The sequence below is a fragment of the Lontra canadensis genome, unplaced genomic scaffold (assembly GCF_010015895.1).
Source record: "Lontra canadensis isolate GAN:19392208 unplaced genomic scaffold, GSC_riverotter_1.0 scaffold38, whole genome shotgun sequence".
Taxonomy (NCBI): Eukaryota; Metazoa; Chordata; class Mammalia; order Carnivora; family Mustelidae; genus Lontra; species Lontra canadensis.
In genome coordinates, this window is record NW_022631032.1 from 6,635,872 (window position 1) to 6,697,429 (window position 61,558).

At 42.3% G+C, this 61,558-nt stretch overlaps 1 protein-coding gene across 3 annotated transcripts; it reads right to left on the reverse strand.

Moving 5' to 3' along the window:
* Positions 1-3,904: 3,904 nt before the first annotated feature.
* PARP14 (poly(ADP-ribose) polymerase family member 14) lies at positions 3,905-54,005 on the reverse strand. Of its 3 annotated transcripts, XM_032869515.1 has the most exons (17): positions 53,816-54,005; positions 48,744-48,877; positions 47,965-47,998; positions 35,955-36,197; positions 33,438-33,674; positions 27,699-30,001; positions 26,577-26,813; positions 25,830-26,051; positions 23,487-23,565; positions 19,978-20,127; positions 19,598-19,660; positions 19,099-19,266; positions 15,364-15,570; positions 11,632-12,231; positions 10,232-10,365; positions 6,618-6,792; positions 3,905-5,719 (listed from the first exon to the last, which is right to left on the reverse strand). In XM_032869515.1, the coding sequence occupies exons 1-17, from the start codon at positions 54,000-54,002 to the stop codon at positions 5,430-5,432; spliced, it is 5,463 nt and encodes a 1,820-aa protein (XP_032725406.1). In that variant the 5' UTR covers positions 54,003-54,005; the 3' UTR covers positions 3,905-5,429. The 3 variants fall into 3 exon arrangements, with proteins under 3 accessions (XP_032725406.1, XP_032725407.1, XP_032725408.1); XM_032869516.1 differs by lacking the exon at positions 26,577-26,813; XM_032869517.1 differs by lacking the exons at positions 35,955-36,197; positions 47,965-47,998; positions 48,744-48,877; positions 53,816-54,005 and having other exon boundaries at positions 27,699-30,004; positions 33,440-33,510.
* Positions 54,006-61,558: the final 7,553 nt, after the last annotated feature.

Genomic DNA, 61,558 nt, shown 5'->3' on the forward strand with positions numbered 1-61,558 from the left:
GATACCAATCAGTAAAAAAGTCAGCAGGGTCCAATATAAGGCCTCCTTATGGAAGGAACTGGGACATCTAGGAACACTAGTCCTGGGAAGGAAAAGCACTGGATGTTACTAGCTCCTGCAATGGACTAAAGATTTGGTCTAGTGGGATTGAGCCTTCTCTCACTAATGTAGTGCAAGAAGATCTGGGGATAATTATTACCATTACTGTCTAACTAAGACTTTAGAAATTAGGGCACCTGGGTGGCTTAGTCGGTTAAGCATCTGCTTCAGCTCAGGTCATGATCCCACGTCCTGGGATCAAGTCCTGAATCAGGCTTCTTGCTCAGCAGGGGGTCTGCTTCTCCCTCTACCCCTCTCTCTGCTCCTGATCTCAAGCTCTCTCTCCCTCTCTCTCTCTCTCTCTCATATAAATAAAATCTTAAAAAAAAAAGAATTTAGAAATTAGAAAAGCGTATGGATCTCTGAGTAACCATTTGTGAAACAAATACATAACAAAAGGTAAGCAAATTAATCTTTTAAGATGAATTGACTACTGGCTCCATCCTTGTCAGTCTTCAGATTCAGGGTATCAGGTACATCCAAAGAAAACATATGCCTTCTAGCAGTGAGGGAGGTGTTATATGAACATGCCCAGGAAAAGAAGGGTCTGGAAGAGACCTGTCTGTAGCACTTTCTATGGTTGACCACTGTATGCCTATTTATTTATTATCTTCCCCAACCAGAATGTCACTCCATGGGGTATGAACTTTGTTTTGATTATTATGGAGTCACAGAGCATTGATCAGAGTGCCCAGCATAGGGTAGGGGCTTGTTCAGTATTTGGCTGAGTGGATTATAAAAGGAAGAACTTTGTTGGCAACACTCCATCAAACACATTGTAGTAGAGGGTGTTGTGGCCAAGGATGTCTGTTCCCCTTAGTAGGTAGATCCTTATTGCAGAACTAGACATACTGTTTTCTTCAGATATTTTATTTTTGATGTTTGCTACTCGTTTGACTACTGTTTTTCAAATTACAGGTTGTGGCCCATTAGTAAGTAATAAAATCAATATAGTGGGCAAGACCAGCATTTTTTAAAAGTTAAATAGAATAGGTTATTTCAGTGAATTCATTAATAAGTAGAAGTATTATTTCATGAAATTTCCCAGGAAAAGTATTTTTTTAGGATAAATATATTTCATATAACTTTTCAGTTGTATCTGTGCATGTACTGGGCCGGATATAAATTGTATATCTTCATGTCCTCCTGTAGGTTGGGGTCACAAAAGTTTGAAGGAGATTCTGAAACAAAGCATTTGATGCAGTTGGAGGTAACAGTCTTTGACATGCAAAGAGCTGGGAAGAGAGTTAAGACATTGGTATGAAGGGATTTCTAAGTATAAATGGGTGATGGGAGATAGTTTCCTGATTTTATCAAGATGGAGATCTTGGCTATCTGTGAAGAGGAGTATGTCAGTAAGGAAAGATAGTCAAATGTGGGGACTGTTAGGTGCTCAGGGAGCTGGGTCCCATTTCATCCTGCATTTCTTGTATAAGCAAGCATGTGTGAGTGAAATTATTAGATAAATATATTGACCCTGCAGAGACCAGAGGCATTGAAGACTATAGGCTCATCCCCTGCTCCCAGGACCGGGCCACTTCTGGGGGGGGGCAACAGGTTCCAGCTCAGCTCACACTGAGATTATAAGAACTACAAACAAAAATTCTATTAAGAATACAGCTTAGCAACAGCAAAGGAAATAGTCATAAACAGAACAGTTCCCCAAAGAAGACATACAAATGGCTAACAGACACATGAAAAAATGTTCATCATCATTAGCCATCAGGGAGATTCAATTCAAAACCACATTGAGATGCCACCTTATACCAGTTAGAATGGCCAAAATTAACAAGACAGTAAACAAGTGTTGGAGAGGATGTAGAGAAAGGGGAACCCCCTTATACTGGTGGTGGGAATGCAAGTTGGTGCAGCCACTTTGGAAAACAGTGTGGAGATTCCTTGAGAAATTAAAAATAGAGCTTCCCTATGACCCTGCAATTAGTACTACTGGGTATTTACCCCAAAGATAAAAATGCAGTGGAAAGAAGGGCCATCTGTACCCCAATGTTTATAGCAGCAGTGGCCACAGTTGCCAAACTGTGGAAAGAGCTAAGATGCCCTTCAACAGATGAATGGATAAAGAAGATATGGTCCATATATGCAATGGAGTATTATACCTCCATCAGAAAGGATGAATGTACAACTTTTATATCAACATGGCAGGACTAGAGGAGATTATGCTGAGTGAAATAAGTCAAGCAGAGAGAGTCAATTAAATGGTTTCACATATTTGTGGAGCATAAGGAATAACATGGAGGACATTAGGAGAAGAAAAGGAAAAGTGAATTGGGGGAAGTTGGAGGGGGGGAGATGAACCATGAGACTGTGGACTCTGAGAAACAAACTGAGGCTTTTGGAGGGGAAGGTAGAGGGATAGGTGAGCCTGGTGGTGGGTACTAAGGAGGGCAGGTATGGCATGGAGCACTGGGTGTGGTGCATAAACAATGAATCTTGGAACACTGAAAAAATAATTTTTTTTAAGAAGTTAAAAAAAGTATGGCTCAGCATTGCACCTAACATGTCCAGGCATCAGCAAGGCTAACCTGTCCAGTTGGCACAGTGGCTAAGGCCCATGAGCTTTTCACGGCCCCAAAATGTTTTAGTCTCTTTGGAATTAAAAAAAAAAAAAAACCCATATAATCTAGCTTTCATTGCATTCATGTTTGTATCAGTGCAGTTGGAAAAATGTAATTGTTAATACTTTTTCACTTTTTATGAGTAAGGGGCCCATGAAGGCAGAAGTCTCTGGAGCCATGAAAGTCATAGGCAGTTCTGAGTATCAGGATTATCAGAATCATTTGAGGTGTTTGCTGAAAATGCAGATATTTAGGCACCTCTCTAGAGCTACAGAACCTGACTCCTTTGGGGTGGGCCAGAACTTGCTAGCTCAGCAAACACCTAAGGACCTAAGATGATTCAAATACCAAAAATGTTTAAAAATCTCTGACCCTAGAGGAAACCCCTAAGACCCATCACAGTCTTGAATTGGGCTTGGTTTAGCAGGAGCTTCCTGTGGGAGTCCATCTGACCTTCAGATTTACTGAACTAAACCTGTACTGCGCCCTTACTGTCATTTTCAGCTGAATATTATTAACACTCTGGGCACCCCCTGATGCTCTCATGGTTTCTTGTAGTCTTTTATCAGCAGTGTCCTGTGTTTATCATCCAGCTTTCCTGTATCTAGATGTCCTTAAGGATAAAGAGGTTTACCACCAAAGATATTTTCCAAGTATTTTATTCAAAAAGGAGGTACATGACATACACTTATTTAGATTGAGGATAACTATAACATTTACTGACTGGATCATTATACTTTGGTGAAATACCCCTGATACTCAGCTTTGCCCTGAGTTATCCAAACCACTGGAGAACAAGAGCTCATTGTTCTCCCTTTTATTTCTTACATTCATTGTCAAGCCTGCTGAGCTCAGAGGCCAGTGGCTGGGAACCACGCCCAAGCAATAACGAGTCTTCGTCAAGCCACTTAACAAACTAACAGCAACAGTGGCACTTGGGTGGCTCAGGCAAGTAAGCATCTGATGCTTGATTTCAGCTCAGGTCGGATAGGGCCCGGTGTCAGTCTCTGCACTCAGTAGGGAGTCTGCTTGAGATTCTCTCCCTCTGCCCCCCCTCTCTCTTTCTCTCTCTCTCTCTCTCTCTCTCTCTCAAAATAAATAAATATTAAAAAACAAAACAAAACCCAGCAAGAAAAATTTCAAGATGTCCGTCTGTGAATGAAGCGGAACTCTGGCCCCCTCAACTTCTTGTACTTGAGAGAAGTAGTTCACAGTAGCCAAGGAAGAGCTCCTTTTGCCTCCTCGCAACACCCCCTAGTGTCCGAGTGTACCACCTGCGCTGGGCATCAGCTCTAGCCTCTTGGCCTACAGAGCTTCAAATGAAGAGACTCTAACAGAAACCAAAGCCAGAAGGAAAAAGCCAAGAAAATATGAGGGTCATTCATAGATTACCTGAGATGTTCCTGAAATGGTAACATTAATCTAAAGGCTATGCTCTGTAGTGGTGTAGTGGTGACACAGGAATTGGGATTGGGTTTCTGTCTCTAAGGGCTACCACCTAGGTGACCCCAGGCAAGGAAGCTTCTTGTACTCTGAGCGTTAGTTTCCCCAACTTTAAGATGGGGATATAATTCTTACCTGACAGGATTGTTTGGAGGAATATATAAATACTATAAGTTAAAGCACCTATTATATTACCTGGTACGATCTAGGCACTCAATAAACAGTGTCTGAATCTAAAATTTATCTGGGGAAATTTTTTAAAAAACCAACACTACTATTTAATAGATACTGAGCTAGCAAATTAGCAATATGGCTGCTTAATTCCTCTGGTTTATTTAAAGTCTTTAAAATCATCAAAAGCTAGACTGCCAAGGAAAATATTAATAATACTAGAACTCACTTAATCTTAACATAGTAGAAGGGTTTCACCCTGGAAGTATCCCACTGTTGTCACTGTCATCTAATTTCTGTCACCAACAGAAGTTAGATGAAGGCAGATTTGGGGTCAACATAGAAAAGGACCAGTCGGAGCCAGAACTGCTGTGTTGCACAAGTCCATGGGACCCAGTTCCCGTGGGCCACAAGCTAGACCACGGCCCCTGAACTGTACAGGACACAGAAGCCAGTCTGGAGTTGTCCCACATGTCCCACTGCACATGGTGCAGTTTGTGAAGAACAGAATTCCCTGTCACAGAATCTGTTCAATTTAAGGCAAAGTGACAAGTCAAGGATATTAAAGAGATGGCTCCTACTTTGGTTGGAGTCTAACTAATTTTTTTCTTTCTTAGTTGGTTTATGGAATGTTCTGGAACATCTATTTACATCAGGCACAGATGTCAGCCCAGGAATTAAAAAAAGAGAGAGAGAGACAACATCTCTGGCCGCCTGGAAATAAGCAGTCCTCCCCACTCAGTAATACTGTGCTTCTCACAGGAATATGGCATCCCGACGTGATATACAGCTGTCTCCTTCACAGCAGCGCTGAAATTGCATAGCTGTGCTCTCTGCCTTTAAGATGAACACATTCTCTCCTTCCCAAGACTACAACCCTGTTCTTTCCTTCTGCAGATTTGATGTCCATGGTTGTGAACACACTGTTATAACTAAGTTATGTGATTTAAATTCTTAAATGTATTGCTCTTAAGATAGGTTCATTCCAGGTATGAAGGAGAAGTTGAAGAAAGTCTGATTTCAGTGACAAGGATCCTTTGATCTTACAAAATGCTGTTAAGAGGAAAAAGAAATCGAAAACTTGTTTTACAACTTGGCATGTATAGACGAGCAATGTCTTCTGGGAAGGATACCCAGATGTTAATTGGTAAAAGTAATGAGGTACTCTGGGTAAGCCTGGTAGTCATAAAATACCACAAATAAGCGGGGATTCTGCACACAATCTGTGACAGTGTCATACAGGTCAGTGGGGTTTTCGGGGCTCTTTGGAGGAGGCACAATTAGTGAGTGATTTCCACGTGTGTAGGTTCCAGTAAGTACTCGCACATAGTACATATGCTTTCTCCCATGGCTGTCTGGTCTGGAGTATGTATCATTAGCAGAATAACAGGCATCGACAGCAAAATAGGTTCCCTTTCCATATGCCACAGCTGTGAAGAGAAAAAACATTTTTAAGAAGTTCAGTTTATATTGGTTATTTACCCCCAAAGATACAGACGTAGTGAAAAGAAGGGTCATCTGTACCCCAATGTTCATAGCAGCAATGGCCACAGTTGCCAAACTGTGGAAAGAGCCAAGATGCCCTTCAACAGACGAATGGATAAAGAAGATGTGGTCCATATATGCAATGGAGTATTATGCCTCCATCAGAAAGTATGAATACCCAACTTTTATATCAACATGGACGGGACTGAAGGAGATTATGCTGAGTGAAGTAACTCAAGCAGAGAGAGTCAACTATCATATGATTTCACTTACTTGTGGAGCATAAGGAATAACACGGAGGACATTGGGAGATGGAGAGAAGTGAGTAGGGGGAAATCAGAGGGGGAGATGAACCATGAGAGACTGTGGACTCTGAGAAACAAACTGAAGGTTTTAGAGGGGAGGGGGTGGGGGATGGGTGAGCCTGGTGGTGGGTATTAAGGAGGGCACGTATTGCATGGAGCACTGGGTGTGGTGCATAAACAATGAATCTTGGAACACTGAAAAAACAAAGTTAAAAAAAAAAAGTTCAGTTTAGTCTATAATCTGATGTGTTGACCCACTACGTCAAATAAGGTTAAAATAATGTTCAGTTCTTCTGTCCAAAGCCTCCTAAAAATTTTTTTTCATGTGTTTTTAATTTTTAAATGTCATTCCTCCATCCTAGAGATCCAGGCAGTCCTTCTGGGATGAAACATAACGAGCCCAGCCTTAAAACTCTGGCCACAGCATGGCCGCCAACCATGAAGGGACACAACGCAATCAGTCCACACTGTCCCTCGCCAGTTTAGGTTCTCACAGCCGACATCCCATTCAGAGCAGCCAGATTACTTGCTTCCTTACCGTTCTTTCCAGCATAACTGCGGTTAAAGCCATTTCGGTTGACATGTGGCACTGAGTCAGCATCTGTCCCATGGAAGAGCTGCTTCTCATTGTTTTTATGCCCGTTCTTGGCATCCATGGTTTTCTTCTTTGTTTGGTAGCAATTCCAGAGATCTGGATTCTGGATCCTCTCAATCTGCAAATCAACAAGGAGAAATATTCTGTCGGTGCCAAGAGCCTTTGTCAAGATACAGATATGACCATTATTTTTCATAAATAAAAATTAATGCCAGATGGCACCTTTCTACATTCAGAAATCTTTTTAGATCCAGTGTTTCACAAAAGCAGACCTTGGGAAGAATATTAATTTCAGTTTTTAACATCTTTTACTGTACCACATGAGAGCAAACAGTGTTTAGGATCTGACCAAGCCTCCCCAACTCCTGCTTTTTATCTTCAGTTCAATGACTGCTCTGGTTGCTATCTACTTCCCTTGGTCCCTTGGCCTCTATCCTCCTAAGTCCTTCTGGCACACTGGTTCACCTGGTTAGCCACGTTCTACTGGTGGGAGAAGCACTAGAGGATCTAGTCCAGAAGGAAGTTAATTAATGAAAATTAATCTCTGGTCCAGTTGGAAGAGTGGGGCATGAGTCCTGGTGGGGTGGGATCTGGTTGCAGATCATAGTGTCCATGATTTGCCCATCCTCTTTGGGAAGTGGCCTCCATTGTGTGGTGGAAATTCCTTGTGTCCTGGATAGCAGGATCCAGGAGGAATCAGACAGATCCTGACTCTATAAGCAAACTTGCTTGAGTTCTTAAAAAAAAGAAAAGAAAATCTAGACAAGACAGAGTCAGAATATAGGACATTCTATAACACAACTGGCTTAAACTCTTTTAAAAATTCAGTATTATGAAAAATTATTTTTTAAAATGTAGGAGTGCCATTCTAGATCAGAAGAGACAGGGGAGACAGAATGACCAAAGGCCTATTGGAGAGGGGAGAGTTATAAGAAAGTAAGCAGTTGGGGAAATCTGAAAATGGATTCTATTAGATATTACCGAACTACTGTAAATTTTCTTATATGGGATAGCAGTGTTGTTATTTAGGAGACTGTCTTTATTCACAGGAGATATGCACTAAAATATTCAGGAGTGTCATGATATCTGCAACTTACTTTCAAATGCTTCAGCAAAAACCCAAAGAGAGAGAAAGGCAATGTGGCAAAATTATTCCATCAATGTGGAAGTTTATGGATGTTAAAAATCTTAGTCACAGGCCCTAACAGTCATGGAGGATAATAACCACCTATTTTTAGTGTTTTCACACTGTTAGGGATTTCTACAGAGGTACCATAAGTAGCTTTACGTCTATCTGTTTCACACACTGGACTGTCACATAGGATTTTATTTGAGAGAAGGATCCACTACAAAAAAAAAAAAACAACAGTGAAATCATTTCTATGGCCATTCCCTAACACATGGCAAGCCTCCAGGGCCCCCTGCAGACATTGGTGGTCCACTGGACTGTCCTTTTCAGTCTGGACTTGGCATCTCATCAAAATGGGCCAATCAGCCACTACCAGATAGATGACTGTGCTTGGTATCTGAAATGAAACTTATTTGCTTTCTCAGAACCAGCCCACGAGAGTGCTGCATACTTGAACCACATTGTTTTGGTACCTCAGAATTGTTTTGCTTGAAGGGATTAAAAATAAAAGCAATGGTATAAAATATGATACTGAATATATTGTGAGGTTGATTTTGGAGATATTCTCCAGCACCTGATTCACAGGCCAAACCTCTCAGTAGTGTCAGCACTGTGAAAGGCTGAGAGTCCCCCGAGCACATGGTTTTCTTTCTGATTGACAGAAATGGTGAATCTTGAGGCTGGGTGTTTACTTCTTCACTTTGTCTACTAGGAAGCTCAGAAACAAACCTGTGGTCCTCTCGTAACTATCCAGGAACTCGTGTATTTTTGTAAATAGATAATACCTCTATATTATTTTATTTTTCCTTCCCTCTTTTTTGGTCCATTTTCTTCATCTATTTTATCTGAGGTATGATACATATCTTTGTAAGAAATGCCAAGTCTTCTTGAGTTATTATGTGCTTAAGTACATAAAGAGCGGTGTCAGAAATAGGGAGTAAGAAAAATTTGCAAAGAGAGAAAACACAGGACTTACTGGCAAACTCGTTATGATGGATGAAGGGAAGGCACCCAAAGATGTCTAGCTTTACTCAGAAAGTGGTGGAACAAGGACAGAAGTGGGGAAGGAAAAGGAAATGGTGAGATGATGGGTTAGGTTGAGAGAAACTGATTTGCAGCTACATAGGCAAGCAGAGATTTTATAGGTCACTGGAATATGTTGTAAAGCTTGATCAAAGGTCCAGGTTGGTGAGATTGACTTGGGAGCTATCAACATTGAAATAACAGCTGAAGCCAAGAAGGGAAAAACTTTTCCTGGTGAAGTGCAGAGACAGAAGACCAAAATATAAGTAATGTGGGTAAAGCTAGGATTAGGGGTTTAGAGGAGAAATAGATAACCGGGATAACGAGAGGAAAATTAGTTAAAGAAGAAAGCATTGATATAATATTGCCACAGCTCAAATGGGAACATAATTTCAAAGAGCAATAGTGATATTTGAAAGTGGAATGTTCCAGGGGTGCCTGCATGGCTCAGCTAATTTAGTGTCTGACTCTTGACTTCGCCTCAGGTCATGATCTCAGGGTTGTGGGATCAAGCTCCGCATCAGGCTCTTGCTCAGCGGGGAGTCTGCTTGAGATTGTCTCTCTTTCTGTTCCTCCCCCATGTTGCGTGTGCTCTCGCTCTCTCAAATAAATCTTTTTTTTTTTTTTAAGAGGAAGTTGCCAAAATAAGGGAGATGAAAAGGAAAGGACTATTGGATTTATCCTGGAAGCGTGCACTGCTGATCTGTGAATGGCAGGGCAGGAGCACACGATCCTGATCTGAGGGCCTCTGCGTGTCTCTTTGTGGTGTCTGCTAGTTGCCAAATCAATTCTGAAGCTCTGTCTTTGTTTTTTTATTACTTGGCTTCAGGGATTCTTGTGATTTCGCTTTATAGGGTTGTGTGGGGGAATGTCCATTTTAATCCTCCTGGGCTAACTTTTGGAACTTGTCCTTTTTCTTGGAGCCGCTGGTCTTGCTGCCAGCAACCTCCACACGTCCACTACTGAGTGGCTTCTCCTCGGGAGGAAGAGACTTTCCTTTTTTCTTGGGGACCTTCCCCTTTCTTTCCTCTTTAGGTTCACTCACTGGTTCTTCCTCTGGGGAAAGATTTCTTCCTCTTGGGAAGACTTCTACCAGCTGTCTCTTCAAGATCACTACTAACCAGCTCCTTCCTAAGTCAACACCTGGTTTTAGTATTCTAATATCATATGGCAATCTAATATTATCTTGTAATACCTGACAGGGTCTCCATCTTAACGTGTCTGTAATAATGGTGATAGGAGTAGAATCTACAACCTAAAATCTGATTACCGTAGAATATTCTAATTCTGAGCCAAAAAAAGCGGGGGATGGGAAATTAATGCAAATGTATTTATATATTTATCCAGGACCATGATACCATTCATTTCCATCATTAAGAAAATCCCATGTCAGCAGAAGGCTTACCTTCTCTATGTAGAAGTGTGAGCAGGTCTGATTAAACTTGCTTGCCACCGTGTTATATTCTGCATGCCCAGGCTGGAGCTCTACCACACAGAAATCCTGCTGCTTCATATCATTCCAGTGCTCGGGGGTCTTAACTGTAAAGAGGACATTTGAGGACTCCCACACACCCGGGAAGGCCCATCTGCACATTCCTGGTCTGCTCTGAAGAACCGAGTATCATCTGTGTTCTTACTTTACAATCCCCTAACTCCATGTGTTCAAGAAGTTCCTTGTCTTTGTAGGAGAATGTTTCTCAAAGTGTGGCCCTTGGACAACTGACAGCAGAAGCAGCCGTATGCTTATTAAGAAAAAAAAACCCACAGATCTATGACTCAAACTCTCAGAGCAGTGGAGCCTGGGTACCTGCATCTTAGTAAGTTTTGATCATGCTTACATTTGAGAATTGTGTAGTGTAACTCAGCTGCATATTCTGTTCAGTCTCTAATCTGTTATAATTTAATAACAGGAAATTATTTCCCTACAATGGTCTTGTTGCAACAGTGTGGATTTTTGTCAGAACTCCTCACCCTCACAAGGCCCTCCACATCTATTCTGTCATTATTCTTCCCCGCATCCTTAAGGGTTGGGTGGACGGCAGGTTTGGCTCTGTGGCAGGTGGTGGCAGTTCTGCCTTCCCTTCTGCTGAACAGAATAGTATACTTGATTTGTCCTTTCCCTGGGGTTGCTCAGAGTCTAAAGAATTCACTCACACGGATCTCACAAGAAATGAAGATTCTATACTGGAAGCCAACTTACTAGTCTCCCTTGGAGGACCTGTGTGGTTCATAGGCAGGAAAGGCTAACTACACAGCACAAGCATTCCCTTCATGGGGGGCAGATCCAGTCAGAGAATCTGAAGTCTTTTTCCTGGTGTGTGCCTTAAGGAAACCTTATGTTCAGGGCAGGGGAGGAAGTAAATTCTGGGAGGAGATCCCCCAGGCTCCCAATCCTCCCTGGGTTATCAGTCACGGACACAGAGTGCCGACTCTGACCAGGCTGACTTCTTTTGTTCTAGAAAACCTTGGGCCACTTTTCTTTAAAGCCCATGGCTTTCTGTCTCCTGACTGAAGCAGCCATTACCTCCACATCAGAACTGACTCTGGGAAGCATGTAAACTGTAGAGACAGGAACAAATGCAAGGTTTGGGTCTGGTCACCATTTGAAGGTCATCCTCAGGCTGTTGAGTACATCTCCCTGTCCATGACATAAGCTCCTTAGCTTAGAGACCAAGTTTTCTATTTCATTCCATAAGGGTTGCTTCAATTTTATCTACGTGAATACAATTTCAACATATGTACAAAATGGTGTTAAGTCCAAAGGAGGTGTAAAATAATGGATAGCAAGCCCACAATCCGACTCACCTTCTGATTTCATGAGGCGCTGAACAAGTAAACTGTGTCCTTTTGCATCTGTAGCCGTGTGTGTACTCAGGTCCACTGTGTAGCTCTGATGATCAATTTTGACAACAGTTCTCCTTTTCTTTGCCTTCCATGCAGTCTCCAATTGCAGATTGGTTATTTTGTCAAAACTCTGAAAAGTACTATTGTTGCAATATTGCCATTCTATAAATTCACTGATTAACTCTGCCTGGGATTTCTGTTCCTTGGCCAATCTCATTCCTTTGATCATTTCCTCAATTGCATTTCTAGCCTGTGTCAGATCTTTGCCAATTCCAAAAACCTCAATCAAGGGTCTTTTATAGTCCAAGCAAATGGCAATATTTAAGTTCTCCTGTAGCTCATTCAATTTCTGATATTCTTTTTCATTAAAATCTTTGATACACTCATCTTCATTGGTGTAAGGACATAGTTCCTTTGTGATCAGATCCTGTATCCAGGAGACAACATTTTTTATACATTTTTCACTTTCACCACACACCTGAAAACTTGCTGACTCTGTTTTCTTTTTCAAAACCAACGGATTCTGCTTTTGTGGAAATTGACTTGGGGATTCCACAAATGCTAAAAAAAGAAAAGAAAGGAAGATTAGCTATTGTTTTCTCTCCCTCCCTCTCTCTTTTTGTCACCATGCTATACATTACATCTCCACGACTTACTTAACTTATAACCACAAGTTTGTACCTTTTGACCCCCTTCATTCTTTTCACCCATCCTCATCTCCCACCCCACCCCTGCTGTCTCTGGCAACCTGGCAACCACCTATCTATTCTCTGTGTCTATGAGTTTGTTTGTTTTTTAAGATTCCACATATAAGTGAGATCATACGGTATTTGTCCTTCTCTGTCTTGTTTCACTTAGCACAGTGCCCTCTAGGTCCATCCATGTTATCACAAATGGCTGGATTTCCTTCTTTTTTATGGCTGAATGATATTCCATTGTATGCATGTGTGTAATATACACATACATGCTACATATGTGTGTGTATATAGATACAGATAGATATATATGCCACATTTTCTTTATCCATTCATTTGTTGGTGGGCACTTAGGGTTTTCCATGTCTCAGTTTTATAAATACTACTGCAACGAACATGGGGGTGCAGATATCTTTTTGGAGATAGTTTCTTTTATTGTCACCTTAAGATAAATACCCAGAAATGGAATTTCTGGATCATATGGTAGTTCTGTTTCTAATTTCTTGAGGAACCTTCATACTGTTTTCAACAGTGGCTATACCAGTTTACATTCCCACCAACAGTGCACAAGGGTTCCTTTTCTCTACAACCTCACCAACACTTGTTTTTTGTCTTTTTCATAATAGCCATTCTATCAGGTGAGGTGTATCTCTTTATGGTTTTGATTTGCATTTCCCCAATGATGAGTGATGTTGAGCACCTTTTGATGTGTCTGATGGCCATCTGTATATTTCTTCCTTGGAAAAATGTCTATTCAGAGCCTCTGCCCATTTTTTAAAAAAGATTTTGTTCATTTATTTGACAGAGAGAGACACAGCAGGAGAGGGAACAGGAGCAGGGGGAGTGGGAAAGGGAGAAACAGGCTTCCCACTGAGCAGAGAGCCCAATGTGAGGCTTGATCTTAGGACCCTGGGATCAAGACCTGAGCCGAAGGCAGACGCTTAATGAATGAGCCACCCAGGTGCCCCTGCCCATTTTAAAATCAGATTATTTGTTTATTGATTATTTGTCTCCTATTGAACTGTATGAGATCTTTATATATTAATCCCTTTGTTTATTGACCCCTATCAGATATATTAGTTTCAAATATCTTCTCTCATCCCATAGGTTGCCTTTTCATTTTGTTGATGGTTTTCTTTGCCATGCAAAAGCTTTTTAGTTTGAGGTAGTCCCGTATGTTTATTTTGCTTCTGCCATTTGCGCTTTGGTGTCAAATAAAAAAAAAAAAATCATTGCCAAGCCTGATGTATAGAAGCTTCCTCCCCATGTTTTCTTCTAGAAGTGTTATGGTTTCAGATCTTTAATCCATTTTGAGTGGATTTTTGTGTATGGTATAGGGTAGTAATCCTGTTCCATTCTTTTGCATGTGTCTGTCCAGTTTTCCCAGCACTGTTTTAGCATCCAAATACTATTTATTGAAGAGACTATCCTTTCCCCCATTGTATATTCTTGGCTCCTCTATTATAAATGAATTGATCACACAGATGGTTCCCAACTTACAATGGTTCAACTTATGATTTTTTGACTTTATGATAATATGAAAATTATACACATTCAGTAGAAACTGTACTTTGAATTTTGAATTTAGATCTTTCCCAGAGCTAGTAATATATGGTACCACACACTCTTGTGATGGTGGACAGTGGCAGCGAACCACAGCTCCCAGTCAGCCAAGCAATCATGAAGATAGACAACCAACACACTCACAACTATTCTGTACCCACAAAGCCATTCTGTTTTCACTTCCATTACAGTGTTCAATAAAGTACATGAGACAGTCAACACTTTATTATAAAACAGGCTATTATAAAATAGGCTAATGTGTTCTGAGTATGTTTAAGGTAGGCTAGGCTAATCAACAGATGAATGGATAAAGAAGATGTGGTATATATATACAATGGAATACTATGCAGCCATAAAAAGAAATGAAATCTTACCATTTGCGATGATGAGGATGGAACTAGAGGGTATTATGCTTAGTGAAATAAGTCAATCAGAGAAAGACAATTATCATATGATCTCCCTGATATGAGGAAGTTGAGAGGCAACGTGGGGGGTTTGGGGGGTAGAAAAGGAATAAATGAAACAAGATGGGATTGGGAGGGAGACAAACCGTAAGAGACTCTTAATCTCACAAAACAAACTGAGGGTTGCCAGTGGGGAGGGGGTAGGGAGAGGGTGGTTGGGTTATGGACACTGGGGAAGGTATGTGCTACGGTGAGTGCTGTGAAGTGTGTAAACCTGGCGATTCAAAGACCTGTACCCTTGGGGCTAATAATACATTATATGTTAATAAAAAAAAATTTTTAAAAGAGGTAGGCTAGGCTAAACTATGATGTTCTATAGGTGAGATGTATTAAATGCATTTTTGACTTAAGACATTTTCAACTTACAGTAGGTTTATCAGATATAACCCCATTGTAAGTGAAGGCAGATCTGTATATTCATAGATTTATTTCTGGGTTCTCTGTTCTGTCCCATTAATCTATTTGTTTTTATGCCAATACCATACTGTTTTGATTACTATAGCTTTGTAATGTAGTTTGAAATCAGGAAGTGTGATGCCTCTAGCTTTGTTCTTCTTTCTCCAAGATTGCTTTGGTTCTTAGGGGTCTTTTGTGGGCCCATACAATTTAAGATTCTTTGTTCTAGTTCTGTGAAAAATGCCATTGGAATTTTGATAGGGATTGCACTGAATCTAGATTGCTTGGGGTAACACAAACATTTTAACAATACTAATTCTTACAACCCATAAGCATGGTGTATTTTTCCATTTGTGTGATCTTCAACTTCTTTCATTAGTGTCTCATAGTTTTCAGAGTGCAAGTCTTTTATCTTCTTGGTTAAATTTATTCCTAGGTATTTCATTCTTTTTGATGTAATTGTAAATGGGATTGTTTTCTTAATTTCTCTTTCTGACAGTTTGTTAAAGATTAGCTATTTCTCATATGACATCAATATTAGGAACAGGCATTTCATTAAAAAGTGGTCAACTCACCTGTCAATCTCGACCTCAAAGATGGCTGGAGAGAAGCCAGAGATGCCTCTCTTTTTTTCATGCTGTCACAAAACACATCCAGTAGGTGAGGCAGAAAGATAACAACTTTAACTTTTTTCACAGACTGAAGCATTCCTTTCTGGATAGAGTCTTCGATGGCATCAATCATGGCATTAGCAACCTCCTCTGGGTCTTTTTGGGCATTTCCTGGAAAGGCAGATAATAAAAACTGGGGTGAGGGAGACCCAACTGGGAAGGCTGAGAAATAATTTGGGGATTTGAGTCCTCACAGAATGAATGCCCACTGCCCAACTCCTTCATCGTCACAGGATGGCCTTTCTAGCAATGCATGAGCAAACACTTTTGAAGCCCTGGATGCACCAGGGAGCTGCTATTTCAGGACATCAGGAAGCCAATAGCCCAACAATGAACAAAGGACCCAGGAAATCTAACTTTTGATATCTGATGTTTGTATCTCTTCTGTCAATCTGATACTCGCTCACTGTGTTCCTCTGTGTTACAAAGCGCAATTAACATTTTTTGGCTCATTCGTGTCCTCAAGGGTCTATAAAAAGCAAAAAATGCAAATATATGTTGAAAGCGCATGCTCTTTTCTTTTTTTTTTAATCTCATGCTCTTTAAAAAGAACAATAATTTTTCTTCTTTGCTCATAGTCACCTGACTAGATAGATGCATGTATCCTTATTCTTCCAGATGTTTTGGGGGATCTGATTCAAGCTAAGCTGATTTTTGTAAGACACTTAGAGCTCTAAATTATCTGTTATAATCTATAATTCTTTGTACACCAGTTATCCACAAACTTCTAGGAAGTCTTTTCTAGCATACTCAGTGAGATTTTAACTTATTTGCTGGGTTCAAGGTGGTCACCACAGCAAGTCTTTTTCTTTTCCCAGCATGTTCCATATCTTGTTTCTCAAGTCTACTGCCTAGGTAAGATCATGAAAATTCCCATGTAAAGCCATGGAAGCAGTCACATACAAATAAATGGCAGCTGGCAAATGACAATGGAGAGCAATACCAAAGTCCCCTGGCCAACCCAGTATGATAGACTAACAGCCCACTTGGAATTTCCCTTTTGATGGCATCCACAGTTGCTGCCAAAATCAGAGTAGACCACTTTTGCCTGGCTATGTAGACACTTGTGTGAAAGTAGACAAATCCCATACAAGACTGAGCAAGAGGGTTCCTTCAGTTTTTTGGATTAGATGATCACGAAAAGAGAAATTCTCCTTTGCAAAGCTATGATTATCACGATTTTTGGAAGAATTTAAATGGGCGAGTTCAGATACATTCATTCACTCTCAACATTTACTATGTCCCATCATGGGCTCACTCTCATCTAGTCACTTAGAAACAAAGGGTGTGATATATGGGCACGAAGAGGTAGTCAGCAATCAAGTATGAGAAACTGAGGAAAAGGCTATGGCAGACAAAACTATGTAACGGGGGTGTGGTATGTTCAGCCTGGTGTGTTCAGGGGAAAAGATCTGTTTTTGAGATCCTTTTTTTTTTTGTCCAAGGCAAATTCAGGGGTGAGGTATGTGGAGGAGAAACTGGGGCAGGGAGCCCAGGTCTAGATAGGAGGCTATAATAAAAGTTTACGCAAAAGACAAGAGCCGAACAAAGAGAAGAGGCCAGAATGAAGAGTCTGGTACAGGGACTGTGAAAATAGTTGGGAAGTGAAGTCACCAGGACCTAGTGGCCATCTGGGTTTATCTTTGACCCTTGGTTCCCCCTTTTTTGCCACACACACACCTTGCTGTATACACCCTGAGTCGTGCTGTACTGAAGTTGTTTACATGTCTGTCTCTCACAGTAGGCTAGGTGCTCCTTGGGGACTAGACTCTTTTCTTAGCTTTCTGTCCCCAGTGCCTAAGCACAGTGCCTGGCACATGGCAGCCACTTGAGAAGTAGTTAATCAAATTAGTTAATAAGCCAATGGACATAGGAGTGATCAAGAGGATAGAATCAAGGATTCTAGGTAGAAAGTGATGTTTTTAATGTGACCAGAGATATAAGAGGAAGGGCAAGTCTGGGGGAAAAGGCAATGAATTGGAGTTCACAGCCTGCTTTGAACTTGGAGTTCACAGTCTGCTTTGAACTTGAAGTGCTGGCAAGTATCACTGACCACCCACTCTCTCCCCCTAGGAAGGTATGTGTAAGGAACCAAGGAGAGGGCTTCTTTGACTGCCAGAAGCTGTCTCAATCGCAGTCCACCTCAACTCATAAACACCACTAAAGGAGAAAGTTCCCCCATCTGTTAGTCTAAAGAGCAGCTCAAGTGGTGATAGAGATTAGTAAAGATGACAAATAAGGAGAATCTGCTAATCTTGATGTATTTGTGCAGATCAGCAATGCAGCCAGGTCAGTGAAAGAAACAACAGGTTTGCAGTAACCCAGAAATACTCAATCACATATGCATGCAAAACTAAAACAGCCTCATTTCCTTGTTTTTCTTGGGAAGGGCTGGGTCACGCTTGGGTTGTCTGATTTCTTGGCCCAGATAAAGTTTATGTAGAAACACAAGACCAGAGCTCAGGAAAAAAATCAATGGAGACAGAGACTGGTGAGTCATTAGAGGGTGTCCATAAAAGACAGAGAGGAGAGATACAGGCAGACAGACATGCTGGCTAAACTGCCAAACTGGATAATACCACAAGGGGCATGAAAACTAAAGGAACTATAAATTATACTTTCAGAAATATAAAAGTAATAACATAGATGTAGCATTCCATGTGGGGACACTAAGAGGAATGGTAGAGAATTACAGAAATTAAAATAACAGAAGACTAGAAGAAAGCTGAAGTGACAAGGTTAGTTAAATGTACCGAGGCTAAGTTTTCAGAGGACCTAGAATGTGAGCGTGAGACACTCAAAAAGATTCCTGCGCAGTGGAATCACTAATCCAGTGCAGAGTGCTGTCTCTCTGGGACAGTCAGCTACATTCCATTTCAAGTCTGAGAGTTATCTGCTCCCTTGACCAGCTCTCTGGTCTCTGAGGGGAAACCAACCAGAAATTCGTAATCAACACCCATATCTCAGATTCCTGGGGAAAGAGCTCAAAGAGTGTCACCTTACTCATGATAAACCCACAGCACCATCCTTATATATGAAGACTTAACACAACTGTTATGTCATCTGAGGAAAACAAAAGAGGCAAGTAGGCTGGAAAGAAGACAGTTGGAGTTGTATTTCTGACCTATTAGAACCAGAACCCGTTAGACTCTGGGGACTAAGAGGCTTCTGTGCAGAGACGTCCTAAGGCCAACTCACACAGCCAACTGTGTTAAGAGGTATGAGGAGAGGGCCAGGAATACTTATCTCAGAGTCAGTTACTGGGAGGTACAAGCTGATGCTCTGATGATCTCCATGGAGAAGGAATGGAGGAGGGAGTTAAAGACTAAATAATGTAGGGGACAGGGAAAAAAAGAAACAGAGGAATAAGAAGGAGAGATTATGGGCTTTCTTTCTCTTCCTTCCCTTCCTCTCTCTTCTCTCCCATAGTACAGAGCAAATGGACTCTAATATTCAACACTATCCTCAGTTTTCGTTTTCTCCTCTTCCTTAAACCACCCACAGTCCTTGCTTATTCTTTAGGGGCTGCCTTGGGGTGAGGAGCCGCCTTGACTCAGACTCTGCATTGACTATATTGACTACATTAATAGCACCAGAGTGAAGGAAAGGGGGACGCCTTGATAGCCAGAGGTTACAAACCTGTCCCAATGGCTGGGAGGCAAACTGATGAATATTTCCGTTTTTCACACTCTTGCAAAACAAAGAAGATTGATTGCTTGACGTCACTTCCGCCAATGACGTGAACAATGTTCTTGCACCTCAATAATCCACCTTCGGTAACTATGTAATCACTGTTGCCCTTTTCAGCTGGGAGACGCAAGACAGAGAGATGCAAAATCAGATACCGAATCCATTCTTTGATTGTTTAAAAAGCAAAATGTTTGGTTTACCATATAAAGCATTTTATGTGAAAAGAGACTCCTAAGATAATGGTCTTTGAGGAATCTTTCTTATCTTTTAAGTGTGAGATTACTTTTCACTTCTAATTGTCTATGATTAGAATTCTTTGTTCAAATGTATGATTTTAAGATTAATATGTTGTCTCCCCAATCCCAAGACTCTCCCCAGACTCTCCAAAGCCTCCCACAGTCAGCCTACTACTTACAATTTTGGAACAAAAAACAGTATGGTGCCTTACCTAGGTGAGAACATGCCATTTCCACATTTTGTCCAGCACATTCTAGAATTGCTCTGGACACCCCTATAGGAGAAAAGCAAGAGGGTTACAAACATGAATTGAAAAAAATCAGAATAGTACATCTGGATCAGAATGATTGCTTCATTATCTAAAAAAGCTTTCCTAATCATCAAAGGAATCCCATAGCCTGGGTATTTCTGATAAGAAAGAAGAAAAATTTATAAATTATATGTTACCAATTATTAGAGATGTCAAATATAATGTCAAAATAATCTTAAAATTATTACTATTAATGAGCCAAAGTTGGGGAAACCAGTTTGGCTATAGCATCTATAGGACAGTTGACTATTAACACTACTCAAATCCTACAAGTAAAGTACCTGCTTTGAGATTAAATGCTTTTGATGTTGAATTTACAATCACATCAGCCTCTTCTTTAGTGATATCTCCAAAGGCCACCTGGAAGGTGACGGGACCAATTTTCATCTCATGCACGTCTACATTAGGGCTGGACACAGTCCCATGGAAACCTGAGAAGAAAGGAAATGGAGTCCCTAAACAAGCCGGCAACAGCAAGAATGACTCAGATCTCACACTCTACAGATGTATTTCTCTCATACTTCTTCCCCCTCCGATCTCCAGCCCTTAACCAGCCCTGACTCTGAACCCCAGTGATGGTCAGTTTCTGAGAAAGGATTATAAAATAGAGTAAGTATCAAATGTGGACTTCTGCTGCTGGCCAAGGTGATGTCAGGCCCCCTCGCACCTATCCCACTCAAGAATTACAACTAAAAATTCAGGATAAATACAAAGAAGCCACTAACCAAGATCTGAAAAGTAAACAGCAGACAGACTGGAAGAGGGAGTCAAAACTTGAAGAAGCCACCGGTAAGGGGTTGGAAGAGTTTCTCATTTTATTTTGCCTTGAAATTTTCCCTCTTTTTCTCTCAGCACTGCCCCAAGGTGGCCCCAGTTGCAGAACTGTGCCATGAGAATCCCTATCTTTGCAGCCAGAGGATTAGAAAAAAGGGTCCCTGTGAACTGAAGAGTATGAGAAGGAATCCTCATTACTGTCCAGATTTTTCCTTTTTTTAACTCAGGCCTTGCCTCAGGATGAGCCCAGTTGCAGAGCTCCATGGTGGCACCACAGGGAGCCAAAATTCTGAGAGGCATTCTGTCTTTCTGTCTGGAAGAATGAAAAGAAAGGGCCCTTATGCTCTGAAAAGCATGTATATGGGGACACCTGGGTGGCTCAGTCGGTTCGGTGTCTTACTCCTGATTTCGGCTCAGGTGATGATCTCCTGGTGGCCAGACCAAGCCCCACATGGGCCTCCATGCTCAGCAGGGAGGCTGCTTGAGATTCTCTCTCTCTCCCTCTGTCCCTTCCCCAGTTCCTGTGTGCACATGCACTTTCTCTCTCTCTGAGTTAAAAAAAATTTTTTTCTTAAAAAAAAAAAAAAAAAAGCTGTTTAACTACTGGGTATTTACCCTAAAGATAAAAATGTGGTGATCCTAGGGGGCATGTGCACCTGAATGTTTATAGCAGCACTGTCCACAATAGCCAAACTCTGGAAAGAACCTAGATGTTCATCAACAGAAGAATGGATAAAGAAGATGTGGTATATATACACAATGGAATACTATGCAGCCATCAAAAGAAATGAACTCTTGCCATTTGCCATGATGTGGATGGAACTAGAGGGTATTATGTTGAGAGACAATAAGTCAGTCAGAGAAAGACAATTATCATATGATCTCTCTGATATGAGGAAGTTGAGAGGCAGGGCGGGGGATTGTGGGACATAGGGAGGGAAAAAATGAAACAAGATGGGATTGGGAGGGAGACAAACCATAAGAGACTCTTAATCTCATGAAACAAACTGAGAGTTGCTGGGAGGTGGGGGGCGTAGGGATAGGGTGGTTGGGTAATGGACACTGGGGAGGGTATGTGCTATGGTGAGTGCTGTGAAATATGTAAGCCTGACGATTCACAGACCTGTACCCCTGGCACAAATAATACATTATATGTTCATTTTTTAAAAAAGGGGTTCACATAATAAGAAAGTCATAGTGTTTACATGAGTATACATCAGTCTATTTATTAATATGCTTATATAATGGTAAATTACACAAAATTTTATTTATGATAATCTCTATTTCTTAAGAAAAGATAGAGGTTTAATATAGAAAAATATGCTTCATAACTACTGATTTCAATATCTGTGATTTAGGCATTCTTCTATGTGATATACTTCACAGCATTAAATATTCTTTTTTTAAAAAAGTTGTATGTCTGTGCATGGGCCATACCTGTGGCTCTCTCTCTCTCTCCCTCTTTGTCTCTCCACTTTGTCCATAAGGGCAACCCTTACCCGCAAAATTATGAGGCAGATGAACAGGCAGCTTAAGCTCCCAGAGAACCCTGTGTTTCCGGCCAGAGAACCTAGAAAATGGGCTCCCTTGAGCAGAGAGTATAGGAGTCCCAGACAGGTGAGAGCTGGAGAACGTAGTCCCTGTTCTGTGTACAAATACAGAGCTGGAGCTTCACGTGTGGGGACAGACCCAAGCTGCATGGCAAAGACCTTGAGAACACTGGAACTGCTGCCCACCCAGAAGGTGAGACAGAGCGCTTAGAATTAACTTAATTGACTGACCACCTGCTAAAACAAACAAAACGATCACCATTTTCCAGAAGATTTTAATAGGACCCAAGTTTCACAACATAATATTTAAAATGCCCAGTCTATAACCCAGAATGGTTTGTCCTGTAAGGAACCAGGAAAACATGACCAGTTCTCAAGAATCAAGACACTCAATTACAGACACTAATCTCAAGATGATCCAGCTGTTGGAATTACTTGACAAAGACTTTAAAGCATCTGTTATAACTGAGGCCAAGGCAAACACAGCTGAGTGCCTGAAAATGATCTGGAATGAATGGAAAAAGAGGACGCTCTGCAGTTTACAATTTATAAACCATAAAGAAAGGAACCAAATGGACACTTTAGAGTTTAAAAATACAGTATCTGAAGTAAAAAAAAAAAAAAAAATCTCTGGATGGGCAGTGGACAGAGAAAAGAGTCCACGAACTTGGAGGTGGGTCAATAGAAATTGACCAACATGATGAACAGAGAGAAAAGAGACAAAAAAAGGAAGAGGAAGAAAAAAAGAGAGATCCCAGGGCCCATGGAATGCTATCAAAACACTTCACATTCATGTTATTGGGGCACTGGAGAAAGACTAGTGCGGTAAACTAAAGAACGACTGAGGGGTGCCTGGGTGGCTCAGTGGGTTAAACCTCTGCCTTCGGCTTGGGTCATGATCTCAGGGCCCTGGGATCGAGCCCCGAATCAGGCTCTCTGCTCAGCAGGGAGCCTGCTTCCGCTCTCTGCCTGCCTCTCTGCCTACTTGTGATCTGTCAAATAAATAAAATTTTTTTGAAAAATTAAAAAAAAAAAGAATGACAGAAATCCCCAACTTTGATGGGAAACATACACATTCCGATTCAAGAAGCCTCAGCAGACTCTAAGCAGGAGTTTGGATAAAGTCAAATGCAGCATGAGCAGCTCTGACACAGCAGAAGCATTTGTTTAGTGTTGTCTCTCTAAATGTACCCGTTCCAGCAAACACCTGTCACATCATCCTTAGACACTGGTAGCCACGTCACTACTCACAAGCCCACTGTAGAGATTATGTAATTTACCCGTCTGCTCTTTCCCTTCAGACCACATGAGCCCAGCCAATGCTTTATATACTCAGGGGTATGGGATATAATTTAATATCTTCTTTATCACTAGCTGATTCTTTCATTAGAATCATCACTATCATCTTTCACTGAACAGTTATTCAACAACTAGAAATAATTTCTCATCTCATAGCTTTACTGAACCTTGTGCATCTTCGGCCTTGGGCACTTTGGCACTGACAAAATTTCCATTCGTCCTTCTGGCAAATTCATCTGAAAATGCCTGGAAATACAAAGACAGTTTTGACTACTACAGTCCTCCGTAGATGAATAAATCTGATTCATCAGGGATTTTGATCTTACATGAGCACATACTTAGGAGAGAACAACTCTCAAAGTGTTACTCTCAAAGAAATTATGAAAATACTACATATAATTCTGTTTTTACAAATGCATTCTAGGGAAACTATTAAATAGGTGATGAAAGTTATAAATACAAGCATGTTCATTACATACTATTTGTAACGAGAAGAAACAAAACAGTTTAAAAAATCCAGCAGGGAAATGGTTAAATAAATTTTGGTATATCCGTGTGTTGGAATGTTTAGCAGCCACTAAGAATTCCATTTTCAAAGAATAGTTAGTGGAATAGGGAAATTCTCTTTTTATACTATTAAATTAAAAAAAAGAATGATATGAAATTGCACTATATAATCCCACTTCTAAAGGTGCACATGTATAAAAGAAGATTACAATGAAATGCGATAAAAAAAAAATGTATGCATTTTGTATGGTTCAAAGTTTCCACAGTGAAGTATTGGTTTCATAATCAATAAGAGCAAGTATCTTGCCAGTTGTAAAAAACACAGTAGTTAAGAGAAAGACAGTCACAATGACAGCAACCACTTCCATTTTTTTACTTCTTATTTGTCCCAGGAGAGGAATCTCTTGGGGAGTAGTGTTCTCTGAAGTAAGAGGCTGGTGTATGTATTTTAGGGTTAATGAACCTGTGAATTCCATTTCTTTGCCTGGTGGGGACATCCTCAAATCATCACTTTCTTCCTCCTTTAAACAAGCAAGAGAGATTTGGGGCGGGGGGTGGGGATAAGTAACGTCTCTGCTAAAAGATTGATCCAATAATGGGAGGGGGAGGTGGGGAGATTACAGAGCCAGGATCCCAGGCTCACAGGATTCCAGGGGCTGCCAGGCTGGCTGGCAGGCAGGCAAGCTCTGTGTGTAAAGGTGGACTGTTGGTTGATGGACGCTCTAGAGCAGAAGATGGTGCTGGTATTTCTAGTCCCAACTCTCCTACTCCCATGGGGATGTGCTGAGCTCATTCTAACTACACCTTTCAATTGCATCTCATCCTGACATTCTCCTAACATTATTTACAGGACCACAACCATTTTTCCTCTTACTTAGAGGACTACAACTTTTATATTAAGGACTAAACTTTCTATGTTCACATGGAAGGGAATCCTATAGATTAAAGGAGGATTGAGGGATGTCAGCTCCACTGTGATGTACAGGCCTTATTTGGATTGTGATTCAAACAAACAAGCTATAAAAACAAAATAAGGGGGCGCCTGGGTGGCTCAGTGGGTTAAGGCCTCTGCCTTCGGCTTGGGTCGTGATCTCGGGGTCTTGGGATCGAGGCCCGCATCGGGCTCTCTGCTCAGCGGGGAGCCTGCTTCCTCCTCTCTCTGCCTGCTTGTGATCTCTCTCTCTCTCTCTCTGTCAAATAAATAAATAAAATCTTAAAAAAAAAAAATAAGGCAAGAGCACCTGGGTAGCTTGGTCAGTTGAGTGTTGGGTTCTTGGTTTCCACTTGGGTCATGATCTCAGAGTGATGAGATCAGACCCAGCCCATGGGGTGGGGGAGCCTCTGCACTCAGGGGTGTCTACTTGAGATTCTCTCTCTCCCTCTCCCTTTGCCCCTCCCCCTGGTGCAAGCGCATGTACACATGCATGTACTCTCGCTCTCTCAAATAAATAAATAAATCTAAAAAAAAAAAAAAAAAGACAAAACAAGGCATTTGTAAGACAGTGGAAATTTGAACATTGACTTGATAATTGAGGAAATAAGGGAATGATTTTCAGTTTATTTTAAGTGTGAAATAGTATTGTGGTCATGTTACTTTTTAAAAAGAATCCTATTGCTTAAAATAAATACTGAATTGTTTATGGGTGATGTATTTCTAGGATTTGTTTGGAAATAATATAGGAAGGAGGGAAATAAATAGAGATAGAGATGAAACATACTGGCCATGGGTTGATAATTATGAAGGCGATAATGGGTACAAGGGAGTTCATTCTACCATTGTCTATTTTTATTTATGTTTGGAGTTCTCCTTAATAAGAAGTTAATTTTTTTTCTATATCCATAAATTTGCTTGATATTTCCCATGCTACAACTAGTCTACACTACTCCTTCACTTTCCTATACGGGAAATACATGGAAGAAACAACCTAATAGACCAACCAACAAGACATTTGAAAACATTAGTGCTCGGCTGCCAAAATAACCAGAAATGAGTGAGACTGTACCTGAATAGTTTCGTGATCACTTGGGTGCAGCAGAAACTGAACCTCTTGTAAAGCTGTCAGTTGAATCTTGCTACTAAAGTTTAATACTTCTGAAGTTATTAATTCAGCAAAAACAGTTTTAGGAAACCGCAGATTTCCGGTTCCTATTGCTGGAAATGCAATTGATCTTAAGAACAAGTTCTCAGTGATTTCCAGACATTTCCTGATTATGTCTCTCATGACCTGCAAAGCACAAAGCACATCTTTATGCATCTCTCCTAGAAATGGGAGTTAGAACAAAAAAGACAAGAACTTAGCAACTTTGACTGTGATCTCTGTCTGCTCTTCTCCTCTCAAAAGAGGTTAAGGGCCGTCAAAAAAGGAAAGAAAATCACACAGCAGACAAGGAAAAGGGAACATCATAGACCCTCTAAAAAGATTCAAACTCACTCAACAAGGAAAGAAAGAAGCAAAGCGACTACTGTTCTAATCCTTCTTTCTTTTCCATTCTTCATGCCCTCACCTTCCTATCCTCACTAAAGCTGTGTCATCTTCAGTAACTCTTCTCTGTGCCCCAATAATGATTGAGCAATGTAATCAGTTTATATTATTAACTAGTCTTCAGGCAAAGTCAGCTACGGCTGAAAGAAATGGCCATCATAGTAGAACCTGCTGATACTGAGACAGACAGAGGCCACCCTACATTATACAGAGAGGAGGGTCCCAAGGGTGACCCAGTTTCCCAGAGAATCTAGAACTTGGCCCCACCTTGTGTGAAGACGTGCACCCATCTCTCCACTTCGGAGCCACTACATGAAGCACATTCTGGCAGTGCAGATTGTGTCCACTGGTTCGGAGAACTGTGCCCATGCCAACAACCACTGCTTGGCCGACTCTGTCCAATTCCTCCTGGAGCTTTGGCCCCGCTTTTGTCACAAGGGCCTGAGAAAGGTGTCCTGTATTGAGCCTGAGATTCATGGGAATGGAGTTGACAACAACATCAACCTTGAAGACAAAAACAATTTGTTTCAGATACTAACAAAGAGTATTCACCAAAGGATCACTATATTTGAGCCCCTGGGTTTGACACTAGAGGGGGGAAGCGATGACGATTAATTTCAGAGATTGAAATACCACCCGAGGCAAAGGGTTACGAGATGACTGATTTAAATAACACTCCAGGATGACAGATAGCTGTCAAAAAGCAAGATATAAACAGCACAGGGTTTCTGAAAGAGTGCAGAGGCCGCTGTCTCTTATGGGGTCTGGGAAACAGGAATCAGGGCAGCAGGCAAAGGGAGCAGGGCAGTCATATAGGAGGGGATACACCGGGGAGGTTGGAGCTGTGAGCAGACTGGTTTGATCAGACAGAGCTTTTCTAAATTGGGATCGATTAAAACACCAAGAGAAGAGAGGAGCGGGAATGTGAAAAGTGATATTCAAAGCTGCACGGCCTGGGTCACCAAGGAGGACTATAGTTCACCCTGGTTCGGCGTCATTGACAAGATTCCTGTCCTCTGCCCACATCAAATGCTCTAATTTTTTGGTATCTGCCCTCAGCAAATGTGACAGGAAATTAACCTTAGATTTGCCAAAATGTGACAGGTATAAAGGCACTGAAAAAGTATACATGTCAAAAGGTAAGATAGTATCGTGAGGTTTTGCATTTACTGGCAACCTCACGATCTGAGTACACTTGCAGTTCCCACAATCGACTGGCCGGTCTCTGTGGGTCAGTGCCTCAGCAAAGCCTCCCAGTCTTCGAGGAAACTACTTCCGAGGCTGGGAGGGAGAGCATGGGGGTTCTTCCCCCGGGTCCTAGTCTGCCTTGGGCTATAGGCTAGCTGGAGTTGCGGGGGCTCTACAGGCAGGGACAGAAGGGACACTCACAGTAGCATTCTGCACATCTCCTTCCACCAGCAGGAGCCTCAGGTTTCCCTGGGACAATGAAATCTGTCTGTTTCCAGGAACGTTTGTCAAGACCGGCTGAACTGCCTGTGATAAACCAGGCAGAGGAACCGTTGAAGGCGGGGCGCTCTCAAATACGGTTTTCACAGTTTCCGCAAAAGCCTGGACAGTCTTTTCAGATGTATCCACAAGGTAGATCTCTTTCAAGGTGTGTCCGTCCTGCTTAAACTGGAAGTTTTTCTTGATAGCCAAAACAATCACCTTCACACACCGGGCTAAGGGAAAGCCCCGGGCTCCGGAGCTGATGGCCGGGATGGCTAGGGACCGGCACTGGTGTGTCTCAGCCAAACGGAGAGTTTCTTCTACAGCTCTCTTTAACAGGAGCATGCATTTCAGGTCCTCGTCGTCCTTCCACCCGGGCCCCACGGCATGGATCACATGGCGGTACGGGAGCTTTCCAGCTTTTGAGATGACAGCACTGCCTGGGGGGACCTTGCCCCTTGTCTTCACTATCTGGTCGCAGTCCTCTTGGAGCTCAGGGCCAGCTGCTTTTGAAAGAGCTGCTGCCAGGCTGCTGCAGAGCTGCAGGTCCTCGTTGGCGGTGCTCACCACCACCTCGACAGGAAACCGGGTCAAGTCGCCCTGCTGCACCATCAGCCAGACTCCAGGGGCCAGCTCCACCCGAGACAAGCTGCTCTGCGGCATGGTCAGCGAGACTCCCGGGGCCAGCTCCACCTGGGACAAGCTGCTCTGCCCATCCCTGTCCCCTCCCTCCCCCTCCCCTCCATTCTCCTGTAGGTCAATGGAACATCCAAATAGCCGTTTGACCTCTCTTTTATAATACTGTGCTTTCTCCTGGAAGAACTGGCTGACCAATGGCCTATCAATATGGACGCTTTCAATACAGACAGAATCCACGGCTTGCCTGACGATGTTCACCCCCTCCAGGACTTTGGCCTTTGGCCCAATTAGTAAAATGCCCTTTTGTTTATTTTCAAGATTGAAAATTACCTGAACATTTGTTGTCTTTATCTTTTGCCAGAATGGCTTTTTTTCTATCCTTAAATAATCAATGATTACAGGAGGCTTTATTTTAATCAATCTCTCTATTTTCGTGTGTTTTTCCACAAAGTCAAAAAGCGAACTATAGGATTCATTCACTTCTCTCACACAGCCCGCGATGATGACCTCCGCTTTGGTTTCTGAAGTTAATTCATCGATTATTACAGTCTTTGAGGAGGAGTTGTGTCTCTTATGCAAGCTGTGAGTGAGCGCTTTCCACTTCTTGCCATTTAGAACTTCCCGGTCGTCAATGTTGATACGCTTGTAACTGAAGGCACTGACCATTTGCTTTTCGGCATCTAACAGGACTTCAGGGGAATAGCCGATTAAGAGAACAGTTTCACCCTCTAGCTCACAAACGGCAAGAATTTTCTGTGCCATGAAAAGCGACTTCGAGAATTCTGTACAGTCTCCTTTTTGCAAAAACTGGAAAATCTCAGGGGGAAGCCGGATGCTTTTTTGAACCATGGTGCACATCTCTTTCTGTATTTCACACTTGGCTTTATACACGTCTGTGTAGAGGCCTTTGAACCACACGTGCTGAGAGGCTTCATCATAACAAATCTCCATTTCTGGGCACTCGGTGCGGAGACGCCCGAGGACATCTCTGTGACACAAAAGAAAATACCTTCCTGGAGAAACGGCCACTATCTCCTTTAGACTTTGCTCTTCTCTTTTAATTTTTTGAGTGGTACTTTCTATTAATTCCTTGACTTGTGGCTCAATGTTCTGTACATCCTCTGATCTCCCCACTAAGGTTACAATCCCCTTAAGGGTATCAAATTCAATCAAAATCCTGTCGTCTCCTACATTATTTTTTATGGTGTCCCACACTACGGGATCCACTTTAAAGGGGGTAACTTTATATTTGGACCTGATGCTAGAGAATGCTGTGGAAACATCTTCCTTCCAGTTCCTGATTCTCAGTCTACCTAGACAGAATAATGTGGTCGCAGGTCTGATGGTAACTTCACATCTGAGTTCGGACCATATTAGATCACTGTGACAACGTATCGCTTCCTCATTTATCTCATCAATCAGATGCTTCTTTTTCTGTAAGAACCTCCATAAGGGAAGATCTAATGATTCTCTGAATGGTGCTGGAAGCTTGATCAGAGGTTTCTCCTTTCCGTACAAGGCCGTGCCCAAAGAGGTGTAGTATGGAAACACAGACAGTGGCATATTATTGAGGTCAAGTTTCTTGGTCATGATGGTGTCTAACACTTAAAAGGAAAGAAATAAAGTAATCCCATTGTTACATGTTTCAAGTGAAAAAAAAACAACAACACTTTTCTCCTAGGGAAAAAAAACCCCCTAATGATTATAAAATTACGAAGTTATAACATGCTATTAAAAAGCAGCACTACTCTCAAAGTGCTCAGATATAAACTGATTTTTATTAATCCTACATAGCCATCCCTTGCTTAATGGAACACTTTCCAACCAAGATCACTCTATGTTGAAATTCCGTTAAGTAAATTCTATTTTCTGTTTTCTGGTAACACCAATATATCACCACCAGGTTAATAAATAGATAAAAATTTGTTCACAAATATGGGGGTAATGTTTGCCCCAGTGCAAAGAATATTCTGGTGCCCAAAGCAAAGCTCATGTAAGAATCAAGCTATTTTGCTGTTTTCTGTACAGTCTCACAGTTTTAGGCTTCCTAGCTGATTTAGATTCCTTTAATACCTCTAACAGGAGGAGCATAACAATAATTATCAGAGCTGACCATGCGTCAGACCCATTCGAAGTGCTTTCCATATATTTATTTATTTCAGCCTCCCAGCAGCCCTCTGAGAGGCAAGATTCTTATCATCCCTCTTTACAAATGATAAAACTGAGGCTAGGGAAGGTTAGGTAACTCAGTTAGGGTGATGTAAAGGACAAATAACTGAGCTCAGATTTGAGCCAGGGTCTGTCTAAGCCCAAAGCCCATGCTCTTGCCTCTTTTACCAGGGGTTCCAAACAAGATCACCTCACAGCCATTGGAGAGCCCAGCCCCTGGGACCTCAGATTCAGTAAGTCCTGCACCTCCCCCTTGTCCTTGCTATAATCCCTCTCCTGCCACTTCCATTGGAGCAGTCCCTACAGTGGGATGTGTGTCTGTGTGGGGCGGGGGAGGGCGTACTCTTCTTCCCCTTGTATTAGTTATGAGATAGGTACAGGGAGTGTAAGAAGGAAGAGAATTAGAATGAATTCCAGTAACAACTTGGATTAAAATAACATCCTTGCAGAGAGATGTTAAAAATAACTTCACCTTGTACATGATTTTCTCCTAGGCCTGGAGCCAGACGTCATCAAAAGAACATGGCCTTCAGAGGCCAAGACCCATAGCCTGAACTTCCCAATGTGGCTCTATAAAGGCTCCAAGCCTAGGCAGGACCAGGGACCACTAATGTGTACTTAGGACCCATGATGTGCCAAGCACATTGCAGGCATAATTTCATTTGATCCTCACAAATTCCTCTGAGGCAAGTAGTAATGTGGGCCCTGTTTTACAGATGAGAAAACAGGCTTTGGTGGGTTAAAGTAACTTGCCCAACAGTAATTGGTAAACTAATTTCCAAACATCACCTCTGGTAAGTATATATAGATATATATATAGATAGATATATGTAGATATATATATACACACACACATATACATCTATATACATATATATATATATATATATATATATATACACATATATGTATAAAGTAAAGTAATCAAGTAAGTTACCCAAGATCACAAAACTAGTAAGCACCAAAGCCAGGATTTGAACTCTGATCTGTCTGACTCAAGAACCATCACAGATGTCACCTTACTGTGCCTTAACTTCTCCATCCTGTTTCCTCATCTTCAAGAAAAAGTTACAATACGCATGGCATTACTAGGATTCAGTGAGCTACTGTAGCAGAAAATGCAGCAAAAGATCTTACCTAGAGTAGGTATTAGGTAAGAGTTCTTTTCCTTAAGATTCTGTGAATCAGATTTTGTAAAACTGAACAAAATTAATACCAGAGTAAGTGCTCAACTTATTCCTCTCAAATAATCTACATAAAATGTAGACTGCTAAGTAAATTGTGTTTTTAATCCAGCTTTAACTACAGTTGGCCTCCTTACTAATAACCCATTATAAGGGGTGAGACAGCCTGTAAGAACCCTTAATGGTATAGGTGAGCAAATGACTGGCAGGAGAGTTTAAGAGCATAGATTAGCCAGACTAGCCAAATTCAAATCCTGGATCTGTCACTTACTAGCTGTGTAAACGTAGTCAAGTTATTTGCCCTTTCTGTGCCTGTTTCTCATGCGTAGAGCAGGGATTAAAGTAATAGCAATGCCCACAGACCAGGGTCTGCGAGTGCACTTTGCAGCACCCTGCAGAGCTATGCAAATGTAAGTCATAATTATAAGAAGGAGCAGCCAAAGAAAGAAAGGGAAAATCGGTGTATCTCAGATCAGAGAGAACAGATTTCATGAGTTTAGATGAGGAGGCATGGTCAGCGTAGTCAGATGGTACAAAGAGGTCAGGATGAAAGGGAACCTTTGAGAGTGCCCTACTGCTCACATGTGTGGCTCTGCATAAAACAACCCCAATTAAATAGTTCCTATTATTAGTCCTACGTGGGTAATGTAGACATTCCGAGGACACACCCAACTGCCCCTGGCCTTCAAGAGGTCTGAAACCCCACCATAAACGGGAGGCTCACTTCTAGAGTAGGCAGCTTTATGGCGCTCCCTGCCTGGGCCCAAGCCCAAGCTCTGGGAGATTTAAAGAAATTGTGACAGAAGCTCCTCTTTTGCCCCCTTGCCCAAGGAACACTCGAACTTCCATTCCATTTTAAGCCAAAGCGTACCTTCACCCCAGTTTCCCCAACTCCTCAACGCCAAAGGGAGTTTCCTCCACGGATCCCCCACAGAGCAGTTTATCTTCGGTGGGTAGAATACCATGTGATGTGTCTTATGCTCCCCCTGTTGGTCCCAGACCCACTGTTCCTTCTCTTCCTAAGGAGGCTGGCCCCCTAATTCCCACTCCTCAGCCTTCACCTCTGAACATCGAGTGGAATCTCCAACCTGACACTGTACGTGCCTCAGAGAACTGGCAATCTAGTGGCAATCAAGTATCGACAAAACCCTCAGAAGTGTTTCCCTAAGGTTCAGCTGAACATGGTTTTCACAGGGGTGCCGCGAAGAACAATGCAGCAGACATCCACTGGACCACCCCTATTAATTTCTGAATGGTGACACTGACAGGTGAAGGGGAAGTGGTGATACATTAAAGGAAGTGTATGTGTTTCTGAGTATTTCTTTACCCAACCTTATTGGAATTAACTTGAGAATTTCTACCAAGTATACAGCTAAAACACAGATCATCTTTTCTTAAACACAGTATTTCAAAGATTGTAAGAATTATGAGGTTTTCACTATAGGCAGAGACTCATGAGAGAATCTCCTTGTATCTTTCAAAACTGGGCCCTGCTTCTCTAAAGCTGAAATCACTGGACTCATTAACTATCATATCCCAGATGAACAGGATTACTAATTGGATTTCCAGTGAAATTTATGAATTAAAAAATAAAATGCATCAGAACTCAACTGATAACTGTTAAGATCTGCTAAAATGGCTTAGAGTCTGTGAGGTAGATTCACAAAATCAGGCTCATAGATATTACCTTTTTTGTCAAAAAACTCAATCAGAGCCGAATTCTCTTCAGGCAAACACTCAATACTGGCAACTCTCCCTCCTCCATTTTGAGGATTTTCAAATAAACATTTCAGATTATAGTCATCAACACCAGGTGGCAGGTTTTCAACCCTGATTGTTCTTGTCACTTCCAGAAGTCTCGGAGAAAGCTGGAGTTGTTTCACGAAGTGATGCCTGACACAATTGTCAACAAATTTCACAGCATCTACAAATCAAAATCAATCAGTCAATCCGTCCATCCACCAGAAAATTATTATCATACTTTTATGTTATACAGAAGAAACTGTCTGAATATTAACGGAGATAAAGGAGATAGCTAAGTGCTCAATTTTTAGAGGCAAGGTCTCCATTTCTATATGAGAATTTACACGCTTACAACTCCTGGTCTGAAGAGTAACACACATGTAAACGTTTTACCTGGCGTACTGCTGCTGAGCTGTGTCCCTCCTACAGGCACAGCTCTCTCCCACCCACCTTGACGTCCTACCTGAGTGTTCTCTCTGCAATACAAATCTCTCACTCCCCTCCTTTCTCAAGTCCTATGATGGCTCCCTTAGCTAGCCTTAAAATGCCCTTGGTTGGCTATTTGACTCCAAACTAATTTCCAAACATCACCTCTGGTTACCCTCTGCCATTCCTTTTCTTTATTGCCACAAAAACTAGTCATTATTTTGAAAACCTTATTCTCTTTTGCCTCGCTATATATAACCACCTGTACCTGAAATGCCTTTCTTGGATTTTTTTTAATCCTGTCCTATTCCTCTTTCAGGACTGACCCTGTTTATCTCTTTCAAATTAATAAATATCGATAGTGGGCTCACAATGAGCCAGGTACTGTGCTAGGATCTGGGGAGCCAGGCACTGTGCTAGGATCTGGGGGTAGAGAGATGAATATAACAAGTCCTTGAAAATTTACCGTCTAGGAAGGGGTGGGGGTCTTGAAAGCAGACAAATGGCCTATTGTGGGATCAGATGAGGCAGGAAGACAAATAGTGGGAATCCCACAAGGACTGCCAGAGTTACGTGCTGATCTGAGTTTTGAAGGATAAAGAGGAGTTAAGCAGATAGATTAGGGGAGGAAACTTTTCCTGCAGAGAGAAGAGCAGTGGCAAGAAACAACAGTGTATTGGGGACCTGGGAGACTAGGGCCACTAGAGTATAAACAAAGCCACCTTGTTTGGGTCCCCTTTCCTCTCATTCCCCACAGCCTGCCGCTTACAGTGGAAGCAGGCAGCTTCTTCTCTTGCGTCTTCATTTTTCATTTACATATGGGTCTCCAGCTCCATAGGCATTCCTCAAGGGCAGGGACCAAGAATTATTCATCCCTATACTCACAGCACCTCAACAAGTGCCTGGCACATTGTAGGCATTCAAGATTTTCGATTAATGAACAAAAGCAAGTCCACTTAGTTTTTCCTTTATAAGAAATAATTATAGATTTGACGTAAGAATAGCTCCCTTCATTGAGTCTTTACCATGTGTCAGGGGATATACTGAGAGCTTTGCACACATTGTCTCATCTAATCCTCTTAGAAGCTGTAACAGGTAGGTCATTTTTCCTCCACTCTATTGAGGACAGAAGTCAAGTACAGAGGGGAGTAACTGGATAAACTCCGAGAACTAGTCAAATGGCGGAGCTAGAATTCTGACTTCACGACCATCCTCCTGCCACGGCCATGACATGGCGAGGGCTCGGATTAGAAAACGCTGTGGTCCTTCTGAACATAACTCCTCACACAGACCTTGAAGAGCCCTCATTCCCTGCATCACGTACACTTCCTCTCCTGCATGTGGGATGACCATGAAAGTACTAAGAAAAATACATAGAAAAGGACGTAAGGGAAGAGGCTATGTAGAGGTGGGCAATGGGGTTCAAATCCAAGAATTTATTAGCATCTCTGCACCTCTGTCTCCTCAACTGTAAAATGGGGAGTAGTAACAATGTCAAAAGGTTGTTAAAAGGAACCAATGAGTTAACACAGGTAATGAGCTTGGCGTAGTACCTGACTTACAGTGTCTCTCGATGAGTGTCTGCCATTATCAGCATTATTGCATTCCAGTAATTCCAGCTTGGTAACATAGATCAGTATTTACTTCTCCCAGTGAGATAATGCATGTGAAAATGCTGATTCTTCTGCTTGAATCACTTCTATAAGCTTAGACTTTAGATTTCTTTTTGGGTGTGTTATCTCTGTCTCTCTGTCTCTCTATCTCTCTTTCTCTCTCTCTCTCTCTCACACACACACACACACACACACACACACACACGATGAAGTCTGATTTACTAAACATACCAGAATTTGGTTTTAAAACAAATTTGCTTCTCTTTCAAAATAAAAAAGCACCTATATTAACCTATATTAATTTCCTTTTAACGAATTAAGAGAAAAAGTCAAGCTTTCAGAGACATTGAATTAGCTAGGTGTCTCAAATCCCAAAGTGGGGCACAAAGAAGATTGGCAAATGCGGGATCACTTGAACTTACCCACAAGCGTTGGAAAGGTAACTACAGCAACGTCAAAATCCTGTAATACTTCCACTTGAAAAGCATCATTGGACAGGCCACTTACATTCTCCACTATCAAAATTAACATTATATCGGTTACATTTGCCTTGAGATTTTCAAATGCAACCGAAGAGGAAGTATTTTCACATTCTTCTGAGGTATCTTCCATTTTCTCTGATCTTCTACTGGGAGAAAGTTCTGTACCCACTTCTTCTGACACATCTGATTTTAGAAGAACAAAAGAGGTGCAAGATGTTATATTTGTCTGACATGGTCTTAGCAAATTATCATAAGACACTGTCCTCTTTTTTTTTCAATCTCTTGGCTAAGTCAAATAAAAAAAGATCTGAGAAAGCTTTTCGCTTAATTTAGTTAAAAATAAAATGTAGCACGTAACCATCTATTATTGTTAAGTTTGGTTTTTATTATGCCCTTTTCTGCCTTGTCTCTCTGAGGAAACAGTCTTTCATCGCCTTGACATATGCCTCCAACAAGTGCTTAATTTTAGTTATGGAACTCAGTTTCTCCAAAGCAATGGACATGTTTATTCATCCTTGTATTGCTGGCATCTGGCCCATACTTGAGGCTCAAGAGTGTTTGCTGACTTACAGCTTGGGCCACTGAAGGAGAGCGAGACTATCTGATGACGTAACACCTGAGGCTCCAAAAAATAATATGCTTTCCTCACTGAAGAGAAGAAAGGATACTCACTGAATGACTAAGGAACATATATATATATAGAAAATAAAATGGTCTAGAGAGCTGTATGTATACATCAAGCTCACGGATCAGCAATCCTCCCAGCCAGCCCGTTCCCCTCCATCGTTGGCCCTATGTTGAGTTCCATCTGTGCATCAGGTCAATCCCACACTAGGCTTGCCCAGTGCACCAGGATGCATAGGATATAATCTTCAGACATTCTGTGAGTGACTGTTCAACTGGGGCCCTTATTATGTTCAAGGCGCTGGAGGTGTGGAGAGGGGTGCATACAAAAAACATCACATAAGAAACTTATAGATTTTCTAATGGAGGTATACAAGAAAAATGATGAAAGGATCTGACATTTTATAAATGTTTATCACGACAGAGTAAAATGCTACACGCTCACCAAATCCATTTTGTTTTCTTTCTGGGCAACAGTTGCCAGACTTCCCACAGCCAAGTTCACGTGGCTAATGGAATATGGGTGGAAGTGTGAACTGCGCTTCCACGTCTGGCAAGTACAAATCTCCTTTATGTGAATTTCCACTCTCCTTGGCAGTAACTTTGGAGGCCGCATATCAAAAGTAATCTTGTCAAAAGATGGAAGGAACCTGGGATTCCTGAAGCAGTCTAGACTCCCCGCTTCCCCAGCTGCTGACCCCACTGACCTCTGATGTGGAGGGGTGTTTGTTACAGCAGTTAGGTGACCCTGACACATACTCCTGTTTTGTGCAGATGTAACACCATGCACTCATGCCAAATAAAAAATAATTTAAGGTCAATAATAACACAGCATTCCATGAGACAGGTGTGACAAGGCTGAAGGACTGCTGAGCTGATGGTGAGGTTGTCTGAGTTCAACCCCTGACTCGGCCACTCTTTAGCCATATGACCTCAGGCATGTCACTTTACAAGAGAGTCCTGGATGAAGTGAATGGTAACAGCCTTTCCAGCAACATAGTTTTGTAACTTTATGACTAGTAGGGGCTTCATCACAAGAGAGGCTTGCTTAACTGCCAAATAAAGGGCAGCACCAATCCAGCCAGGAGTCCGAGAGACATAGAAGGGGACGGGGCTGCCCTGGAAAGTCTTCAGGAAAAGGAGAAGCTGAGCGGATCTTGAAAGCTCTCTAGAGTTTAGATATAGAGAAGGGGGATAGAGGGGATTGTGGACCCCAGAAGTACAGGCAGAGTGCCATGACTGCGCCAGACTCCTTAGGAAATTGTGATCTGACCAATGAAGCTCAAGGAGCACTTGTGTGTAGATGTAAGAAATGAGGCCAGAAAAGTTGGCTTCATCCAGGACGTGGTGTGAACTTTACCTTGTAGTCAGTAGTAAGGGTGAATTGTGGAAGGATTCTGTGATAAGAAGGACAGGATATTTAGCAGTAGAAAAAGGGCTGGTCAGATTTAAGGAAAAGGACATCAGATACAGAGACACCAAGCAGGATGCTCCTGCCATGTTGGATTTGTGAGGTAATAATGGCAGCCTGGCATGAGGGAGGGACAGATGATGAAAACCTTAAAAAAAAAAAAAAAAGATTAAGTCTCTGTGACTAACAGATATGAAGGCTAAAAGAAGAGAGGTGATCGAAGTTTCCAGTAGGTGATGGGCAGACTGGTTGTATACTTCAAGAGAAATAAGGAAGCCAGAAAGGGTACTGGTTTGAGGAAGAAGATGATACAGGTGGTTTTGACATGGTGGCTCTAACATAATTTCCAACAGTAAGGTCAGACATGGTCTGGAATTTAGAAGAGAGTCCAGGGTGGAAATGTAGAGTTCAAAAAGCCAGAATTTGCTGACCGCAAGTGACCAGTATCTCTCTGCTCTTGCATGTCTCTCTTCAATGGGTTCTTCCAATTGTTGGTTTCCACCTTGCAGACCCAGCCCAACTCAGCTTAGCCTGGAACAGGACATTAGCTCAGTGCTCACATCCTCTGGTGTTGGTGTGTGGCTTGACTGACCTGTCCTTCCTCTGACTACTGCTTGCCCATCTTCAACTTTACACCCAGGGTTTCAGGCATGCCTGGAACACTCAGAGCACTGAATTCTCTATTCTCCTCACCCCTGAAATGTGGGACCTATTAGGGAAACACCCTCTACCCTGATTTTGCTTGGTTGTGAAAACTGTCTACACCATTCCAATTAACTTCAAGAGTCCTAGCCTTAGGGTCACAGTCAGGATTCAGGTTGGAGCAACCAAGCAACAAGGGACCTCCTCTTACATCTCTGAAAGGGGCCAATGACACTCTTTGTTAAAGACCACCTTCCTGGCTGCATACTATCATTGGAGTCTGAGTCATGTAAAAACAGGGCAGCAAATGAGTCTAAAGTCTCAGGACAATGAAAAGTCCATTAGTGGGGTGGGGCTGGATGGCTCTTCCTGAGAATATCCTTGGTGTTGTAAGCATATCTGAAACAGTGCTGACAAATCAGTTAAGACAGAGTTAGGGTAAAATCTATGAATCCATAAGAAACACAGACTTGATTAAAGTCTAGACCCAGGAAATGGTACAGATATAAATGTACCAATATAAAACCACATTGGTCTAAAATTGAGCTTGAGGGTACAGCACATAAGCATTTTCCAAGAATAGATAAGGATTTAGGGAGACAGAAGCAAGATGGCAGAGGTGTAGCAGTCTGAAATGACATCAGATCCCAGGAGTTCAGCTAAATAGTTATCAAACCATTCTGAACACCTACAAACTATCAACAGGAGATAGAAGAGAAGAAGAGCAGCAATTCTAGAAACAGACAATCGACCACTTTCTGAAAGGTAGGACGAGCAGAGAAGTGAATCCGAAGCGACAGGAAGATAGACCGTGGGCGGAGGGGATGGCTCCCAGCAAGCAGTGAAGCAGTGGAGCACAAAATCAGAACTTTAAGAAGTCTGCTCCACTGAGGGACGTTGCTCCAGAGGCTAAGCAGGGGTGGAGCCCTCGCGGGGATAGTATGGTCTCAGGTCCTGCAGGGTCACAGAAAGATCGGGGGTGTCTGTGTGTGGCACAGCTGCCAGGTACCAGAGCGGGGAAGCCGACTACGGAGACAGAGCTGAAGAGTGAGCTTTCAGATCGGGGTAACCTTAAACCATGATCCAAAGCACAGTCAGACCACTGCTCTTCAAGCAGGAACCCCACAAGTGGTAGATCCAGGGAGACTCACCTTGCTGCTCTGGGAGAAGCAGCATGGCAGGAATCTGCTGGGTGTGGAGACTCTAAACGGGGCTGTTCACCAGAGATAGAAATGCCCAGTCACAGGCTGGATGAACACGGAGTGTGGCCAGAGACCAGGAAGACAGAGGGGATTGACTGCTTTTCTCTGAGGGTGCACTGAGGAGTGGGGCCCCAAGCACTTGACTCCTCTGGGCCAGAGACTGGGAGGCTGCCATTGTCATTCCAGTCCTCCAAAGCTCTATGGAAAGCATTCAGGGAACAAAAGCTCCAAGAGTGAACCCGAGCAGATTACTTAGCCTGGCCCCTGGCATGGGTGGTACAATTCGCCTCGGGCAAAGACAGTTGAGAATCATTACAACAGGCCCATCCTGAAGAAGAACAGCAAAAACATCCAGCCAAGACCAAGTTCCCAACTCAAGGAGAACAGCGGAACTCCAGAGCTAGGGGAAAGTAACACATAGCATTCATGGCTTTTCCCCCATGATCCATTAGTCTTGCAAAGTTAAATTTTTTTAAATTTTATATTTTTCTTATTCTATTTTTTTAACTTTTCCCTCTTTCTTTTTTTAATGTTTTTTAACTAGTTTATCTTAACAATACCTTTCTTAAAAAAATCTTTCTAAACCTTCATTGTTATAGTCATATTTTATCCCTTCATTGTATTTAACCTTATTTTTTTGTATACATATAGGTTTTTTTTCCTAAAAAATTTTGGGATATAATTTTTTCTAATAGCTCAAAATATACCCTAATCTAGCACATGGCTTTGTTTTAGTCCCCAGCCTGAGCACATTCCCTTCTTCTTTTTTCTTTTTCCAACCAACTTATCTTATCAATTCCTTTTTTAGAATTTCTTAAAAATTTTTCATCTTTATAGTCATATTTCATTCCTTAATTGTGTTTACCTTATTTTTGTGTGTGTGTGTGTATATATATATATATATGTTTTTCTTTCTTGAACATTTTGGGAGGTAGTTTCTTCTAAAAGACCAAAATACACCCAAAATCAAGTGGGTGGCTCTGTTCTGTTCTATTCAGATGAATAGATGTTATATTCATCTATAAATAATAAATATATATATATATATATGTGTGTGTGTGTGTGTGTGTATATATATGTGTGTGTGTGTATGTGTGTGTGTGTGTGTGTGTGTGTGTGTGTATATATATATATATATATATATATAAAATTTTTAATTTTATTTATTTTTTCCCCCATTCTTCTCCCCCTGGTTTTGGACCTCTTCTGATTTGGTTAGCGTACTTTTTTTCTGAGGTCTTTGCCACCCTTTTAGTACTTTATTCTCCCATTCATATATTCTTATCTGGATAAAATGACAAGGCCAAAAAATTCACCACAAAAAAAAGAACAAGAGGAAGTACCAACGGCTAGGGACCTAAACAATATGGACATTGGTAATATGTCAGAACTAGAGTTCAGAATGACAATTCTCAAGGTGCTAGCTGGGCTCAAAAAAGGCATGGAAGATATTAGAGAAACCTTTTCTGGAGAAATAAAATCCCTTTCTGGAGAAATAAAAGAACTAAAATCTAACCAAGTTGAAATTTTTTAAAAAAGCTATTAATGAGGTGCAATAAAAAAAGGAGACTTTTTCTGCTAGGATAAATGAGGCAGGAGAGAGAATTAATGATATAGAAGACCAAATGACAGACAACAAAGAAGCTGAGCAAAAGAGAGACAAACAACTACTGGGAGAATTCGAGAGATAAGTGATACCATAAAACAAAACAATATTAGAATAATTGGGATTCCAGAGGAAGAAGAAAGAGAGAGGGGGGCGGAAGGTATATTGGAGCAAATTACAGTAGATTATTTTATTATAGTAGAGAATTATTATAGCAGAGAATTTCCCTAAAGAGAACATCAAAATCCAGGAGGCACAGAGAACCCCCCTTAAAATCAATAAAAATGGCTCCATGCCCTGTCATCTAATAATAAAACTTACAAGTCTTAGTGACAAAGACAAAATCCTGAAAGCAGCTTGGGACAAGAGGTCTGTAACATACAATGATAGAAACATTAGATTGGCAGAAGACTTATCCACAGAGACCTGGCAGGCCAGAAAGAACTGGCATGATACATTCAGAGCACTAAATGAGAAAAATATGCAGCCAAGAATACTATATCCATCTAGGCTATCGCTGAAAATAGAAGGAGAGATAAAAAGCTTCCAGGACAACAAAAATTAAAAGAATTTGCAAACACCAAGCCAGCCCTACAGGAAATATTGAAAGGGGTCCTCTAAGCAAAGAGAGAGCTTAAAAGTAGTAGACCAGAAAGGAGGAGAGACAATATACAGTAACAGTCACCTTACAGGTAATACAATGACACTAAATTCATATCTTTCAATAGTTCCCCTGAATGTAAATGAGCTAAATGCCCCAATTAAAAGACACAGTGTATCAGAATGGATTAAAAAAACAAAACCTGGGGTGCCTGGGTGGCTCAGTGAATTAAAGCCTCTGCCTTCGGCTCAGGTCATGATCCCAGGGTCCTGGGACCGAGACCCACATCGGGCTCTCCGCTCAGCAGGGAGCCTTCTTCCCTTCCTCTCTCTGCCTGCCTCTCTGCCTACTTGTGATCTGTGTCTGTCAAATAAATAAATAAATAAATAATCTTTCAAGGAAAAACAAAACAAAACCCATCAATATGCTGTAAACAAGAAACTCATTTTAGACCCAAAGACACCTCCAGATTTAAAGTGAGGGGGTGGAAAACAATTTACCATGCTAAGGGACATCAAAAGAAAGCTGGGGTGGCAATCCTCATATCTGATAAATTAGATTTTAAGCCAAAGACTCTAATAGGAGATAAGGAAGGACACTATATCATACTTAAAGGGTCTGTCCAACAAGAAGATCTAACAATTTTAAATATCTATGCCCCTAACATAGAAGCAGCTAACTATACAAACCAATTAATAACAAAATCAAAACACATCAACAATAATACAATAATAGTAGGGGACTTTAACAACCCCCCTTCACTGAAATGGACAGATCATCCAAGCAAAAGATCAACAAGGAAATAAAGACCTTAAATGACACACTGGACAAGATGGACATCACAGATATATTCAGAACATTCCACCCAAAAAAAAGAGAATACACATTCTTCTCTAGTGCACATGGAACATTCTCCAGAATAGATCACATCCTGGGTCACAAATCAGGTCGTAGCCGGTACCAAAAAGTTGGGATCATTCTCTGCATATTTTCAGACCACAATGCTCTGAAGCTAGAACTCAATCACAAGAGGAAAGTTGGAAAGAACTCAAATACAGGAAGGCTAAAAAAACCTACTAAAGAATGAATGGGTCAACCAGGAAATTAAAGAAGAATTGAAAAAATTCATGGCAACAAATGAAAATGAAAACACAACTGTTCAAAATCTGTGGGACACAGCAAAGGCGGTCCTTAGAGGAAAGTATAGAGTGATACAAGCCTTTCTCAAGAAACAAGAAAGGTCTTTAAATACACACTAACCCTACACTTAAAGGAGATGGAGAAAGAACAGTAAACAAAGCCTAAACCCAGCAGGAGAAGAGAAATAATAAAGATCAGAGCAGAAATCAACAAAATCGAAACCAAAAGAACAGTAGAACAAATCAACGAAACTAGGAGCTGGTTCTTTGAAAGAATTAATAAGATTGATAAAACCCCTGGCCAGACTTATCAAAAAGAAAAGAGAAAGGACCTAAATAAATAAAATTATGAATGTAGGAGAAGCAATCATAACCAACACCAAAGAAATACAAATAATCATAAGAACACATTATGAGCAACTATATGCCAGCAAATTTCACAATCTGGAAGAAATGGATGCATTCCTAGAGATGTATAAACTACCACAACTGAACCAGGAAGACATAAAAAAAAACCTGAACAGACCCATGACCAGTAAAGAGATTGAAGCAGCCATCAAAAATCTCCCAACAAACAAGAGCCCAGGGCCAGACGGCTTCCCAGGGGAATTCTACCAAACATTTAAAGAAGAATTAATTCCTATTCTCTTGAAACTGTTCCAAAAAATAGAAATGGAAGGAAAACTTCTAAACTCATTTTATGAGGCCAGCATTACCTTGATCCCAAAACCAGACAAAGATCCTACCCAAAAGGAGAATTATAGACCAATACCCTTGATGAACACAGAGGTGAAAATTCTCACCAAAATACTAGCCAATAGGAACCAACAGTACATTAAAATGATCATTCACCACAGCCAAGCGGGATTTATTCCTGGGCCGCAAGGCTGGTTCAACATCCACAAATCAAATAATGTGATACAATACATTAATAAAAGAAAGAGCAAGAACCATATAATACTCTCAATAGATGCTGAAAAAGCATTTGACAAAGTACAGCATCCATTCTTGATCAAAACTCTGTAAAATGTAGGGACAAAGGGTACATACATCAATATCACCAAAGCCATCTATGAAAAACCCACAGCAAACATCATTCTTAATGGGGAAAAACTGAGAGTTTTTCCCCTAAGGTCAGGAACACAGCAGGGATGTCCACTATCACCACTGCTATTCAACATAGTACTAGAAGTCCTAGCTACAGGAATCAGACAACAAAAAGAAATAAAAGGCATCCAAATTGGCAAAGAAGAAGTCAAACTCTCACTCTTTGCAAATGATATGATACTTTATGTGGAAAACCCAAAAGACTCTACTCCCAAACTGGTAGAACTCATACAGAAATTCAGTAAAGTGTCAGGATATAAAATCAATGCACAGAAACCAGTTGCATTTTTACATACCAACATCAAGACTGAAGAAAGAGAAATTAAGAAGTCAATCCCATTTACAATTGCACCCAAAACCATAAGATACCTAGGAATAAACCTAACCAAAGAAAGAATCTGTACTCAGAAAACTATAAAGTACTCGTGGAAGAAATTGAGGAAGACACGAAGAAATGGAAAAACGTTCCATGCTCATGGATTGGAAGAACAAATATGGTGAAAATGTCTATGTTACCTAGAGCAATCTACACATTTAATGCAATCTCTATCAAAATACCATCAATTTTTTTCAAAGAAATGGAACAAATAATCCTAAAATTTATACGGAGCCAGAAAAGATCCCGAATAGCCAGAGGAATGTTGAAAAAGAAAGTCAAAGTTGGTGGCATCACAATTCCAGACTTCAAGCTCTATTACAAAGCTTATTACATATTACATACATATTACAGTATGGTACTGGCACAGAAACAGATACATAGATCAATGGAACAGAATAGAGAGCCCAGAAATAGACCCTCAACTCTACGGTCAACTAATCTTTGACAAAGCAGGAAAGAATGTCCAATGGAAAAAAGACAGTCTCTTCAACAAATGGTGTTGGGAAAACTAGACAGCCACATGCAGAAGAATGAAACTGGACCATTTCCTTATACCACACACAAAAACAGACTCAAAATGGATGAAAGACCTCAATGTGAGGCACAAATCCATGAAAATCCTTGAGGGGTATACAGGCAGCAACCTCTTTGACCTCAGCCACAGCAACTTCTTCCTAGAAACATCACCAAAGGCAACAGAAGCAAGGGCAAAAATGTGAAGTATTGGGACTTCATCAAGATCAAAGCTTTTGCACAGCAAAGGAAACAGTCAACAAAACCAAAAGACAACTGACAGAATGGGAGAAGATATTAGCAAATGACATACCAGATAAAAGGCTAGTATCGAGGGGGGGGTATGGACATTGGGGAGGGTATGTGGTATACTGAGTGCTGTGAAGTTTGTAAACCTGGCGATTCACAGACCTGTACCCCTGGGGATAAAAATATATTGTATGTTTATAAAAAATAAAATAAATAAATAAATAAATAAATAAGGCTAGTATCCAAAATCTATAAAGAACTTATCAAACTCAACACCCAAAGAACAAATAACCCAATCAAGAAATGGGCAGAGAACAAGACATTTCTGCAAAGAAGACATCCAGATGGCCAACAGACACATGAAAAAGTGCTCCACATCACTCGGCATCAGTGAAATACAAATCAAAACCACAATGAGATACCACCTCACTCCAGTCAGAATGGCTAAAATTAACAAGTCAGGAAACGACAGATGCTGGCAAGGATGCAGAGAAAGGGCAACCCTCTTACACTGTTGGTGGGAAAGCAAGCTGGTGCAGCCACTCTGGAAAATAACATGGAGGTTCCTCAAAAAGTTGAAAATAGAGCTACCCTAAGACCCAGCAATCACACTACTGGGTATTTACCCTAAAGATACAAATGTAGTGATCTGAAGGGGCATGTGTATCCCAATGTTTATAGCAGCAATGTCCACAATAGCTAAACTATGGAAAGAACCTAGATGTCCATCAACAGATGAATGGATTAAGATGTGGTAGCATATATATATATATATATTTTTTTTTTTTTTTCGACGCTTATACACAATGGAATACTATGCAGCCATCAAAAGAAATGAAATCTTGCCATTTGCAACGACGTGAATGGAACTAGAGGTATTAGGCTGAGCAAAATAAGTTAATCAGAGAAAGACAATAATCATATGATCTCCCTGATACGAGGAAGTTGAGAGGCAGAGTTGGGGGATGTTGGGGGATAGGGAAGGAAAAAATGAAACAAAGTGGGATTGGGAGGGAGACAAACCATAACAGACTCTTAATCTCACAAAACAAACTGAGGGTTGCTGGGGGGAGAGGGATTGTGGAGAGGGTGATTGGGTTATGGACATCGGGGAGGGTTTATGATATGGTGAGTGCTGTGAAGTGTGTAAGCTGGACAAGTCACAAACCTGTACCCCTGGGGCAAATAATACATTATATGTTAATAAAAAATTTTTTTAAAGAATAGATAAGGATTCAGGGGGTCCCCATGAACACTGGGAGTTACGTGAACTTGTTCCATATCTGAAGAACAGAAAGCAGGAGTTATTCCAAACAGACAAATAGTTCTTATAGCAATCATGAGATTTTTTTTTCCTTCTAGATTTATTTATTTGTCATAGAGGGAGAGAGAGAAAACAAGCAGGGGAGCAGCAGGCAGAGGGAGAAGCAGGCTCCTCGCTGAGCAGGGAGCCTGATGCAGGACTCAATCCCACAACCCTGGGATCATGGCCTAAGCCAAAGGCAGACGCTTAACTGACTGAGCCACCCAGGTGTCCTGAATCATGGAATCATGAGCTTAAGAAAACCACACATCCTATATTCTACAGCTGAATAGTGCCTCCATGTTAGGTAAAAACAATCCATGCATCCCTGTCCAGTCGGTTTGCTAAGTAAAGGCAGCTCTCAGCCAACTGCCATTTTGAAAAGAGAAAGTTGCAAAAATCGAAACATGTTCTCAAGACAGTGTCAATTTTAGAAGATAATAATTTACACATTTTTTTGAAATTCCTTTTCCCTAAGATTTGGATATACATAATCACTTCATCTCTGTTGCCCAGACATTCAGCCCAGGTCACCATCTCCCCCAACCCCCTTACAAGAGGATGCTTAGCCAGGAAAACAAGCTGCTTCTTCGGGAACTGACAGTTGGTACTATAGGCCAACACCCAGCACTAGGGAAGCAGCAGAGGCCACAAGAGTTGCGAGGTGGCAGGCTGTTTCCTACAGCAGATGGGATGAGAGGACCTGCTGCACCCACATTCTGCACTCAGCACTTAGAAGCTTTTGCCCACCCTCCTGTGGTCCCAGAGGACGGCACCCTCCAGACCCAGTGCTCGAAACTAATTGAGCCACACAGGACACACTGATGCAATACATCCTTGCTTCTCGATGGCTGGCTGGGCACAGGTGGGCAATATGAGTCAATTTATTCCTGTTTCCCAGGCACCTCTTTGCCTCCCTTCAATTGCAAGGTGTCTCCAGTCCCCACAGAGAGAGCTGTTCCCATCCTTTGGACCTGAGCCTGAAGATCTCAGGGGGCTCCCCCCATGCTCACCCTCAGCACAGCTGGCTGCGAGGACGCAGATGGCATCTCTAGGCTGAGCACACGCTGCTTTGTGAAGTCAAGAACAGAACTATTATGAGCCCTGCCAGTGCCATCTTTAATGAAAGCAAAACTGCTGGCGAAGGTCAGTCATATTGTTTCTTTCCCCTTACCTGGTTCTTGGATATGTGCTTTGGTCTCTGATTCCTGAAATCCAATAAAAAATAGAGTAGCATCAAGAAATGACTGATAATTTCTTTACATTGAGAAGCTGTCCCTGGGATGGACCTGGAGACATCGGGTCCACAGAAACAATCATCAAGAGCTCTGGCACTTATGCTACTGAACGCACCTCACATGGAGTCGCATCTACTTTGCCCAAGAATCATGGGTAAAAACAAGTCACAAATAACTGAAACCCCAATTAACACCAAGCGCCTGGGGGATGGGATAAAACCTAAATCTTTTCCCCATTTAACATTTATTGTTTACTATTAACAAGCACCGTGCCTTCTGCATTACAGAGATTGTCTCATTTAATCCTCACAACGATCCACCAACCCAACGAGGGTTGGATTACTGTCCCATTTTACAGTCAAGGAGACAGCACAGGTAGTATGGGTCGCTGTCCCCTCAAAATGATGTACAAATAAAACGAGTGAATTCCAGGTTAAAATCACCCAAACCCAAAAATTTACATCTCAAACCACCCTTATTATAATCTGTGAATTCAGACTTTTCAGAACGCGTCTAAAATCAAACAAAAAGTGCCCCCCTCCTTCATTATCCCAGATCTTCCTCATGACTGCTTTTATGCCCTCCACATCTGTCAGGTGCTTTCTATTCCAATTTGATTTATACTTCTCATCCCACTATCTTCTCCATATTGTGATTTCCTTCCCACACACCCTGGCAGAACACCCCGCTGCCCTTTACTCACGCCTTCACTTACCTTTGCTGGAATGTCCCCCTCTAAGACATCCTGGACTTCCTCTGGGGCTGTGGGCAACTGGACAGTTAACTGGAATGTTCCTATTCCTGGCCACAGCAACTCATGGTTCTTAGTCTCCAGAACTCTTTGCCGAACTGAAACGAAAGAAAGAAAGAAAGAAAGAAAGAAAGAAAGAAAGAAAGAAAGAAAGAAAGAAAAAGAGAGAAAGAAAGAAACTGTCAAGCAATCTTTATTCACCAAATTACTCCATGATTTCCATAGGGCTTCATCATTTTCAATCAATGGCTTGGTCAGTTTTTCAAGCAAGTCCTTACATGGTAAAAAGATAAAAAGTTTAGCAAGCAGACATGGGTTTCAACCCCATCTTTACCCTTACTATTATTTTTTTTTTAACCCTTGGGAATGTTCCTTAGTAAGTCTTACTTGCAAAGCCTCAGTCTTCTTGTCTATTAGCAAATAATTAATGAACACTGTCTTATATAGGTGTTACATCGATTAAATTGACAAACATTATAAAGGACTTCGTACAGTATATAATGCTCAGTAGGTACTAACAAAGGTAACAATATTTATTCTACAAGCGAAGAGAAATAATCAAAGCATGTCTCATGATGAACAGTGAAGACTGGGTGCTGGGAAAAGGCATGATGAAAGCTATGTTTCAGGGACTTAGCTGTGTTTCTGGGTGGCTCAGTCAGTTAAGCATCTGCCTTCGGCTCAGGTCATGATCTCAGGGTCATGGGATCAAGCCCTGGATCGGGGTCCCTGCTCCACAGGAAACCTGCTTCTCCCTCTGCCACTCCCCTTGCTTGTGTTCCCTCTCTCGCTGTGTCTCTCTCTGTCAAATAAATAAATAAAATCTTAAAAAAAAAAAAAAAAGCTGAGTTTTAGGAAGGTGATTTGAGTGACCATGAGCACAATGGCTAGGAACCTAGTGAAAAAGGTATTTCGTTCAGCTCTTTAACCTAGGATGGTAAGAGCCTCACATCCAATAATCAACGGAGTAGAAAAGAAGGGATGGGAGAGATTAAAAAAAAAAAAAAGAATTAGCATAGCAGGCAGCTGGGTTGTAGTGAAAAAACTGAACAGTGAACATAAGAGTCCAAAGACTGGGATTTGAATTCCAGCTCTGCCAAAAAACTAGATGAGTGACATCGAGAAACTACCTTAACTTCTTGAGTCAGTTTCCTCCCTTAAAAGGTGTCTGCGAATGAGTTTTATAACACCCACAAGGGCTATGCAAACGTAAATTTATAATTACAAGCAGGAGCAGCCAGAGAGAGAAAAGGAAAATCAGTGTATCCCAGGCCATGGAGAAGGGGTGGTGAGTAAGTTTAGAGGAGGAGGTGTGGTCAACACAGAGGGTGCGAAGAGTTCAGGGTGAAGGTGAACCTTTGAGAGTGCCCAGCTGCTCCCAGACGTGACTCTGACATGAATGCTGGGCTCCATGCTGCATTCCGGTGCAGATGGTATGAGAGGCGGAGGAGATAGGGAATCTTCCCTAAGAAGGAGTTGGAAGAGCTTTCCCACCTCACGCATCCATGAAAGGGTAGGAGAAGTGAGGCCTTCACCGGATGCTAACTTAGAAACAGGCCCCAGAAACAATATGAGAAGGAACACCAGACTCTACTTTCACTCCTTACGAGATAGCAGATGTTTTCACACGGACTCCTGAAGGGCTGGCCTAAGCTAGTGGGAGGACTGAGGACTGAATAAGACCCCTAAAGCCTGAGAACCAGCCAAGTTTTGTAAGCCAACTGGTCTAGAGTCGTGGGCTTCTGTGATGCATTCCTTTTATAATCCCCCTAGAATTTGGGAGAGTCTTATCCAGGCATCTAAACGCAAAAGATCTGAGATCGTGTACAATCACGCAGGGCACCAGGATTTCGAGAGAGCAGACAGTAGCAATAGGGGTAAGTGACCCGCAACCAAGATAAGGTGAATCTGGAAGGAAAAAGAGCTGAAACTCTGACATCCAGCCACCCCTCCCCATGTGGACAGTCTCCCTTCTGCACCAACCTCAGACCACTGACATTCAACTTTACCTAAAGAGGAGATGGATTCCCTTATCCCAAAGAGAGGGACAATCAACAGAAGCCAAGTTATGACCCGAAAGGAGGATAAAAGCACACATCTAAAACAGGACTTAACGTCTTCTAAGTCAATGTACACTGGATTTTGAAGAAATTGAGTGAACAATTTAAGAGAAAGATACAGCTTCCAAATACTTCTGCTTGCCATATACTAATTTCTTTTCTTTTCTTCTTTTTTTTTTTTTTGAAGATTTTATTTATTTTTTGAGAAGGAGAGAGAGCATGAACAGTGGAAGGCAGAGGAAGAGAGAGAGAGAAGCAGGCTCCCTGCTGAGCAGAGAGCCCATTTGGGGCTGGATCCCAGGACCCCAGGATCATGCCCTGAGCGGAAGGCAGACGCTTAACCGATTGAGCCACCCAGGCAACCCAGCTATACATTTATTTCTACACAGCAGTGCTGCTGGCCTCATTCTAACTACATGAATCATATGAAGAACGCACTATACGGTGGCCCACCTGGTAAAGCCACTTCCTCGTGGGAGGGGGTGGGGGGAGGGAATCCCTGCGGGAGAACGAGGATCACTGTTAGCAAATTTCTGGCCATATTGTGCTGGGGCAATAGCTTCTCTGGTAGGAAACTGAAACCGAATAGGCACTTCCTGCCACCCCTGCTCCCAGGATCCTTGTCCATAAAACGTTTTGAGTTGTTCTAAGTCTGAGTCATCTGTGCTGGGGGTACCATAACAGAGGTCGCTGGAGCAGCCTGGGGATGGAGGTAGGGGGAGGTGGGCTGGGCGATGAGAGGAAGGAACAACCATTTCTGCGTTCAGGACTAGAACAGAAGGACATCATCAACACAAAAGTGTACTTTGCGCTGCTGGTATTTTTATGCTGTTTGTATTTTCTATTGATTATTTCCTTTTTCTTTTTCACTCAGTGTTGGCAACAAACAATAGGGCTTCCTAAACTTTAGCACCACGGTGCTGGTTAAACGCACGGATTCCCACTCACCCGCACCCCGCGTTCCAAAATCTCTGAGGCTGCCAGGACTGGGTCTGATTAGTCTGTTGTGAGTCAGATACAGAGAGGTCTGTGCCCCCAATTTGAGAACTACCGGGGAGGATAATGGGATTCTAAAGAAGAAGTAAGTGTCCCTAAGGGCCAAGCCCCTATGATGTTGACAGCTGGCAATCAAAGTGGTAAAACTCCTTGAAGAAAATGAAATCCAGGGGAAATGGCTGACATTGCACAGCAGCCCTTCTGAGCGTTCCTCGGTGAAATTAGTCCTTGGAGAACCTGGTACTTTGTTTTCATAAGGGCTCTGAGCCTAGTAGGTCTCCTGTCCCCAACTGTCCTCCCCTTCAACGCACTTAGCTATGGACCCTTCTCCTCCCTGGGTTTCATTCTTTCCCTTCTGGATCTCTGCCTAGAGCATTCCAGTTTCTCTCAGGTTAGCCGCATTGCCTCTCCTTTGGCTCAAATGCTTCTCTAAATCCAGCGGCAGGAAGGTAGGATCAGGGGTTGTCCACATCCTTTCCTATGAGATTCCAAAGGAAAAAGGACACCCTCTGGGAACAGCAGCTCACAGGCCTCTCACTACAGATCTGGCGGTGTCTGGACCCAGCAGATAATAATTGGGTGGGTACTTATTTTCCCTCTCCGAAAGGCAAAAGCAAGGAGGGTGGGGAACTCAGCCGCTCAACCGCCTGCAAGGGGGGGCTCAAAACTCCCAACCCACATCAACTCAGAATGTCACCCCTGCTCCCAGTCCAAGAACCATCCTGACAACGAGGGAAGAGGTACCAGCGCACCCCCAGCAAAGATTCCGGGTGTTCACCAACAGCTCACAGCTCTCCAGTAACTTTCTATATTTACACCCAACGTGCTTTTAGGAAGCAATTTTGCACTTGCTCCAAGTGACCCCAGAAACAAGAGGAACCTCAGGACCTGTGGGAAAATCCCCGTAACTCCTCACATTCCTTAATACCTTTTGTCCCGCACCAAAAAAATAACTGAAGGAAAGGGGGCCTCTCCCTCTCCCTACCTCTCTGTCCCTCTCTCAGAGCATTGTTGACCTCAGTTACCAAATCCAGAACAGCACAGGAATACGTATCTTCCAGCCCCACGCTGATTTTCATTGCTCAAGGACTCAGTTGTCCTCATCTAAAACATGACATGAATCTCCTAAAAGTTGTGATTTCCAGGGTCTCTCCCAACAGAAGTCAAGATACTTATTTTCAACCAGATTTATCTCCCTAAGGTGTACTTGGAAATGTCTTTCCTCTGCCTATGGGGGCGGGGGGGGGGGGAGTTCGTAGTCCTCATGGTGTCATTCAAGACCCTCTACCATCTCAACCCAACTTTTTCTTAGCGTTAACTTCCTCCCCAGCACTTCACAAGAAAGAGGTTTAATAACAGAATGCCTAAGATTTTTAAAATATAGGGGTCCCCCACCCCTCTTGGCCTTTTGAAATTTCCCAGGCCCCCGTCGGCAGATCTTGCTTGTACACGGAGATGAGCAAAGTCATCGCTCAACCCAAACCTCCCTGAGGGCGCCCTGCGTGTTGCTGAAGATGCCCTGTGCACTCCCGGCCCCAACACCTGTTCAGGAGAAGTCCTCCCGCATATACCGCCCCGTCAGCAACACAACTGGCCCTCAGGAGTCAGTTGAGATGTGACTCTCCCTGGAAACTTCCTCTTCCCTTACAACTGTGAGGGAACCTTTGGAGTTCTGAACAGCTGCTTTAACAGAATGAAGAACAACTGCAACGGAACAACTCGGCCACTAAGGCTCCAGGCAGGCAGCCTCGTAAAAGGAGGTGAAGCAAGCAGCCTATCAGCTCCTTTCCGTCCGCCGCAGGTCGGCGTCAGAACTCACTTGCGCGGTTCTGCCGCCACCTCCCGGCAGCACCTGGGAGTGCTTCTCGCCCCTCTCGTGCCCTCCCTCCCCTAAGGCTGCAGCAGGAGCCCGGCGGGTTCCAAGTTACCCCGCGGGAAGACCCCGGTTGTCCCTCTCACCCCCACCCTTGCACCCCTCACCAGCGTTTAGATGGAAGAACGCCAGGAAGCGGGTCGCGGTGCCCGGCTCCTGGCGGACCTCACACTCCCCGCCTCCGGATCTCCTCGCGCTCTGGAAGTACATCTGCAACTTGGTGCTCAAGTTCTTCGGGGGGTCGGGGCCCCAGGACCCTTCCACCCTCAGGGGGAAGGAACCGGGCGCAGCCATCCTCAGCTCTGCTCCCCTGCCCCCGGGGCTCGACCCGCCCCACTGAGTGAGGCAAACTTTGTCCCTTTAAGTTTCGGTTTCGCTTTCCTAGAAAACTCCTCCCCTGGCATTGGTTTCTGCCAACAGCTGTAAATAGCTGTGCCGGCCTCGAACTAGTCACCCCGCACCCCCACGCCGCAGTTCCTCACCTTCAGCTCTGGCCCACCGCGAGGGCTGGTTGGTCGTCGCCACTCCAAGCAACTGGTCTTGCGCCGTTTGTGCACTTGGGTCCCTAAGCTCGGGCACCGCGTGCCCCTCGTCCCCCAAATGACAGCTGAAATCAGCCTATTTCACCGCGCCCAACACCTGCTGCAAACACAAAGACAACTTCATTTTTGCCGCAGGACAACGTTTTACAAGAAAATAAAATGGCTTGGCAAACTGTGATTCTTTACATGTAGAAAGAAGTCCCCAAGTAATGATCAGAATTGTATCTGGCTTTTTTTTTTTCTTTTGCATTTTGTTCCTGATCTGTTACTATTATACGTCCAAAAATATGGAAAGGGGGTGAGGAGTGGTAATTCACAGTTCTTTGTGGAATATTTACTAGGTTCTCTGCGCCTGGGATTGATTCAACAAACACAGTTTCTGCCCTCATTGAGCTCACAACGCTGTGGGGACACGGTGGAGTAAGTGCTCTTGGAGGGAACATACAGGTGGTCCTGGAACAAATCAGGAGGGGCTTGGGTGTTCGAGCTCAGGGAGAATTTATGGGGAGGTGACATGTAACCTGACCGCTAAAGATGATGGGGATGTTGGCGCTAAAAGTAAAAGTCAGCTATTTTACCAGCAAAAATGGGTTTCTTTGGGACTAGCAGAAAATTGCAATTTCGGACAAGTAGCAAACTACTGTAAAAAAAAAAAAAAATCAGTCCAACAAACAAAGCTGAGCGCAAACAGGAGGAAGTTGGGAGGGGTTGTTTTCAACGAAATTCTATTGGAGAAAACCGAGAGTTCTGGGTGATGGCAGTTTCTCATTGGCTGAGTCTAGGGTAATTGAGTTCCTTCCTCTTTGGGCTTGTCACTGATGACACTCTCCACCTGAGGATTCTTCTGTTGGGGTCGATAATAGTCGATTCTTCCTGTGATTGACATGGAGGGGTATGGCATGAGCGCTCTACCTTCTGGCCTCCCGGTGCCATTTAATGAGGTTTCCCTTTATTAATTTAGACAGAGGATAATCTTGGAGGGCTGAGAAGAGGGCGCGGTTTCCATAATGTAACTGACTGGTACAGAATCACTCTGGTTGCTGTGTAGTAACTAGAGCAGAGGAGGGAGATCAGCCATGTGGCTACCGTAGTGTCTCCAGTGGCTGAGACCAGAGGAGAACCTTCTGAGAATGAGTGAGATTCCAAATCGGTACTGAAGGCAGAGCTGCAGGACTTGCTGAAAGATGTGGACAGGGAGCAAAGATGCTCAAGTATGCCTCCATGGTTATCCATGGACGTTCGGAGCGACTGGCTCGGTAACAGTGGCATCCACCAGACGGGAGAACTGAGATGTGGCCAGAAACGTGGGAGAGGCTAGGAATGTATGTGTCTTTGACCTGTCATAAAAGAGTGTTTCAAATGGGAAGGAGCGGCTTTCATTCAAACACTACCAATTCATCATGTGGGAGAAGGTGTCTCTGGCTTCGAACCCGCAAGCACTGTCTCCCTGTGGGGAAGGAGGAGAGGGACCTGGCAGTGGACAGAGGTCTGGAAGGAAGGGAAGGAAGTGGAGGCAGGCAAGCATAGTCAGCTCTTTCCAGAAGCGTGACTGTGAAGGGGCAGGAGTTGGGCAGCAGTGTATGGGATTATAGAATCAGGGAACTGTTGTTTCTGTTTTCTGGCTTTTAAGATATTTTTAGGATGTAAGAGTATGAGGCATGTTTGAATACTGGTGGAACGAAGTGAAGGGCAGAGGGAAGGTGCAGGCTGTGGGAGGAGGTGGGAGGGCTTTCTGGAGGCATGAACCGTGGGGCAGGAACAACTATCCCACTGCCCTGGAAATGAGGTGGAGATGGAGAGCAGAAGCAGGTGATTCTGAATGACCACTGTTGAGAAGTTATGGGACTTCTCTCTGATGGCTTCTGTTTGCTCTGTGAAGGAGGTGATGTGGTCTCAGACGCAGCCTAAATTAGAGCTGCTTTCCCTGCAGGACTGGACCTTACACGTTATCTTCTAAGAGAACCAAAGCCAGGCCAAAGAGAGGTTACTGCCTGGGCTTTACTCCTGCTGGGTAATACTGCAGAACGCAGGTATTTCCCCCTGACGCCAGCTTTCTACCTGCAGGTGGCGCGTATCATCCAGCCCAAACCACCCTGGACCCCAGTGGGGAGGCAGGGATGACATGGAAGGGCCAGCCACAGCTCTCAGCCACGCAGTGGTGGCCCATGGCCCCAGGGAGTCTCACCCCAAGCCACAGCTAATATCAGCACCCTCCTTTCCCCAGAGTTTGAGATTCCAGAACTGAGCAGTTTATCTTTTTCCTCGCATTATCATTTTCCAAGAAATAGAGGGAAACGGAAATCATTTATTTATAGTGGAAGTTTTATCTGGCCATTTCTGGATTTCTTTCAAGAATTTACTTAATTATCAGCAATGTGTGAGAGCTTCTCAGCCTGTTCTTCAACCCTGGGGGTACTGGGAAGGAGTTACCAGGGGATAAGGATGGCAGGTCTTGAAAACCAAGCAAAGAAAGTTCTAGAAAAAGCAAATTGCTGCTTGTCATCAGCCCCTGAAGTAGTTGAATACTTGTCTTTTCTCCTAAATGGTTTTGTCACCATTCGCTTGCTGAACTGGTACCCTACCCCCTCCCACTGTGTGCTTATTCTCTCTCAATTCTCCATCTGCAATGGGTGTCTGCCTCCTAAACCCCATTTCCTTCCAGCAAAGCAAATGTCCACTCAGGACCTGGGAACTGGCCGTGTCCCCCTGTGAAAGATGAAATGAAATGGTGTCATTTATGTCAGGGGTTTTTAAATGGAACTGGACGGCCATTTAGGAAGTGGGCCTTATGCACACTCTCACCCAATGGAACCGTGAACTTCTGAACTAAGCCATACAGCAAACGCTCTAAGGATTCTGCATTAACACCTATAACTTCCTACATAACTGACTTCTGCTCAGAGAGGACCTTAGCAGCCAATTATGTGTAACAAAGATTAGTTTTCTGCTGCCAACACCAACCAAAATTCTTTGTAAACAACATATACAACCCTTCACATTTTGTCTTTAAAACCCCCAGAGCTTCACTCCCTAGGGAGACAATATTTGGGTTGCTGCCCAAAACCATGTACCTAGAATTTGAAATTCTAAGACCCCAAATAATTGCTTTTGTTTTCATCCTGTCCTGCCTCTTTCCCTTGTCAACACCGCCACATAACAACAGCTGATCTTGATATAACAAGCATTTTTAGGCTGAACTTCCCTTTCTCTACTTCTTCTAAATTTCTCTGTTCAGCTTCTCTACAAACTTCTATAACCCAGCATCAGGCTGCTTTCAACTTCTCTACAAACCAGGATTTCTCCCATTTGAAGTGGGGTTTTTTGTTTTGTTTTGTTTTTTGAGGGGAAGGAAAGGGTAGCTTTCCCATTTGTCTTGAATCCGTTAATTCTGAGGACCTCATGCCCACCTTTCCACTTTGCTCTGGAACTCCTGGCCCGGTCCCCTAAAATAGGATGTGACTTCAGAAGTAAGGCAAACCACCCTCAGTGGTAACACTCTGCTACCACTCCCAAGTTCAGTTCTCTGGTGGAGTCACCTGATGGACACACCCCATTTCTGGCCTTCTTCCCTGTGTTCAGGTCCCTTTCAGGAGCTGTATGTTCTTCTTCTTCTTCTTCTTCTTTTTTTTTTTTTTTTAAGATTTTAGTTATTTATTTGACATAGACACAGTGAGAGAGGGAACACAAGCAGGGGGAGTGGGAGAGGGAGAAGCAAGCTCTCCGCTGAGCAGGGAGCCCAGGGAACCTGATGCGGGACTGGATCCCAGGACGCTTACATCATGACCTGAGCCGAAGGCAGATGCTTAACGACTGAGCCACCCAGGCACCCCATGGAGCTGTATGTTCTTCAAGCTTCCATGGGGTAAGTCTGTAATACCTCCACTCCTCCGCCAGCATAGGGATTCTTCATGGTCCATTTTCCCAAACAGGAGTCATTTAGACTCACTAATACTATCATTGGGTGGGAAGTGGAGGGAGGATTCTGCAGAAGAGTCCAGAGTAGTCTAGATCTTTCCAAGTTTGGGAGAGGTAAAGAATAAAACAAAGCAACAGTCCTTCCTGGCCACTGAATCAGACACACATGCCTGTGTCTCAAGACAGGCATTAACGCTCAGAGAAGTACAATCTAGTTCATATTTATAAAGAAGAACATATAATATTTTACTCCCATATCATACCACTCCCATATCATACCACCATGAGTGACATGCTATTAAATATTGAGCAGTCAGCTCTCTGGAGAAAAAAAGTTGCATATATGTTTTTGTTTATTATACGTTTTCTGGATATAAAGGTTGTATAGCACAAAATTTGCAAATAATGAAATATACAATACTTTTTATTGTAAATTTCAAAGAACCAACTGATCCTCACAGAATGTTTCAAAGATTTTTGTCCAATTCATATTTGTAGCCAAACTATGGTTGCAATCATGAATCAGTGTAATTCTTACATAAATGCTAGTTATTTACATTAGGTGGGATGAAAATGAAACAATGAAGACATATGTCAGAGCTCCTCTGATTGTCACCGACATGAGTTCCTTCATTGCTGAATTGGATAATGGTTTTCAAATGCTGGAAGAATACTTCTTCATTTGTGTTCTTTAAAATGTAATGGCTGCAGACATGACACACATTTAAATTTAATCTGCCTTATTAAGATATTCTCCACTGGGGCGCCTGGGTGGCTCAGTTGGTTAAAGCCTCTGCCTTCGGCTCAGGTCATGGTCTCAGGGTCCTGGAATCGAGCCCCGCATCGGGCTCTCTGCTCGGCAGGGAGCCTGCTTCCCCTTCTCTCTCTCTGCCTGCCTCTCTGCCTACTTGTGATCTCTGTCTGTCAAATAAATAAATAAAATCTAAAAAAAAAAATGATATTCTCCACTGGTTTCTGAAGTCTAGACAATTAACAAAGCAATAAGTCAAGCCCTGATGCTCAGTGTTTATCAATTCCATGGTGTAAATATCCCCATGATGGCTGACTTGTGTTCCTGATGTGACATCTCTGAATGCAGAATTGAGCAGAGATGAACAGTAACACCGTTATATAGTCCTTCACCATATGGATACAATAGACAGAAAGAACTCAAGTATAGACAATAATAAAATGTAATAAAATAATTAGGAAGTGATGAATTTTCAGTATTTATTATTTTTTAAAATATAATCTATTTTTACAGTTGACCTTTGAACAACATGGGTTTCAACTGTGTGGATCTACTTAGACACGGATTTTTTTGATACAGTATAGTATTGTATATGTACTTTCTCTTACGGTTTTCTTAACATCTTCTTTTCTCTAGCTTACTTTACTGTAAGAATATATTATATAACACATCTAATATACAAAATGTATGTTAATCAACTGTTTATATTATTCATAAGCAGGCTATTAGTTAAGTTTTTGGGAATCATAATTTATATGTGGATTTTTTAAAGATTTTACTTATTTGTCAGAGAGAGAGAGAGAGCACACAAGCAGAGGAAGAAACAGATTCCCTGCTGCGCAAGGAGCCCAGACTTGATCCCAGGACCCTGGGGTCATGACCTGAGCCACCCAGGCGTCCCATACGTGGATTTTTGACAAAAGATCAAAGAGTGGTTGTACCTCTAATCCCTATATTGTTCAAGGGTCAACTGTAATTCTGAATAATGGTGGTTAATAACTCTTCACAAACTTCTGAAAATTTAGCAATCAGTTCTGGTGAGCCAGTATGAGCTGTTTCTGGCACAAGACTGTACTCTCTCCCGACAGAGGTATTATTTAAAAATAGAGCAGTCAGGATACTCTTCCACATTCAGTACCCCCCAACCCAGCACCAAACACACACCTCAGTATAATTGTTATGCTGATGGTCTTATAAAAAGTCAAATAGATTTTAAAGCTGATTGCTTCCCTTCATTCCTACAGCCAATTAATCACCCACACAAACTTTCATTAATCTACTCATTACTTTTGAAAAATTGCCTCTGGAAGAAATAAAAGCAATAACTGAAATCACAAAACAGTGACAAATGTAGTAAAAAAAATTAAGGTGTAACAATTAATACAACAAACTTTAAGAAAATTAATATCAACTCCATTTTACTGTGAGGAGACTGAGGCACAGAAAGGTTGAATATATGCCCCAAATTCACAGCTAGTAAATGGTGGAGCTGGGATACGAACCCAGGCTAAAGACAGGATGCTATACCTGCATAGGGATTTTCTGCTGAGATCCCTTCTTCAGGGCAACAGACCCATTGTCCGGCTGCTGGCAACGCTGGCTGCCCACAGCTCACAGCGGTATCCCTCACTGGCCTTGCCCTTCCTCATCTCTCCCACCTAGAGTTTCCTCTGGGCAGAGACTATTTCTGTCTCCTACATCTAAGTCCAGTTCTAGCCCAGGCTGAGCTAACCACAGCGTATCTGTGTGATCTCAGTAACAAAGCCGAGGTAGTGAGGGTGTGGGGAAACAGGGTCTCTCATATATGATGGATGATTTGTCCATTTTGCCTTGTAATTTTGCCACTTTTTGCTTATCTTCCTTTGCTTTTGCTTAATTTAAGGCCACATAGGTTCAAGATGTTTATATCACCCAAGTGAATTGTTCCTTTTCCTCATGGTGTGCCTCTCTTCTTTATTGATTTTCATTGTCTTAAAGTCCATTTTGTCTTATACTGATACAGCTATTACTATGTTAACTAGGTTAGTCCTTGCAGAGTGTGACAGACATTTTGAGAAGGTTAGTTAATTACTCAAAGACAATCACTCCTTCCTTGTTAGGAGAACTTCAGTTTTTTTCAGATGCTCAGCAGCAAAGTGCTCAGGTAAAGTACAGGCTCTTTCAAACCCATACTTGACTCATGGGTGGGATAAGCCAGTTTTAGTCATCTCATTACCTTCTAGTGGGATTGGTTTAAAGATGGCCATGTGACCCAGTTCAGCCAAGAGATATAAGGGGAAGTATGCTGTCTGTCCTAGAAAATGCTTCCTCCATAAAGAGACACTTAAGAGAAATCCTTTTTCCCTCGTTTTTGAGATGTTTTCACGTGGGATGTGATCCTGGGACATGCTGCAGCCATTTTGTAACCATGAAGGCCAATATCTTAGAAACATTGAGAATGGCATATTGGAGAGATAGAAAGAGCCTAAGCTCTTGATGGCATCATTTACCTACAGAACTAGCTCTAGAACTACCTACTTCCATGTCCTTAGTTTAATTATATCTCTCATTACCAGAATATAGCCACATTGTTTTTAATCCTATTTCTTCTAATTAGTAAATATAAATGTAGAGACATTATAAATAAGTAATACAGCAGGTCT

What these genes read in the sequence shown, in the direction of transcription:
- PARP14 (XM_032869515.1), bottom strand. Translation starts at nt 54,002, where the DNA reads ATGGCTGCGCCCGGTTCCTTCCCCCTGAGGGTGGAAGGGTCCTGGGGC. An exon ending in TGAGTTTTTTGACAAAAAAG is followed by an intron (nt 30,002 to 33,437) that starts GTAATATCTATG and finishes TTTCCTTTTAAG; the next exon opens with TGTTAGACACCATCATGACC. An exon ending in CAAGGCCGAAGATGCACAAG is followed by an intron (nt 20,128 to 23,486) that starts GTTCAGTAAAGC and finishes CTTTCTTCTCAG; the next exon opens with GTTTCCATGGGACTGTGTCC.